Source organism: Rattus norvegicus, chromosome 11 (genome assembly GCF_021556685.1).
Source record: "Rattus norvegicus strain SHRSP/BbbUtx chromosome 11, alternate assembly SHRSP_T2T, whole genome shotgun sequence".
Lineage (NCBI taxonomy): Eukaryota > Metazoa > Chordata > Mammalia > Rodentia > Muridae > Rattus > Rattus norvegicus.
The window spans coordinates 53,107,022-53,170,274 of NC_141544.1; the positions used below are offsets into that span (position 1 = coordinate 53,107,022).

General features: G+C 39.9%; 1 non-coding gene across 1 annotated transcript; it reads left to right on the forward strand.

Moving 5' to 3' along the window:
• Positions 1 to 40,793: 40,793 nt before the first annotated feature.
• On the forward strand, positions 40,794 to 40,900 carry LOC120095808 (U6 spliceosomal RNA). Its single transcript, XR_015633815.1, has one exon. It is a non-coding gene; the product is annotated as a U6 spliceosomal RNA (small nuclear RNA).
• The last annotated feature ends 22,353 nt before the right edge of the window (positions 40,901 to 63,253 follow it).

The window sequence follows — 63,253 nt, forward strand, 5'->3', positions numbered from 1 at the left end:
GTTACAAAGAGTTCTTATGAATATAGTTGGGCAGGTGTCTTTCGGGTAGGATGGAGTTACTTTTGGGGATGTCCAGGAGTAGCATAGCTGGGTCTTGAGGCAAACGATTCCCAATTTTCTGAGAAATTTACCTATTGTTTTCCACACAGGACAAGTTGGAACTCTCATCAGCAATGGGGGATTGTTTCCCGTACTACAGATCCTTACAACATGGCTGTTATTGTGTTTTTATATCTTAACCATTTTGACAAGTAAAGAGGACTTAGGCAGGGATTCATGGATCTCCCTGGGAAATAGAAATATAATAGATATTGTGGGTGAACTTGTGGCAGGTGCAGCTTAACAAGAAGGGATCAGATGCAGAGAGGATAGAGGGTAAATGTTTCTTTTATTTCCGCAGATGAAGGGAAAAATTGCAAGCCATCCTACAGATGTATACATACACAACTTTGACAGAGTCCAGAGTTTCTTTCTATGTTCTAAGTATCCTTAGGCCTAGGCTTGGGAGATTCTAGATTCTGTACAATCTAATGTTCCAAACCGAGGGATTCAATCTTGCTTGTCTTCACTTATACCTGAATTGACCTGCTTGACCTCATACTAACTTTGGCAATGTGCTTTAATCTATGGCTCCTTATTCACTGGCTTGTTTTATCTTCACCTGTGTCTACCTTGTTCTATCTGTACAACTGTCACCCGCCCATCACATTCTTATACCTAGACCCCAGGATTCCCATAGACCACCAAAGAGCGATCCTTCAAGTTTGTGTTCAGACCCCTCCAACCTCTCCAATGCAGTGCAGAGTATGGAAGGTGCTGAGCGAGTGTCAGCCTTGCCTTAGATACAGTTTAATTTGGATAAAGGACTTTCTAACTTGGCAGTTACATGATTGGTTGGCATTTAAGAAAGCATAACTTGCAAAAAATTAGTATCATATACTTGATATATATACATATATACATATATACATATATATATACATATAAAATTGTGTTTATCATGAATCATTTTGCCTGGTAAATGACACTGGGCATTTTCTGCTATCAAATGTGGAGTAGCTGTTGCAAGGCAGGTGCCATGGTTCCTGGAGTAAGCTTTGGTTTTTCCAGTAAACAAGTTCAAACTGAGGACAAGCTGGACATAAGATGAAGTTTAAGCACAAAATAGAGTTGGCTAGGCTGGCCCTTTACACACATAAACCACCCACTTTTTTTTCTCTTTTACTGCTCTTAAATAGTCTCTCTTTTCTGTGCTATTGCCCTGAGAGTTGGGCATATCCTATCTCTGACTTATGTTGTCAAATCTTTTTCTGATTCATCACTTTGTTTGTCACTAAAGTAGTCATCTCTTTCAAGCATAGCTCTTCCTTCTACAAACTGTATTTATCTTCATTACTTGAGATTAAATATGTGTACTATTGGCATGTCTATATTCCAGCCGGATCATATTGTAATCCAGGAGTGTCTACATTCTAAGTGGATCATATGTTCGGATGTAAGCCCTTGCCAGAGCAGCTGTGTTGCTGGGTTGAAATTTCTCTACAATGGAGGGAAAGAGTACTGAGAGAGACAACTGGAATTGGGGTTTGGGCAATTTAGGGGCAAGGGAGATACCTATTGCAATGGTAACTCCAAGAAACCTATTCCGAAGACTCCTAGTATTGGGGAATACAGAGCCTGAACTGGTCAGTTCCTGTAACCAGGCCAGACATTCAGTGGAGAGCTTGGGACCCCAACCGAGCCACAAAAACATCTGAAATTTAGTTTGTCCTACCTACAAGCTTTACTTGGATAAAGGTAGCATAGAAATTGTTGGAGTGGCTAGCTAAAGATTGGTCTAGCTTCAGACCCATGCCACACATGAGGTCTATCCCTAAAACTCTCTGAAGAATCAGATAACGGCAGCAAGATGACCAAGAGACCTAGTATAAAACCAAACATAATAGAGGGGGGAAGCAAAAAGCAAAGAAAGGCACTGAAATAATGCCTAATGATAGTCTACTATACTCATAGACTGGTGCCCAACCGAATTGTCATCACAGAATCTTCATCCAGGAATTAACAGAAACAGATGCAGAGACCTACAGCCGAACATTAGTCAGTATTCAGGGGATCCTGCTGAAGAGAGGGAGGAAGGATTATAGGAGCCAGAGGAGTCAGAGTTACCACAAGAAACCCCACAGAATCAACAAACCTGAACTCATGGGGCTCATGACAATCAGGGACACTGCATGTGTCTAACCTATGACATCAGTATATATGCTATAGTTGTATAGCTTATTTTGTTTGTTTGTTTGTTTGTTTGTTTGTTTGTTTCGTGGGACTCCAAACAAAGGGAGTCGGGACAGTTTGGCTGCTTTGGGGAACCTTATCCTCCTTCTGGGTTACCTACTCCAGCCTTAATATGAGGGGATGTGTTTAATCTTATTGTGACTTGACGTGCCATGTTTGGTTGATATCCTTGGAAGGCCTGATATTTTTTGAAGGGAAATGGTGGAAGATTAGATGTGGAGGTACTAGGTAGGGGGATGCCAGAAGTGGGGGGACAGAAAAAAGGAGGGGAAACTGCAGTCAGAATGTCATACATGGGTCAATGTAATACAGGAGCTAAGATAATACACAAAGAAAGAGAATGGTTAGCAGAACTTTTGGCTACTCTGTGCGTTCCTTTCTCTTCCACCCTTCTCCATCCCTCCACTTCATCCCTTTCAATCCCATAACACTAGATAAGAGAGAAAAAAGAAGAGAAAGGAGCCAATGATATCATTAGACTGCTTTCTGCTGGTTAGGAACATTTAGTTCCTTGGGGCAAGTTCAGTCTTTGCAGTCAAACTGCCACCAACAGCACCCAACCACCCAATGGCCTACCACCTCCTTCTAGAATTTAAATGTCCTCTGAACGCTAAATGTCACACGCTTGGAAAACCTGGCTACAGTAGAAAAATCATGTCCCTGCTTGAACATGAGTCAACTCAGTTAGCTGCTGTGGACAATCTGAGGCAGTCCCATATCTCCCACCTGAGATTAAAATAAAAAAAAAATCTTATGAATTTTTTGTGTTTTAATGAAAGCAAAATTCTTCCTGCACTTTCTGTTTTCAGCTATTAACTGTGCTGTTTTTAAGGGAAATTATTTAATAGAGACATTTTAAATGAAATAAGTACCTTTTAGATCAGTAGTCAAGGGTTTTAGAAGACCTTTCCTGCTCAATTCTCGTCTTTATCAATCTCAATGGTATTCACAGTGTTTCATTTCCTGTGGAAATTAAATGAATTTATCTTCAATACAAAACTATTGCAGGCTTTCACTCTGATACTAAAGCTTCCTTATAGTATATATGTTGATTTAATGACACAGTTTATTCTATAGTTCAGTGGCTATCAGTTGGCTGCTATTGTTCCTTTCTCATTAGCACTCAGAAAATTTAAAATTCTATTTAAAGTTTTACAAAATGTAATCTTTTAATCTAAAAAGAACACATAAAGAAACAACTGTGAAAATTCAAGTGGTGAACAAAACCTTCAGTTTTACCCCCCATGTAGGGTATGAGCACGTAAGCATTTTCTCAGAATATTCTGGAGTATAGAAGTGGCAGGTAGATTTTTAAAGGGTGAGGTGTTTACTTTATCAACAACTCTGTGTCCTTATAATGATTTATATTTTTCTTTTTTTCTCCATCTTTATTAAATTGTGTATTTCTTATTTGCATTTCAAATGTTATTCCCTCCCTGGGACTGGCTACTTGCTGACGATAACTTGTACATTTGAAATCCTGACCACCTGAGTCAATAGCTCTCAAGCTAACAACATTGTCTCTGACAGTCTTTAATGATAAGAGTTAGTCTTCACTATGTATGTCATTCAATACAAATGAATCAGAATTAACAAATAACACAGAAAAATCGTATACCCATTTCCTGAAGGTTAAATGTGCTCCTGTGCTTAGAAGGCTTAGCTGACAGAATACAGATGCAATATCATAGTGGGACCATTTGGCATTTCTGAGTTTAGACGAATCCAGTAAATTATTTTCTTACTCATCAGTCCAACACTAAGTGTTGTAGACTCTTTGGGAGTGATAACTGTTAAGAAGAAGCTATTAAATGTCTTTATATAGCCAAGATAAATTAAGTAGTCGATTTCCTTGCACATGCTCTGCTCATGGTTCATAATATTTCCCCTTTTAATTACTCTTCAGGAGATCTAAATCAATGAAAAGGAAGAACCTAAACTTTGCCTTAAAGTAGAGTTAAGCCAATTGATATTAAACAGAACATAACCTTATAATATTTTAAGAACCTGATATTTGACTATTAAATTCAATGTGATGCTAATGTTTTGCTGATAAAAATATTAAATTTATCATATGTTAGTTTTTACCCACTCCTGTTATGTAACTGGATATAGGTTTTGGTTCTATGGAGATATTTTTTTTAAACAATACCTCTTGTCTTCAGTAACGTCAATTTACCTTTCAATCAAATTTAAAATATACCTTAAAACCTTTTAAAGCTCTGTATTCAGTTTGCTATCCTCCTGTGTATTTAACCAAGATAAATTTAACTTGGTTTTTAAAAAATTATGTGATCAATTTACTGTAATATGTTTTCCCTTCTCATAAAATTTTATTTAACAGCTTAAGCTAAAAAATATAAAATTAATCTGAAACCATGTACACTTCAGTAAAAAAAATTATGGAATTTGAGGGATGTATGTGTGCATCCTATGGCAATATTATGGTGAAATCAGCCAGTAGATCAAAAGCAATCTTTCAAAAAATCCATCATGTATATTGGTTTGTATTTGTATGTTGATAATACATTTAAGGTGTTATGTGCTACTCTCAATATCAGGGTCAGTAATGTAATATCTTTCTTTGAAAAATTTTTAAAGGTTTCCTTAGAAAGGGATGTCACCATCCCTTTCCACACCTTTGTTTCCCATGCTATTCAATAAACACAGTATATATCATGGAGTAATTCCTAATTACATTTTCATTTGAACTCAGCAGAAACTCCATTGGGTTGGCAAAGACATGAAGTAAATATACTGTGAAAACCAAATGGATCTCCTGCTCTGGGCCCTCACTACCTTTAGGGTTTTACATGTCTCACTAAATTGAAATTTCATACACTAAGAATAGCTCTGATAGCTTCCTAATCCCATGCTTTTCTGATAATGTCCTTTCTGAATTAGAAAAAAAATGAGAAGTTAATTGCTTACACACTGAAAAATGCTTTTCTTTGAATTCAGCGAAGCACAAAGATAAATGGTGTGTTACTAAAGGGAATTTAGCTCTATTTATGACTGCTTGTAGTGTGAAATTGGTTGTTTGTGATCTATGAAGGCTTCCTTTCTTTTCAAAACATAGCGTGCTATCTCTGACTACAGAGAAACGTCAGAATGAAAAACTCGATTTGAATTAAGAGACATTTCTACATTCAAATATTTCTACGGGGTTGTGTTTTTTCTCCTTTTTCTATATTTTGCATGTGTTAAGGTTATTGAAAATATTAGTTCTCAAATAATATGGTATAGAATTTTCCATTTTCTTTTTCTTTTCCATCCATATTATCCATTTGGTACAGTAACCACTCAGTGCTCTATAAATCATTTTATTTTGTCTTCCAATGTGCATTACTCAGGTTTTTAACTAATAGTAAAATATCTCTTTGAAATCAGTTAATTTGGATTTCTGATAGTGAGAGGCCAAATTTTTTAAGTTCAGAGTCCAAATTAATTTTCCTCAATAATCCAGCATTTCCAAGTTACTTTCCAACAAGACTGCCCCTGTCTGATAACCATCAGTACAGAAAACAATAAAAGTTAAGTTTATGGCTTGACTCCAAACACCAGCCAATTATGCTAAAGGCCACATTAACTCTCCAATTAGGTGCTTGCAAGACTAGAAATGTTCATTTCCTGCTTGTTGCTTTCTAGAAAGTCTTACCCCACCAGACTTTGGGTACTACTCTCCACCACAACTGCCCTGTGTGTGGGTGGTGAGGGACTGAGGGGACCCAGCTATCTCAAATATCCTGTTGTGATTTACATTTGATTGGCTCCTACGTGTTTTAGGGTGTTCACTAACACTTCCCTGGCACTACACTTTGGTGCTTTAACTGGGAAGTTGCCCATGGCACACAAGACAACCAATTTGGAGGGTTGTGATGCCAGCAAATCTAGCCTAGGTTCATCTACATGTGTGTGTTTATAGCACTATGATTTTGTTCTGTCTGTATTCTACATTTGTCTATGTGATCTGCAGGTCTGCACTGGTGACTGGGTTTTGCCCAGTGGCTCAGAGATGTGTTTCTGAGCCGGGCAGGTATCTTCGAGGGTATTGGAAATTTTGTGTGTCTGAGTCATGCTGAGGAGATCTAGGGTTTGAACATCTGTGTGGCACTGCCACTGTGTCTTTCCTAGTTCCTGAGCGATTTGAGTTTCTTTACCTATTTATCTTCAGGGAGGTGCAGAAACTTGTGTGCAAGCACCACCTTCTGACTGCTTCTTGTTCCCGAGGCCTATATATTTTTATGTTCTGGTTGGTTTTTGCTTCTGGCTGTATCTTTCTCTGATCACAGACTCTGAGTGATGCCACATCTACAATCTACAACTTTGTTCTGGGAAAAAGGCCTTAAATTTATGTCCATGGCTGGTTGGGATTCTGGAAGACTTGTCTGGGAGCCGTAGCTGGGAGTCGTGGCCAAGGCAAAGCCAGGAGAAATTCCAAGTCTTGGTCTCATGGTCATGGGCTCAGAGAGCAGAGAGATGCCCTCCAATGTGGTTCTTTTCTTGTGTGTGCGTGCTACTTTCTGGTTGTTTCTCTTTTCTACTTGATAAAGAGAAAAGGCTGGAGACTTACATTTTGTGAGTCACAGAGAAGTCTTTTTATACCAGTGTCACTTTCTACTTGTTTCTTGTTTCTGTCCAATAGAGAGGTAGGTTTACATTTGTTTTTTTATGTATTATATTTTTGTCCCTCATTATGAGGTAGATTTGATGGAATAAGTTTGAAGGGTAACTTTGACGAGGTAACTGATGGACATATTGACATGGGATAGGCTACCTCTACCACATTATACACGTTCCCTTTACCACAGAAGAGGCCAGGAAGCTGGTTCATGGCCACAGAGGGGAAACCCCCCAATAACCAAGTAACTATTGATGCTTGCTTTCCCTTGACTCATCGAGACTGGGTCTTGAGTAAGAGACCCTTGTTTTATCATCTGGCTCTGCAGGCAGGTCTCAGAGTTGATTAAAAAAAATAACAATCTGACCAAAGTGTATGACGTTAAATAGGTTTAAAAAGAGTCTAAGGGACTTACTGGTAGTAATAGTGGCAAAAGAGAAAAGATGAAAGAACAGAGACAACAGCCTTGGGACTTAGCAAAGATCCTGTTTGCAGCCATGGCTAAAACATAGGACTACAAGAGATAATCTGGAAGAAATTGCTCTTAGAAACCAATGTTCTTACTCAGGCTATGAAACAGGGCCAGCGGCCTACTTCTGTAAGAGATGTCTGAAACAAATGGCTTCTGGAAAAAGAGATAAGATGGGGCTAAATTCTCCCACTTATAACAATCAATGTGCTTATTATAAGGAAGAAGGTTGTTGAGCCAGAGAATGTCCCCAAAAGAAGCCTATCCAACCCTGACATTAAAAGGAAAAAACAATAGGGTAGATGGAGTTCAGATCCCCTGAACAAGCCAAGAATATTCCTAAAAGTAAATGGGAAGCCCTACTGCTCCCTTCTTGATAATTAATAGAGTTCAACCCCTTCTGTCTTGCTAAAACCTGAAAACAAAGTCTCAGTGTTTTATGAGACTTCCTGAAATAAAAGAAAAAGCCAGGACCTCATAGGGGCCCTAAAATTTAGAAAGCTGAGCCTCTGCTAAGAAGGTCTACTCTGATGTCAGAATGACTCATTACCAGTCTCTCCTCTTAAATGCCCCCCAAGACAGCTGCCCTGCTGCCCGACCCCATACCTTGATGGGCCTATACATGATTGCTCAGACTTTCATGATAGATATAGAGATAATGTGGTTCACCAATGACAACAGCCTATTTCATGGTGAACAAAGGTATCCCGGAGCATTGGTGGTCTCAACACTGAAATCATATGGGTAAAACCTCTCCTGACAGAAATGTCAACCCAGAAAAATGAACTGGCAGGTCTGATGAAGATGTTAGAGATAAAAAAAATAAATAAAAGAGACACAGATAGTTGATACCCCTTCACTACTGCTCATATCTATGAGGCTATTTATACAGAGAGGCTTTCAGATCACAAAGAATGACTATCAAAAATAAAGGAAAAATCCTGTCCCTTTTTAAGGGATTTATAGGGCCCTAAAATGCTGACCATCATTCACTGTCCTGGGCATCAAAAGAAAAAAAAAAAAACTCCATCTCGGAGGACAATAACCTGGCTGGTGTACCTAGACATTGGTTTCCTGTCCTTGATAGCCTTAGATCATTGAGACCCCACACTCCCTGACCAGCCTAATTATACTACAGAGGATATGATCTGGGCCAAAAATTTGCCCATCTAAATGGTCATAAAAGATGGTAGAAGACAACAGACTACAAATTAAGTGTACCAGAAAAAAATAGGTCTACACATATTAAATCAGATCCATTGTTCTTAACACACGGAAGCCTAGAGAATGCAGGATTAGTGACAGTTCCAAATCAAAATTAGAGAATCTAATTCAAAATTAACAAATTTACTAAGAATTATAAGGTCTGTCAATAGGCCAGTATGTTTGCCAATGAAAACAACCCTAGTACTTGACACCAGGGCACCAAGCCAGAAGTCTATTGGGAAATGGATTTCACAGAGGTGAAACCAGAAAAATTTGGATACAAATATTTGCTGGTGTTCATAAATACCTTTTCAAGACAGACTAAACCTTTCCCAACTAAACATGAGACTACTCTGACAGTAACCAAAAAACCAAAACAAAAACAAAAACCTACTAAAATGAAATACTATCTTTCCAAGATGAACTGAGACTATGTAGATGGTAACAAAAAAAACCCTACTAAACGCATTCTTCAAGGTATGGTTTTTCTAGACTTATAGGGTCAGACAAGGAGCCTAACTTAGTGTCCCAAGTAAGTTAGAGATACCTAATATTCTAGAGACCAATTAGAAAATTCCTTGTACTTACAGACACCAGAGTTCAAGATAGATAAAAATGAAAAGCAGAAGTCTAATGGAGACCTTAACTAAGTTGACCTTAGAGACTGATGGTGACTGAGTGACACTTCTCCCCTTTGCCCTTTATGGAGAACTGAGCTCCCCATACCAGATGGGATTCATCCATTTTAAATGTATGCTTGGCTCACTAACTGATTTCACGAAGCTTCCGGTAAGTCACACAATTGAGACATCTAGTCACCAGAGAAGGGGAGGAACGAGAGACTAAATCTCTTAAGTTCAGACACCAGGTTCATTTCTCCCAGCAATCCAGCATTTCTAACTTAATTCCCAACAAGTCCACTGCCGAGCTGACATCTACCAGTACAGAAAACAATAAAAGTTAAGTTTATGGTCTGACTCCCAGCACCAACCAGTTATGCTAAAGGACACAGAATCTCTCCAATTAGTTACTTGCCAGGCTAGAAATGCTCAGTCCCTGCTTGTTGTTTTCTATAAAGCTTTCCCCCAACAGAGTTGGGCTCTCCTTTAAACCAAAACCCACGTGTGGGCTGAGGGACACAGCTAACTCAAATAAAGGCCCCTTTGTGTTTATATCAGATCTGCTCCTATCTATAGTTTGGGGTTCACTAACACTTTCCTGTCACTAAAATAATGAGTCTAGCTTTAAAATACTTCATTGCAGTTTATAACATACAGTATATATTAAAATTTTCTTCATTTTCAAAAACACTGCCACTGAAATCATAAACTTATATGGCTATGAATGCTTATACAGGGTCTGGACAGGAATGTGCCTGTCAATCATCATGTAAGCATGGGAGAGCAGCTCCCTCTCTTACCTTGCTGATATATTTTTGAGAATAGCTCAAAGAGGTTAATTTTGCTTAGTTGTGTATGTACTGATTTTTAATTGTAATTTCACTCTCTCTTACATACTTTTATCTTGCTGTCTTATCCAATTTCCACACTCTCTCTTTCTTTTTCACCTTGCCTATGTATTATTTTATATACTTTGGTTCCTGACTGAATATCTTACACTTGGATTATGGAATCCTAGTTAAGCCTCAGACTAAATTATACTTTTAAACAGGTAGAAAATAAATGGAAATTCTTTGATATTTTTCATTCAGATACATTAAAAGGTCACATTTTTGTCTGAACTAGAGAAAATAAAATGTCCTTAAATGAGATACAGATTATATTATTGTGCTCAACTGACTTAATTCTTCCTGAATTTTATCATTTAAATTCTTTTTTTGGAATTAAGTTAAAATATTTATAATGAATTTGGCTCTAATTATAACTATGGTCGTCACAACATAGTTCACATACTAAAATCCAATGTTGAACTGAGTGAGGTAACCCAGAACCAAATAAACATGTATGAAATGTATTCATGCATAAGCGTATATTAGCCACAAAGTACAGGATAATCAACAAATCTCAAGAAGTCAAATAACAAGGAGGGCCTGAGGGAGAATGGTTGAATCTTTCTCAGAAGGAAAAACAAATATGCACTTCAGGTCGATATAAGGAGGAAACTGGGGGGAGAGGGAATGAGGGAGGGATGGGGGATGAAGGATGAGATATAGGGAGACCAGGGGAATGACAAAGGAAAGTGGCAGGAGGGGAGAGCGGTCTTTAGGATTGCCAGAGGCATGGGATGTGTGGAGGCCTCAATGGGTATATGGAAGAAACTTTAGCTGATAGTCCTAGCAGTGGTTGATGTGGATCCCGAAGTGACCACTTTCCTCTAGACAGAGGGGTCTCTCAGTGGAGGAAAAAAATAATAGTAAGTCAACCACAAAATTTCAGCTCTAAATATGCCCTGCCTACAAGAAGGGCAGGGACAAAAATATAACAGAGAACAAGGGTATGCCCAACCAATACTTACCCCAAATTGAGACCCAGTCAATAGATAAGAACCAATTTGTGACATTATGAATGATACTCTTATGCTTGCAGATAGGAATCTAAAATAAGTATCCTCTGGGAGCCTGAATAAACAACTAAAAAGCTACCATGGGCTGGACCTAAGGCCCCTGAACATATGTAGCAGATGAGCTTGGTGTTCATACATGTCCCTCAATAATTGGAGTAGGGGCTGTTCCTGAGTGTGTTGCTTGCCTGCCTATGGATCCCATTCCTAGAAATGGTCTGCCGTGTCTGGCTTATTGGGAAAGGACGCATCTAGTCTTGCAGCGACTTGATGAGGTTGGGTGGTGACATAGGGGAAGGTTACAAACAGAGGGAGGCTCTCTCTTCACAGAGGAGAAGGGGAGGGTGGATGGATTAGGGGAAGCATCTATTTGAGGGAGTACTGGGGAGGCTAATATCAGGGTACAAAGTGAATAAATACATAAATTTAATATAAAAAATAAGAACAAAATTAAGACCTCAGGTAGAGCACCTACAATATTTATTAATAAACACTATAGCTTGTCAAATTGACACTGATGTAATAACAGTAACTCTCACGGTTGAAACATCACAGATTAAGAGCAAACCCATAATCTCTGATCCAATGAAAACATTCTTTAATCTAAAATAAAACACATATTAATGAAAAGAAAATTTAAGAAACTATTAAGGCCTATATAACAAATTTTGCTACTAATTTTAACTTTCAATATTTTGTTAATAATTCATTCAATTGTATGAACAAGGAATTGTTAGGTTGATAATGTGCTTATCTCTCTTACTGAAGGAAGAATGTGAATCTTATTTTTAATACTTGATTTTTTAGAAAATATCACATTTACACATATGCTTTTATTTATACATTTATCATGCTATTTATGATAAAAATATAGGAGGATGTTATGGCACATGTATGAAAGTCATAGGACAATTTGGAGGAGTCAGTTTGATCCTTCCATCATGTTGAGCTCAGATAACCTGGTTCTATAGCAATTGCATTTTACCAGCAGAGCCATATCCCTGGCAAATTGAGTTTTATAGAAATTTCAGTGTCAGAATAATATTAAGAAGGTATAGAATTTCTCTTATATCCTGAAACAAGGATAATCTGCTTCACTGTGAATATCACACGTAAGAGCATCTCTCAACAATAGACAAGCCTATATTTATATCATTTCATCCAGATTATAATAACATTAGCATCCCAGAGAACTTTTAATCTAGAAATATGGCTGCTATGGAAAGGTGTCACATCCAAAGATCTAGGTCTGGGTGATTTGGCTCGAATACAAACATGGACACCTTTAATCCGTCTGGCTGGAATACACACACACACACACACACACACACACACACACGCACGCACGCACTTAGTACATACCTTTAATTCTAAACAATTGAAGGTAAAGTTAGTTTGCAGAAGGAAGAAGGCACGTTTGAAAGTGATATCCAATAGAGGGGCAAACAAAGTGATGAATCGTAGAAAGGTGTGACAGAATGAGTCAGAGAAAACAAAGGAGTACAAAGTCAGAGTACAGTATAGGACAGGCTACTTAAGGGCAGCAAGAAAGGGGGACAGAGAGCTAAAGAGAATGAGAGAGTAAGAGCAAGAGAGCGAGTGAGAGCAAAAGAGATCGAGTGAGAGAGCGCGAGAGAAGGAGAGAGCAAGAGAGCGAGATAGCAAGAGTGAGAGAGGGAGGGAGGGGGAGAGAGAGAGAGAGAGAGAGAGAGAGAGACTTTTACTGGGACAGTTTAACAGAAACAGGTTGCATGTGAGAACAGAAGGATCCAGAGAATAAGAAGAAGCCAAAAGTTTAGAACAGATTGTCAGAGTTAGTGTAAAGTCAAGCAAAGCAATTCAGCAAGAACCTGGGAGCAGCCAGCTTAAATCAGTCAGCTTGAAGAAGAGTTTGAGCTAGAACAGCTGACTTAAAACAACCAGCCAGAGTTCAGAAAGAACTAGAAAGTATGAAAAAAATTTTTTAGCAGTAAGCAACTGTGATGAAAATTTCATCCGGTAAATGAAAGTTACTTTTACAAGCATTCATTCTCAATATGTCATCTGTGCATAAGGACCATTTGCACATCTTGTACTCCTGGAGGATAGAAGTGAGCATCAGATCACATGCATTTATCCATGAGTATGTGCTGCCACATGAGAGCTGGTAACTAACAGGGCTCCCATCGTGAGCAGCAACGTTAACTACCAAGCATCTTTCCAGCGTCCTATAAAGTTTCTCTCAGAAATGAGAGCGACTTATGAGTTTTTAACACAAGAAAATAACTGTTGGCTGCCGCCGCAGAGAGCCCTTGGGCAGCACCCCGCGAGCAAACTTGAGCCTCGGGACCACAGGTAAGACCAACTTGTCTGCTGCAAGAGAGCTGCCTGGTGAGATCGGGACACACAGAGGCAGAGTTCATCTAGGACCGGGCACATCCTGTTTTTGCCAGAGGACCCACGCCTGCGGATCCCGGGCCCGCAGCAGCTCTGTGCTCCCAGACCCGGTGAGAGAGAGACCCAACCGCCTGGTCAGGTGGGCACTCCTGAGGCTGCAGAGCAGAAGAGACCACCAACACTGCCCACCCCTGCCCACATCCCTGGCCCAAGAGGAAACTGTATAAGGCCTCTGGGCTCCCGTGGGGGAGGGCCCAGGAGCGGCAGGACCCCTGTGCCTGAGACACCGCCGGAACCTGAAGGAAACAGACCGGATAAACAGTTCTCTGCACCCAAATCACGTGGGAGGGAGAGCTAAACCTTCAGAGAGGCAGACAAACCTGGGAAACCAGAAGAGACTGCTCTCTGTACATACATCTTGGACGCCAGAGGAAAACACCAAGGTCATCTGGAACCCTGGTGCACTGAAGCTCCCGGAAGGGGCGGCACAGGTCTTCCTGGTTGCTGCCGCCGCAGAGAGCCCTTGGGCAGCACCCCGCCAGCAAACTTGAGCCTCGGGACCACAGGTAAGACCAACTTGTCTGCTGCAAGAAAGCTGCCTAGTGAACTCAAGACACAGGCCCACAGGAACAGCTGAAGACCTGTAGAGAGGAAAAATTACACGCCCGAAAGCAGAACACTCTGTCCCCATAACTGACTGAAAGAGAGGAAAACAGGTCTACAGCACTCCTGACACACAGGCTTATAGGACAGTCTAGCCACTGTCAGAAATAGCAGAACAAAGTAACACTAGAGATAATCTGATGGCGAGAGGCAAGCGCAGGAACCCAAGCAACAGAAACCAAGACTACATGCCATCATCGGAGCCCAATTCTCCCACCAAAACAAACATGGAATATCCAAACACACCAGAAAAGCAAGATCTAGTTTCAAAATCATATTTGATCATGATGCTGGAGGACTTCAAAGAAAGACATGAACACACTTAGGGAAACACAGGAAAACATTAATAAACAAGTAGAAGCCTACAGAGAGGAATCGCAAAAATCCCTGAAAGAATTCCAGGAAAACACAATCAAACAGTTGAAGGAATTAAAAATGGAAATAGAAGCAATCAAGAAAGAACACATGGAAACAACCCTGGATATAGAAAACCAAAAGAAGAGACAAGGAGCTGTAGATACAAACCTCACCAACAGAATTCAAGAGATGGAAGAGAGAATCTCAGGAGCAGAAGATTCCATAGAAATCATTGACTCAACTGTCAAAGATAATGTAAAGCGGAAAAAGCTACTGGTCCAAAACATACAGAAAATCCAAGACTCAATGAGAAGATCAAACCTAAGGATAATAGGTATAGAAGAGAGTGAAGACTCCCAGCTCAAAGGACCAGTAAATATCTTCAACAAAATCATAGAAGAAAACTTCCCTAACCTAAAAAAAGAGATACCCATAGGCATACAAGATGCCTACAGAACTCCAAATAGATTGGACCAGAAAAGAAACACCTCCCGTCACATAATAGTCAAAACACCAAATGCACAAAATAAAGAAAGAATATTAAAAGCAGTAAGCGAAAAAGGTCAAGTAACATATAAAGGCAGACCTATCAGAATCACACCAGACTTCTCGCCAGAAACTATGAAGGCCAGAAGATCCTGGACTGATATCATACAGACCCTAAGAGAACACAAATGCCAGCCCAGGTTACTGTATCCTGCAAAACTCTCAATTAACATAGATGGAGAAACCAAGATATTCCATGACAAAACCAAATTTACACAATATCTTTCTACAAATCCAGCACTACAAAGGATAATAAATGGTAAAGCCCAACATAAGGAGGCAAGCTATACCTTAGAAGAAGCAAGAAACTAATCGTCTTGGCAACAAAACAAAGAGAATGAAAGCACACAAACATAACCTCACATCCAAATATGAATATAACGGGAAGCAATAACCACTATTCCTTAATATCTCTCAACATCAATGGCCTCAACTCCCCAATAAAAAGAAATAGATTAACAAACTGGATACGCAATGAGGACCCCGCATTCTGCTGCCTACAGGAAACACACCTCAGAGACAAAGACAGACACTACCTCAGAGTGAAAGGCTGGAAAACAACTTTCCAAGCAAATGGTCAGAAGAAGCAAGCTGGAGTAGCCATTCTAATATCAAATAAAATCAATTTTCAACTAAAAGTCATCAAAAAAGATAAGGAAGGACACTACATATTCATCAAAGAAAAAATCCACCAAGATGAACTCTCGATCCTAAATATCTATGCCCCAAATACAAGGGCACCTACATATGTAAAAGAAACCTTACTAAAGCTCAAAACACACATTGGACCTCACACAATAATAGTGGGAGATTTCAACACCCCACTCTCATCAATGGACCGATCATGGAAACAGAAATTAAACAGAGATGTAGACAGACTAAGAGAAGTCATGAGCCAAATGGACCTAACGGATATTTATAGAACATTCTATCCTAAGGCAAAAGGATATACCTTCTTCTCAGCTCCTCATGGTACTTTCTCCAAAATTGACCATATGATTGGTCAAAAAACGGGCCTCAACAGGTACAGAAAGATAGAAATAATCCCATGCGTGCTATCGGACCACCACGGCCTAAAACTGGTCTTCAATAACAATCAAGGAAGAATGTCCACATATACTTGGAAATTGAACAATGCTCTACTCAGTGATAACCTGGTCAAGGAAGAAATAAAGAAAGAAATTAAAAACTTTTTAGAATTTAATGAAAATGAAGGTACAACATACCCAAACTTATGGGACACAATGAAAGCTGTGCTAAGAGGAAAACTCATAGCGCTGAGTGCCTGCAGAAAGAAACAGGAAAGAGCATATGTCAGCAGCTTGACAGCACACCTAAAAGATCTAGAACAAAAAGAAGCAAATACAGCCAGGAGGAGTAGAAGGCAGGAAATAATCAAACTCAGAGCTGAAATCAACCAAGTGGAAACAAAAAGGACCATAGAAAGAATCAACAGAAACAAAAGTTGGTTCTTTGAGAAAATCAACAAGATAGATAAACCCTTAGCCAGACTAACGAGAGGACACAGAGAGTGCGTCCAAATTAACAAAATCAGAAATGAAAAGGGAGACATAACTACAGATTCAGAGGAAATTCAAAAAATCATCAGATCTTACTATAAAAACCTATATTCAACAAAACTTGAAAATCTTCAGGAAATGGACAATTTCCTAGACAGATACCAGGTACCGAAGTTAAATCAGGAACAGATAAACCAGTTAAACAACCCCATAACTCCTAAGGAAATAGAAGCAGTCATTAAAGGTCTCCCAACCAAAAAGAGCCCAGGTCCAGACGGGTTTAGTGCAGAATTCTATCAAACCTTCATAGAAGACCTCATACCAATATTATCCAAACTATTCCACAAAATTGAAACAGATGGATCACTACCGAATACCTTCTACGAAGCCACAATTACTCTTATACCTAAACCACACAAAGACACAACAAAGAAAGAGAACTTCAGACCAATTTCCCTTATGAATATCGACGCAAAAATACTCAACGAAATTCTGGCAAACCGAATCCAAGAGCACATCAAAACAATCATCCACCATGATCAAGTAGGCTTCATCCCAGGCATGCAGGGATGGTTTAATATACGGAAAACCATCAACGTGATCCATTATATAAACAAACTGAAAGAACAAAACCACATGATCATTTCATTAGATGCTGAGAAAGCATTTGACAAAATTCAACACCCCTTCATGATAAAAGTCCTGGAAAGAATAGGAATTCAAGGCCCATACCTGAACATGGTAAAAGCCATATACAGCAAACCAGTTGCTAACATTAAACTAAATGGAGAGAAACTTGAAGCAATCCCACTAAAATCAGGGACTAGACAAGGCTGCCCACTCTCTCCCTACTTATTCAATATAGTTCTTGAAGTTCTAGCCAGAGCAATCAGACAACAAAAGGATGTCAAGGGGATACAGATCGGAAAAGAAGAAGTCAAAATATCACTATTTGCAGATGACATGATAGTATATTTAAGTGATCCCAAAAGTTCCACCAGAGAACTACTAAAGCTGATAAACAACTTCAGCAACGTGGCTGGGTATAAAATTAACTCAAATAAATCAGTTGCCTTCCTCTATACAAAAGAGAAACAAGCCGAGAAAGAAATTAGGGAAACGACACCCTTCATAATAGACCCAAATAATATAAAGTACCTCGGAGTGACTTTAACCAAGCAAGTAAAAGATCTGTACAATAAGAACTTCAAGACACTGAAGAAGGAAATTGAAGAAGACCTCAGAAGATGGAAAGATCTCCCATGCTCATGGATTGGCAGGATTAATATAGTAAAAATGGCCATTTTACCAAAAGCAATCTACAGATTCAATGCAATCCCCATCAAAATACCAATCCAATTCTTCAAAGAGTTAGACAGAACAATTTGCAAATTCATCTGGAATAACAAAAAACCCAGGATAGCTAAAGCTATCCTCAACAATGAAAGGACTTCAGGGGGAATCACTATCCCTGAACTCAAGCAGTATTACAGAGCAATAGTGATAAAAACTGCATGGTATTGGTACAGAGACAGACAGATAGACCAATGGAATAGAATTGAAGACCCAGAAATGAACCCACACACATATGGTCACTTGATTTTTGACAAAGGAGCCAAAACCATCCAATGGAAAAAAGATAGCATTTTCAGCAAATGGTGCTGGTTCAACTGGAGGTCAACATGTAGAAGAATGCAGATCGATCCATGCTTATCACCCTGTACAAAGCTTAAGTCCAAGTGGATCAAGGACCTCCACATCAAAGCAGACACACTCAAACTAATAGAAGAAAAACTAGGGGAGCATCTGGAACACATGGGCACTGGAAAAAATTTCCTGAACAAAACACCAATGGCTTACGCTCTAAGATCAAGAATTGACAAATGGGATCTCATAAAACTGCAAAGCTTCTGTAAGGCAAAGGACACTGTGGTTAGGACAAAACGGCAACCAACAGATTGCGAAAAGATCTTTACCAATCCTACAACAGATAGAGGCCTTATATCCAAAATATACAAAGAACTCAAGAAGTTAGACCACAGGGAAACAAATAACCCTATTAAAAAATGGGGCTCAGAGCTAAACAAAGAATTCACAGCTGAGGAATGCCGAATGGCGGAGAAACACCTAAAGAAATGTTCAACATCTTTAGTCATAAGGGAAATGCAAATCAAAACAACCCTGAGATTTCACCTCACACCAGTGAGAATGGCTAAGATCAAAAACTCAGGGGACAACAGATGCTGGCGAGGATGTGGAGAAATAGGAACACTCCTCCATTGTTGGTGGGATTGCAAACTGGTACAACCATTCTGGAAATCAGTCTGGAGGATCCTCAGAAAATTGGACATTGAACTGCCTGAGGATCCAGCTATACCTCTCTTGGGCATATACCCAAAAGATGCCTCAACATATAAAAGAGACACGTGCTCCACTATGTTCATCGCAGCCTTATTTATAATAGCCAGAAAATGGAAAGAACCCAGATGCCCTTCAACAGAGGAATGGATACAGAAAATGTGGTACATCTACACAATGGAATATTACTCAGCTATCAAAAACAACGACTTTATGAAATTCGTAGGCAAATGGCTGGAACTGGAAAATATCATCCTGAGTGAGCTAACCCAAACACAGAAAGACATACATTTTATGCACTCACTGATAAGTGGCTATTAGCCCAAATGCTCGAATTACCCTAAATGCCTAGAACAAATGAAACTCAAGACAGATGATCAAAATGTGAATGGTTCACTCCTCCTTTAAAAGGGGAACAAGAATACCCTTGGCAGGGAAGAGAGAGGCAAAGATTAAAACAGAGACTGAAGGAACACCCATTCAGAGCCTGCCCCACATGTGGCCCATGCATATACAGCCACCCAATTAGACAAGATGGATGAAGCAAAGAAGTGCAGACCGACAGGAGCTGGATGTAGATTGCTCCTGAGAGACACAGCCAGAATACAGCAAATACAGAGGCGAATACCAGCAGCAAACCACTGAACTGAGAATGGGACCCCCGTTGAAGGAATCAGAGAAAGAACTGGAAGAGCTTGAAGGGGCTCGAGACCCCATATGTACAACAATGCCAAGCAACCAGAGCTTCCAGGGACTAGGCCACTACCTAAAGACTATACATGGACTGACCCTGGACTCTGACCTCATAGGTAGCAATGAATATCCTAGTAAGAGCACCAGTGGAAGGGGAAGCCCTGGGTCCTGCTAAGACTGAACCCCCAGTGAACTAGACTGTTGGGGGGAGGGGGACAATGGGGGAGGGTGGGGAGGGGAACACCGATAAGAAAGGGGAGGGGGAGGGGGATGTTTGCCCGGAAACTGGGAAAGGGAATAACACTCGAAATGTATATAAGAAATACTCAAGTTAACAATAAAAAAAAAAATAAAATAAAAAAAAAGAAAATAACTGTTTTTTGCAATTTGTTAAATATGATTTCTGTGGATCAGACTTAGATTATGCTATGGATTGAAATGTAGATATCTTTTCACGTCAGGATGCATTTTCATTTCTTTGTTTAACAACAAAGACTCCTTATGGAAATGGCTATTCACGTGCTTTTCTCTGATTGTTGGACGCATTTTACAAGTGAAGTTTGAATGCTCCTTTCTGTGAAACTACCCCATGTGTCAAATATAAGCATAGCACATTTCTTCCATCTTTTCTTAAGAATGGCCTTAAATTTTCGAAAACCTGTTCACTTTAAATAAAACTTGAATTTATATTCTCCCTAAAATCTTTGCTTAATATAAATTCATGGTTTCTTTTTATTTAAGAGATTTATAATTTTAGAGCTAAGCTGTCTGGCTTTGTGTAGAATTAAGTCTTAGACAATTCTGTAGCAGAATAGTTATATTTGCATTGTTTTGTTCAGTTTATATTTATTCATTTATTTGCTCTATATAGATGTACTTATGCTATATTCACCTTATCCATATTCATTTTTTCTATTGATGGATGCAATTATCTTGCTCATTTTCCTCATTTTTGGCCACATATTATATCTTATTTTAATAATATTTGCATTTTTCAAAGTATAATATTATACAATATATAATTATATCCACCATTTCATTTTCTGTTATGTAAACCTTCTCATGAATGCCTTTTTTTCTCTTAAATTAATGCTCTCTTCAAAAAGTTGTGAAAGACCCACCCCATGAGTCTTAACTCAGAGTTGCAACAGGCTTGAACAAGCCCAGGCACGCCCAGATACCTAGGGCCGAGTCACCGTTAAAACTAACAGACCATAAAAGGAAAGGAATACAGAACAGACTAGGAGTACCGGATCTGGCAGGAAGGGATAAGTCCCTAGCCCCCTCCCCCCGACATTCAGGACGTCCCAGCCCGCACGTACTCTTACCATGTTACAACCTCATTCGAATATGATTCAAACCTGCCAATGTGTGTAGCTATACCTTATTACCTCATCTTGTGAAATAACCAATCATATGTGAACATGTCTATATGCTTCGTTTAAATCCACCAATCCCCGTAACTATGCATCTGCTTCTGTACGCCCGCTTCTGCTTCCCCAAACCCTATAAAAGCCCCATGCTGGAGCTGCTGGGCGCGCAAGTCCTCCGAAGAGACTGTGTGCCCGCAGGTACCTGTGTTTTCCAATAAACCCTTTTGCTGATTGCATCCGAGTGGCCTCGGCTCGGTCATTGGGTGCTTGGGGGTCTCCTCCTGAGGGAAAGGTCCTCTCCGGAGGTCTTTTCATTTTGGGGACTCGCCCGGGACCTGGAGATCCTCCGCCCAGAGATCACCGACCACCCACCGGGAGGTAAGCCGGCCGGCATCTGTCGTGTCTTGCCCTGTCTTGTCTTGTCTTGTCCTGTGCGCGTGTTCAGTTCCTCTCAGTTTTGGACTCAGATCTGGGTTTTGGTCAGAGGAGAAGGCCCAGGGCCTTCGGTGTCTCAGGGTTCAGGACCCTCAGCGCCTCCGTTTGGGCGGGTCAGAGAAGGAGCTGACGAGCTCGGACTTCTCCCCCCCGCAGCCCTGGAAGACGTTCCAAGGGTGTCTGGAGCCCGGTTCTTTGGGGCTCAGCCCGTATCAGAGGGATACGTGGTTTTGGTTGGAGGAGAGGGTCCAGGGCCCTCGGCACCTCCATCTGACTCTTTGTTTTGGGTTTTACGTCGAAGCCGCGCGATGCGTCTGTCTGTTATTTGTCTGATCGTTGGATTTGTCTGTCTAATTTGTGCCCTAATTTTCTTTGAAGCTACCATGGGACAATCGCTAACAACCCCCTTGAGTCTCACTCTAGACCATTGGAAGGACGTCCGAGACCGAGCACGTGATCAGTCGGTCGAGATCAAGAAAGGAAAATGGCAGACCCTCTGCACGTCCGAGTGGCCCCCTTACGATGTGGGATGGCCGGTGAACGGCACTTTTAACAAGACCACTATTTTGCAGGTTAAGGACCTGATTTTCCGCCAGAAGCCGTACGGACACCCTGACCAGGTGGCCTACATTGTCACCTGGGAGAGCTTGGCATTTAGCCTTCCTCCTTGGGCAGAACCCTTTGTGGACCCGAATTGGCTTCCTGTTTCCCCTAAACCTGTTTCCCCGAGCCCACCTGACCCTTTGGTTGCTTCTTCCTCTCTCTATCCTGCTCTAACTAAGGAAGAGTCTCCCAAAGTCCCTCCCCCGAAACCTGTCCTCCCAGAGGACCCAAATTCCCCCCTTATAGATCTCCTGTTGGAAGAACCTCCTCCGTACCCTGTACCTACAGCCCCGCCAAGAGAAGAGGAAGTGGAGCCGCCTGCTAGACCTCGACTCGAGGCAGCCCCTTCCCCTGTGGCTGGAAGACTTCGGGGACGACGCGAGGTGGCGCCAGACTCCACCTCCCAGGCCTTTCCGCTTAGACAAGGGGCTGGCGGCCAGATGCAATACTGGCCGTTCTCAGCGGCCGACATATATAACTGGAAACAACACAACCCCCCCTTTTCTAAGGATCCGGTGGCTCTCACCAACCTGATAGAATCTGTCTTGCTTACCCATCAGCCCACTTGGGATGATATACAGCAACTTTTACAGGCCCTCCTGACCTCTGAGGAGAAGCAGAGAGTGCTCTTAGAGGCCAGGAAACATGTTTTGGGGGACAATGGACGCCCCACCTTGCTCCCGGAAGAGATCGATGATGCATTCCCACTTACGAGACCTGATTGGGATTTCACCACGGCTGAAGGTAGGAGACACCTACGCCTTTATCGCCAGTTGCTCCTAGCGGGTCTCCGAGGGGCGGCACGACGCCCCACCAATTTGGCTCAGGTGAAACAAGTGGTACAAGAGGCTGCGGAGACTCCCTCAGCCTTCCTAGAGAGACTTAAGGAAGCTTATCGCATGTATACCCCTTATGATCCAGATGATCCAGGACAAATGACAAATGTCTCCATGTCCTTCATCTGGCAGGCAGCACCAGATATCAGGGCCAAGCTACAGAGACTAGAAAATTTACAAGGGTATATACTGCAGGATTTACTTAAGGAGGCAGAAAGAATTTATAACAAGAGAGAGACACAAGAAGAAAAGGAAGATAGAGTACATAGAGAAAAGGATGAGAGAGACCGAAAAAGAAGCAGAGAGTTGAGTCGAATCTTGGCCGCCGTAGTTCAGGGTCAAGAGAAAAGGGGAGAGAGGGTGGGAGTTCGAAAGGGGCCAAAGCTAGATAAGGATCAATGTGCGTATTGCAAAGAAAGAGGACACTGGGCCAGAGATTGCCCTAAGAAACCCAGCGGGCTCCGAAGACCCCGCCCACAGACCTCCCTCTTGGCCCTAGATAAAGATTAGGGAGGTCAGGGCCAGGAGCCCCCCCCCCCCTGAGCCCAGGATAACTCTTGAAGTTGGGGGGCAGCCAGTCACCTTTCTGGTGGACACAGGAGCCCAGCACTCAGTCCTCACCCAGGCCCCTGGACAACTCAGCGACCGGACGGCCTGGGTACAAGGAGCCACTGGCAGCAAGAGATACCGTTGGACTACAGATCGACGGGTTCAGCTGGCTACTGGTAAGGTGACCCATTCCTTCTTACATGTTCCGGACTGCCCATACCCTCTGCTGGGCCGTGACTTGCTTACCAAATTAAAAGCTCAGATCCATTTTGAAGAAGGAGGGACCCGAGTAACCGGGCCCCGCGGTATTCCTCTTCAGATTTTAACCCTTCAGTTAGAAGATGAATATAGATTATATGAACCAGAACAGGACAAGCCAAAATCTCCAGAAATAGACTCTTGGGTCACGAAATTCCCACTGGCCTGGGCGGAGACTGGCGGGATGGGGTTGGCGCTCCAACAGCCTCCCCTAATTATCCAGTTAAAGGCCACTGCGACTCCTGTCTCCATTAAACAGTACCCCATGTCATGGGAAGCTTATCAGGGCATAAAGCCACATATCAGGAGGCTCTTAGACCAAGGCATCCTAGTCCCTTGCCGGTCACCCTGGAATACGCCTCTGCTACCTGTTAAGAAGCCCGGCACTGGAGACTATAGGCCAGTACAAGATTTGAGAGAGGTCAACAAAAGAGTAGAAGATATTCATCCAACTGTCCCAAACCCTTATAACCTACTCAGCACCCTGCCTCCCACCCATACTTGGTATACGGTCTTAGATCTGAAGGATGCTTTCTTCTGCCTCCGGCTGAGCCCAGAAAGCCAGCCCTTATTTGCTTTTGAGTGGAAAGACTCTGAAATGGGGCTTTCGGGACAGTTGACTTGGACAAGGTTACCACAGGGTTTCAAAAACAGCCCAACGCTCTTTGATGAGGCCTTACACCGGGACTTGGCTGACTTTCGAGTCCAGCATCCCACTCTTATACTTCTTCAGTTTGTTGATGACCTTCTTCTAGGGGCCACTTCTGAGACAGCATGCCACCAGGGAACAGAATCCCTCTTGCAGACTTTGGGGCGATTGGGATATCGAGCTTCTGCCAGAAAGGCTCAAATTTGCCAGACCCAGGTTACTTATTTAGGCTATCAACTAAGGGACGGACAGCGATGGCTGACTCCGGCTAGGAAACAGACCGTGGCCAACATCCCAGCCCCAAGAAATGGCCGACAGCTACGGGAATTCCTAGGAACGGCAGGATTCTGCCGCCTCTGGATTCCTGGGTTTGCCGAGATGGCAGCCCCCTTGTACCCTCTCACTAAACAGGGGGTGCTCTTCCAGTGGGGGGCAGAACAACAGGAGGCATTTGATAACATTAAACGGGCCTTGCTGTCCTCCCCTGCCTTGGGTCTCCCAGACATCACCAAGCCCTTTGAACTATTTGTGGATGAGAAGCAAGGGTATGCTAAGGGGGTCCTAACACAAAGACTGGGACCCTGGAAGCGCCCGGTAGCCTACCTGTCTAAGAAATTAGACCCTGTGGCCTCCGGTTGGCCACCATGCCTGAGAATGGTGGCAGCCATTGCCGTCCTAACTAAAGACGCTGGGAAGTTGACCTTGGGGCAGCCACTCACCATCCTGGCACCCCATGCAGTGGAGGCTTTGATAAAACAGCCCCCTGACCGCTGGCTCTCCAATTCCCGCATGACCCACTACCAAGCCTTGCTACTGGATGTGGAATGGGTCCAGTTTGGGCCCGTGGTCGCTCTCAACCCAGCCACTCTGCTTCCTTTGCCAGAGGAGGCAGAACAGCACGACTGTCTGCAGATCCTTGCAGAAGTACATGGAACCAGACCAGACCTATCGGACCGACCTCTCCAGGATGCTGACCATACGTGGTATACCGATGGTAGCAGCTACTTGGTGAACGGGGAACAGAAAGCTGGAGCCGCGGTCACTACGGAGGACAAAGTGATCTGGGCAAGCGCCTTGCCTGTTGGTACCTCCGCACAGTGGGCTGAACTCATTGCCTTAACCCAGGCGCTCAAAATGGCAGAAGGTAAGAGGCTGAATGTATATACAGACAGCCGCTACGCCTTTGCTACAGCACACATCCATGGAGAGATCTACCGGAGAAGAGGGCTGCTCACATCTGAGGGTAAGGACATTAAGAACAAGACTGAAATTCTGGCCCTCCTGGCAGCTCTGTTCCTACCAAAAAGACTGAGCATTATACATTGCCCAGGGCATCAGAAGGGACACAGCCCCGAGGCACGGGGAAATCGGCTAGCTGATGTCTCAGCGCGTGAGGCCGCCATGGGCACCCAAGTTCTGTCCTTAAAAGACCAAGATCAACCCACGTCTCCACAGCCGGAACAGACCGGTTGGCTCTACACCACGGAGGACACAAAGCTCCTACAGAAAATGGGGGGCCGTTTGGTGCCCACAACTAAAACGGTGGGTCTACACAGGGAAAACAGTTATGCCTACAAAGATGACCTTTGAATTAATCTCCTACCTACATAAATTAACACACCTGGGACTCAAGAAGATGAAGACCCTCTTAAGACGAGAAGAGATTGACACCTACCTCCTGGGACGAGATCAGGCCTTGAGGGAGGTGACTGAAAGCTGCAGGGCCTGTGCTCAGGTAAACCCAGGAAAAGCTAAAATTGGACAAGGAGTCCGTCCCCGAGGACATCGGCCTGGTACCCACTGGGAAATTGACTTCACTGAAATCAAGCCTGGTATGTACGGACACAAATACCTCTTAGTGTTCATAGATACCTTCTCCGGATGGGTAGAGGCTTTCCCCACGAAACATGAAACGGCCAAGGTGGTGACCAAGAAGCTCCTCGAAGAAATCTTCCCCAGGTATGGAATGCCCCAAGTATTGGGGTCAGATAACGGGCCCGCTTTCGTCTCCCAGGTAAGTCAGTTGGTGGCCAAGTTATTGGGGATTGATTGGAAGTTACATTGTGCTTATAGACCCCAAAGTTCAGGACAGGTAGAGCGCATGAATAGAACAATTAAGGAGACTTTATCTAAATTAACGCTTGCAACTGGCTCAAAGGTTTGGGTGTCCCTACTACCCCTAGTCCTATACCGGGCCCGGAATACACCAGGCTCCCATGGCCTGACTCCCTTTGAAATAGTATACGGGACCCCACCCCCATTTATCAATTTCTTTGATTCAAACATCGCTGAATTCGCTAATAGCCCTTCCTTGGCAGCACATCTTCAGGCCCTACAAATCGTGCAGAGAGACATCTGGAAACCTCTAGCCGCGGCCTACCAAGACAGGCTTGAACAACCGACGGTGCCGCACCCGTTCCAGATCGGAGACACCGTGTGGGTGCGCAGACATCAGACCAAGAATCTCGAGCCTCGGTGGAAAGGACCCTATACAGTTCTCCTGACTACCCCAACAGCCTTGAAGGTAGACGGAATTGCGGCTTGGATCCACGCATCTCATGCCAAGGCAGCCCGACCTGAGGAAACGGCAGATCACAACATCGCGCCCCAGACATGGAAGGCTCAACGCACTCAAAACCCCCTAAAGCTAAGATTTTCACGTTGTTGCTCTTAACTGTCTTATGGACTAGGGGTGGGGCGAGTCTGGGGGCTAGCCCCCACCAGGTATATAATATGTCCTGGATAATAACTAATTTAGAGACGGGCTGGTCTCAAGTCCTAGCTAATGGTAAGCATGCTGAAGGAACCTGGTGGCCCCCTTTGACTTTCAACCTTTGTCAACTGGCTAAGGACTCCTGGGAGCATACTGAGCGGACTCCCCACAACTCATACCCACCCTGCAGACACTCTGATTGGTATACTTGTCCCGGAGGTAAGAGGACACGGGAGTGCGGAGGTCCTGAGACCTTCTACTGCGCTAAGTGGGGGTGTGAGACTTACACTCGAGGATGGTGCGGGACCAAGAAGGGGGACTTAGTGGCCTTCTCCCCTGAGACTCCAGGCGAATCTCGAATTACAATAGAATTCACAGATCAAGGTAAAAACATAGATTGGAAGGTGGGGCGTAGGTGGGGGATACGGTTGTATACCCCTGGCCAAACTAACCCAGGACTCCTGTTCTCCCTCCAACTGGTGAGAGAACGGGTCACACAAGAGATTGGTCCAAACCCAGTCCTCATGGATCAAAAGCCCCCTTCCCGACCAGCACCAGCACTGCCCCCGGTCGGACCCCCACTATGGCTAAACACCACTCAGAACTCCGGGGATATCTTGACAACTCCCTCCCCGACTAGGGACCCTTCCACGCCGGCCCCTCAGCTGCTAGGAACGGGAGACCGGCTAATCAACTTAGTGACCGGGGCATACTTGGCACTCAATTATTCACAACCTGACAAGACCCAAGAATGCTGGCTGTGCCTGGTCTCTAGCCCACCCTATTATGAGGGTGTGGCAGTCATGGGGAATTATACTAATCAGACTACGGCCCCGGCCAGCTGCACAACCCTCCCTAGCCATAGGCTGACGTTGCCGGAAGTCTCAGGACAGGGACTCTGTATAGGGACCATACCCCCCACTCACCAGGTCCTCTGCGCTATCACCGAGAGGATCCCCACTGGAAGCTACTACCTAGCAGCTCCTACAGGCACCTATTGGGCCTGTAACACTGGATTGACACCTTGTATCTCCGCCGCAATCCTCCGCAGATCCTCAGACTACTGTGTACTGGTAGAAATTTGGCCTAAGGTCACCTACCATGGGCCCGAGTACATATACTCACATTTTGAGAGGCTGACTCGATTCAGGCGAGAACCCATCACCATGACCCTAGCTCTACTCTTGGGAGGAATCACCTTAGGAGGAATGGCTGCAGGTATAGGGACGGGGACCACCACCCTCATCGAGACGGGTCACTTTCGTCAGCTACAAGCAGCCATGAATGCAGATCTAAAAGCTATCGAGGAATCCGTGAGTGCATTAGAAAAGTCCTTAACATCTTTGTCTGAAGTAGTCTTACAAAATAGGAGAGGGCTAGACATGCTGTTCCTTCGCGAAGGAGGGCTATGTGCTGCTCTAAAAGAAGAATGTTGTTTCTATGCAGACCATACAGGATTAGTGAGAGATAACATGGCTAAGCTCCGAGAACGTTTGGCCCAGAGACAGAAGCTGTTTGATTCCCAACAAGGCTGGTTCGAGGGGTGGTTTAACCGATCCCCTTGGTTTGCTACCCTGGTGTCCACCTTGATGGGACCCTTAATCATCCTCCTCCTAATCTTCCTCTTTGGCCCCTGCATTCTAAACAGATTGATGCAGTTCATAAAGAACAGACTCTCAGTCATTCAGACGCTTGTTCTCACCCAACAATACCAGAGGGTAAGACAACAGGAAGAGATTCCTTAGAATTCGATTTGAGTAAAGGATTTTACTCAAGTCTAAAAGAAAATGGGGGAAAATGAAAGACCCACCCCATGAGTCTTAACTCAGAGTTGCAACAGGCTTGAACAAGCCCAGGCACGCCCAGATACCTAGGGCCGAGTCACCGTTAAAACTAACAGACCATAAAAGGAAAGGAATACAGAACAGACTAGGAGTACCGGATCTGGCAGGAAGGGATAAGTCCCTAGCCCCCTCCCCCCCGACATTCAGGACGTCCCAGCCCGCACGTACTCTTACCATGTTACAACCTCATTCGAATATGATTCAAACCTGCCAATGTGTGTAGCTATACTTTATTACCTCATCTTGTGAAATAACCAATCATATGTGAACATGTCTATATGCTTCGTTTAAATCCACCAATCCCCGTAACTATGCATCTGCTTCTGTACGCCCGCTTCTGCTTCCCCAAACCCTATAAAAGCCCCATGCTGGAGCTGCTGGGCGCGCAAGTCCTCCGAAGAGACTGTGTGCCCGCAGGTACCTGTGTTTTCCAATAAACCCTTTTGCTGATTGCATCCGAGTGGCCTCGGCTCGGTCATTGGGCGCTTGGGGGTCTCCTCCTGAGGGAAAGGTCCTCTCTGGAGGTCTTTTCAGTTGTTTGTGTAAACACAACACACACACTAATATTCTCTCTCTCTCTCTCTCTCTCTCTCTCTCTCTCTCTCTCTCCTAAATGTATAAATTAATATGTTCAGAAATTACAATTGGAGTAGATATTGCACATTCCAAAAAATGTTGTCTCCTTTTTGGTAGCTGAACTAATGTTTTAGTCATCTTTTACATTCAGTGATATAAAGGCAGTATCAGAACTCATTATTTAATATGACATTAGATCCAAGCAAGGGAAATTTCTGTTGTTCTGTTCATGATGTTCTCCCAAGATATAAACATTGCTAAACATAGCTGAGCCATTTGTTGTAATAGGAACCCTATAGCTAAGTGGGTTGATTTATAGCCAAAGCTTTCAATTCTTTAGAAGAGCTTATGACTCACTCTGTATAGACTGGCTTAAAAGATCCAAAATACATTCAAACTTTTCCTTTGTCTCCTAATTGTTTCTTGGATAGGCAATGACTTTCACCAGCTGAAGGTATTTTACAACTCTGTGGTCCTTGCTTTATATATAACATTGGAAGAGTTAATTCAAATTAGACAAAAAAATAAATATATACTTAACAGGAAATTATTGTAAAATTTCCATCAAGATTTCTAAAAAAAGAATATATATATACATACACACACACACACACACACACACACACACACACACACACGTAAATTTACATTTTGCCCCTTATCAAAGAAATTTCTCTTTGCAATAGATAGAGATCATTATGGATAAGGACAGCTGTTCAAAGTGTAGAGAATGACTGATCCTGTGATACCTTGACACAATAGACACATCTACATTCCCATTCTGGAAACATATGGGAATAAGGTATAAAAAGACTTTAAGATTCAGAGGACCAGGATATCTGCCATGTGATTATGTCTTGTAGGGAGCCGTATTGGATTTGGGCCTGGCCACTTTGTGACTGTATGGCCACAAAGATGACTGCCATAAAGTCTGGAGATTGTTGGACAAAAGCCTCTCCCATGAATTTATGGCACAAGAAGATAACAATCAGAATGCTTTCAGCCTGAACAAGACCCTTCTGGGTCTCTTGCAGGGTTTGACCCCTGCTGAGCCCTGCTGATGCATGTGGAAGCCTTTTGTTCCTAACAAAGGAGTAGTCTGGCCTGGTACCACACACCTGGGTGGTGGTCAATTCTTCTCCTGCCTTTTGTCTTCTCCGTCTTTGTCTTTAAGATTTAGGCTGGTCTTCCTGGATATTTCCCTAGTTTATTCAGGTCAGGTAGTCAGTCTTTTGTTACTTGAGCCAGGGTTTCCCACTGTGCTTCCCAGATATTTTCTACCTGGTGTACTTGCGGTATATAGTTTGGTGAATAAAGTTACAGGAGGCCCTTCCTCTTCTGGCTTGACAGGAATAACCTGTGTGTGTGTGTGTGTTTCTTTAATCCCACAGGCTTTCGCCCCATTCTTGGTACTGTGTCGGTGCAGGCGCCGACAATGTCTCCTGGAAATTACAAGGGAGTTTGACCCATCAGTGCCAACAAACTGTCCTTACCAAAACTACACCACTAGGCATACTGATATGGAAGGAGAAAATCTAACTCACAGCACCCGACCCCTGAAGAAAGAGTACAGAAAATTAAGGAATTCTGAAAGTGGGAGAAATATTTTACCTAGGAACGAATACCCTAATTGGTTACTCAGTACCAAGTTGTCGTACTGAAATTATATCCATACAAATAAGATGAAACAGACAAAATTTGCTGTTTAATAAGCTGTATTTTTATATTTATGCACACACACACACAGAGACACACGCAGTGTGTCTCTGTGTGTGTGTGTGTATATATATGTGTGTGTGTGTCTGACAATGGCATGCGTTTGAGAGGAAACAATGTGGATGTGCATACAAGAGGTTTGAAGAATGAAAGGAAATATATGAATGATGCAATCATACTATAATTTTAAAAATGAAGAAACTTTTAATGTGAGGAAGGAAAAATATTACCATTACCATTTATATTTAAAAGCCCCCTCCATTAAAATTCAGAGAAATAGGTTTTAAAAATGGACAGGTTACTTTTGCAATAAAGTGTTTGGAAATCAAATATAAAAACATATTTATTTAATTATTACCTGATGTGAATATTTTCAAAAGTCATGTTGATAATAAGGTAATGAACATTGTCTATAACCTCTAAAGTTCCATCTGTTAAAAGCTGGCAATATAGATAATATTTCAACTTTCTTATCAAATACTCTTTTCTATGATTAGAATTTGATTATATTTTGAAAGGAAAATTATACAGATTTAAGGTTTAAAAATATGAAGTTAAAAGAGTATGTTTCAAAATTCACAACCTCAGGACTAAACACTGTGAAAAGCAAGCCCAGGCAGCCCAGCCCTGCCGCTAGAACTAACAGACCATAAAAGGAAAGGAATGCAGAACAGACCAGGAGTACTGGATCTGACTCACAGGCCACCTGGCAGGAAGAGATAAGCCCCCAGCCCCCGACATCCAGGACGCCCCAAACCTGCCAATGTGTGTAGCTATACCTTATTACCTCATCATGTGAAATAGCCAATCATATGTGAACATGTCTATGTGCCTCATTTGAATCCACCAATCCCCGTAACTATGCATCTGCTTATGTACGCCCACTTCTGCTTCCCCAATCCCTATAAAAGCCCCATGCTGGAGCTGCTGGGAGCGCAAGTCCTCCGAAGAGACTGTGTGCCCGCAGGTACCTGTGTTTTCCAATAAAGCCTCTTGCTGATTGCATCCGACTCGGCTCCATCATTGGGCGCTTGGGACTCCTCCTGAGGGAAAGGTCCTCTCCGGGGGTCTTTCAATTTAATGTGAATTAAAATTTGTATATTTAGTCCATCAGTTACATGTTCATAATTGCAATTGTGTTGCATTTCATTCTACTTAATCTCTAGGAATTTTCCTTATAAATCCTTATAAATCCTTGTCTATTTTCTCTCTCTCCTTTATTTATTTATTTATTTATTTATTTATTTATTTATTTATTTGCCAGAGCTGAGGACTGAACCCGGGGCATTGTGTTCACATATTTTTCTCTTCTTAATTGCCAAAAAATTAGATTAGGCTTAGTTATCAGCTTCTCCTCATTATCTAAATACTAATGTTTTCCTTAAAAATTTAAATTACATACAAACACTTCTGTATATTCTATGTGAGTCTCATATACATATATTAGAGCACATAGATTTCTTTTTAAAGTTTATTATTGAAGAAATTGAATTTGTTTCACAAATAACTATTCTCCATAGGATGGAAATAATCATACTAAAACCAGTTATGATTGATGGGCTAAATATATAACAAAATAGAGAAAGCATTGGAATATGGCAAGTGCAGTATATTCACTTTTACGTATCATACGTTTCAGTGCATTTCTACCTGTGAAATTTCGTTATAGTGCATACAAAGGAAGCTATTAAAATGTCAACTTCCCTTAAATTCAGCTGCTTGATAGATCCCAAGAGAGTCAACAGACACGCATGCAAAAAAAAGCAAAGCAAACACCCAATCAAAATTCATTGTTAGATGGCATCTTAATATTAATGAAAAACATGTAGGTCTCAGGATAAGCAGCTTTTCTTTGGATAAAGTGAGTAGTACTTGAATTTTTCAGTAGTTGTCACAAAGAGCACTTAAGAAGTATGGTTACACTGCTAAAAGGATATGTGATTTTTCACAAAAAGATTTTTACTAATACATTTAAATGATTATACTTAGTGTTTAAATAACAAAACGATTAAATTTCTCAGGCTGAATGTGGTTGATCAACACTTTACATTCAAAATAAATTATGAATTGGAAATAAAACTGTTTATAGATATAAGCTTAATTATATTTGAAGGGTCAGCTTTACCCTAAAACCCCATTTTCCTTTCAGACTCCATTTTATGATTAATTTGCCCTCTGAATGAGCTCAGCTACTGGAATAAAAAAACAAATTATTTGGGGTGCCATATTACCCTAGTAATCACAATTCCCCTGAGCCACTCACTCCTAGCAACATTCAATGAGTTCTTAAGGAGAAATTACCTAATGTCTAAAGTAGATTGATTAAGCTAGCAACCATTGTTCATACCAAACTGAAGGCATTACTAGTCAATTGCAGAGTGCCAAGCAAATCTCAGCAACATCCATGATACATAGGCAAGACTTATACCAACTTAGGACCTTTCACACCTTCCACTGTGCTGGAGGGGTTGGACTGTCGGAACTCAAGCTTAAATAAAGACTCTGTGCTTTTACACAGGAGTTGGACTCCAAGTGGTCTCAGATGGTCTGTGGGGACCACACAATCTTGGTGTATCATCTGAGGACTTGCCTGGGATCCCCCATGACCCTCACCCTGACCCCTGGATTCCGAGACAGATGGGTAATTGTGCTTTGGATGATGTTTGTCTGAATGTCCAGCTATTTTTTGTTTTAGTAAATCTATGTAACAGTAAACTAGTAATTTAGTACTGCCACATAGGACCCACATGGATGTGCTGGAACCCCAAGGCAAGAAAGGCAAGGAGACTTTCTTAATCCACTAATAGGGGAGTGGATCTCTTTTATTTCTTTGAAGAGAAGTAATAGTTTGTGCCTGCCCAACAGCCATTAGCCATCTTCCCACTTTTGTTTTTCATATTGTATTGACATTAGTGTGTCTGTGTTTCTTTCATTTGTTCTGTTGTGTTTCATTCTTATTTTTGAACTTAGGATAGACACAGATGACTTCCTTTATACTTTCTGGGGGAAGGATTTAAGGATGTTAGGATTGAGATTAAAAAATTAGGGCTAGAATTTAGGAAGAACAAACTAGCCACACTTTGCAAGTTGGAATGGCCACCTGAGGGAACCTAGGACACCCTCGTGAGAGAATCAAGAATGTTTTCTGTATATTTGGCCACTAGGATCAAATTCCCTATATCATCACATGGCAAGACTTCATGAACAACTCACCAGAATGGCTGTAGTGGCTACTCCCTCTGAGACACATCCTTGCAATAAAAGAAAATAAGACAGTGAAACATAAACCAACAGTCCCCACCCCTGTCTACTTTCTTTGTCAGGAGATCAGGGATACAGATTTTGTCTCTCTACTTCTTCTCTCTACCAAAACAGGAAGGTTACTGCAGATGCCTCACAGCTAGCACCAGAATGGGCTGAAGCTATGGAAGCATGTGCGCGTGTGTGTGTGGGGGGGGTTGGATGGAGGAGAACAGGAAGGGAAACTATGTTCTTAATTAGCTCTTTATGTACCAGGGGTCAGATTTCTAGGGAACAGGCACCAGACGCCTGACATCACAATGATCCTTCCCCTTAGGGACACATGACCCTCCAGATGACCAGGGGAACCAACTTATCTAATATTGGTCTTTCTCTTCTAGTGATTTATATAACTAATGATGCCCTGTCTTTCTACTGGAGGTAGACTCTACAAGTTGCCTCTCTGTACTGTTGGGCATTTCGTCTAAGTTCCCTCCCTTTGAGTCCTGAGACTCTTCCACCTCCCAAGTCACTGGTACATTCTAGAGGGTCCCTCCATCTCCCACCTCCTAAGATTGCATATTTCCATTCATTTTGCTGGCCCTCAGGGTTTCACTCCTGCCTCCCCATACCTGATCGTGTTCCCCTTTTCCCCTCCCCTCCCCTTTCTCACCCAGATCCATCCCTTCTTCTATCCTGCCTGATTCCCTTCTTCTCTATCCCAACTTGGATTGAAGCATCCTCACTAGTGCCTTTCTGCTTGTTAATCTTCTTGAGTTCTGTGGATTCTATCCTGGGTATTCTGTACTTTTTTGGCTAATATTCACTGTATAGTGAATACATACCATGCATGGTTTTTTTATCCTCAGACATGATGATATTTTTTAGATCCATCCATTTGTCTGCAAATCTCACTATGTCCTTCTTCTTAATAACTGAATAACACTCCATTGTGTAAATGAACCATATTTTCTGTATCCATTCTTCCATTGTGGGACATTTGAGGTTGTTTCCAGCTTCTGATTATCACAGATAAGAACATTATGAAAATAGTCAAGCAGGTTCCCATGTGGCATAGTGTTGCCTACCATCTTAGATAGGAGCCTACATGAGGACTTGGGTGAGTACCAATCTAAACACTCCCAGACTACCCTACTACAATATGTAGATGATCTCTTGGTTCCTGTGGAGACCATAGAAGAATTCCAGAAAAATAAAAACAACCTTATTGGCAGCTCTAGATGATCTTAGGTATCAAGTACTAGACAAATGGACTCAGCTATGTCAACAAAAGGCAACATGCATGGACTACGTTCTGAAAGGAAGTGGGTGGGGAATACTGGATGTCAGAGGACTGAAAAAAATCTGAAAATCACAAATGCAACCTCCAGACTGAAGATCTGAAAGTTCCTTAGGCAGCAGAATTTTGCAAGTTATGGATTCCCAGCTTTGAAGAACTGTATAAGCCCCTCTATGAAGTCACCAAAGAAAAGGAGCCTTTCAAGTGGACTAAGGCTCAAGTAGACTCTTTCAATGAACTCAGTCATTATTGATAGCTCCTACTCTAGGGCTGCCTGATGTGACTAAGCCTTACCACCTCTATTTGGATGAGAGAAAGGCATAGCCTAAGGAGTCTTAGCTCAGTGGTTAGGCCCATGGAACAGGCCTGTGGCAACTTATAAAAGAAATTAGAACCAGTAGCTTTGATATGACTGTCATGCTTGTATTACAGCCATTGTCCTCTTAGTCAAAGACATAGACAAATTAACACTGGGATAAAGACTGTAAATCACCACTCCCCATGCCATTGAAAGTGTCCTTAAACAATTCCCAGACTGATGACTAAGCAATTTCCACATGGCTCCTCATCAAAGTTTACTGCTTAATCCCCTGCCTATACAATTTCAGCCAAATACTGCTTTAAATCTAGCCTCCTTGCTCCAGGACACAGATATCAAGGCACCTCTTCATGACTGTACTGAGATCTTGAACCAAGTATGCGGTCTTAGAAACAACTTGACCAAGGAAGGTCTGATCAACCTATACCAGATTCTAGTTGCTGAGATCACATCTACAATGACAGTAGCAGCTGAGTGAGTGGTGGACAGAGGTACGCAGGGGCCATGGCAGTGTCTGACTATGGGCCTCAGCCCTGATCTAAAACACTTTGACCCAATAAGCAGAATTGATTGCTCTTAGAAAGGCCCTTACTTTGACTGAAGATAAGAGGGTTAATATTTATACTGATAGCAGATGTGTCTTTGCCACTGCACATGTTCCTGAGGTCATCTATCAAGAGAGGGGTCTGCTTAAGGCTGAGGGAAAGACTACCAAAAACACCCAAGAAATTTTAGACTTATTGCTAGCACTCTGGTTTCCCAAAAGTTTGTAATTATTCATTGCCTTGGTCACCAAAATGCAGCTACCACGGAGGTTAGAGGCAATCAGAATGTGGATGCAGTAGCAAAAGCCACTGCTCTTAACCTTCCACCAATCCTTAGACTACCAGATCATGGGGCACATACTGTACCAGAAAAAAATATTGTAAAAAGGATATTGTTTACATAAACAGTAAACTGCCTATGTCTCTTAAGTCTGGAGACTGATGGCCTACTGGAAATGGTAAACTGATCCTGCCTGAGGACCTGGCTAAGGAACTGCTCCAACATATTCACCAGACTATCCACCCGGGTATGAGGAAAATGGAGGATCTTACTCAACATTCAGACTTGAAGATTATTCACCTAAAATCTTTAGTGGAGCAAATTGCCTTCAGATACCTCACCTACAAACTCACCAATGTGAACCAGCAGCACAAAGGAAGAGGCTCCTGACAGAGAGGCACCAGATCAGGTACCCATTGGGAAATAGACTTTACTGAGGTAAAACTAGGCAAATCTGGATATGGAGACTGTAGTGTCTGTAGCCACTCTTTCAGAATAGACTGAGACATTCCCCACCAAACATGAGAATGCACAAACAGTGGTCAAAAAGATAATACAAGATAACATCCACAGGTCTTGGATGTGACCCTTTGCTGGGACATCCATATTGCTGGATTAAAATTCCCCTACAATATATCCTTTCACTACTTTGTTGTACTGTGTTTCTCCTCTCTTCTCAAGTTGTCCAGGTGCCAGTGGTATACCAGCTTTGGAAAGAAAGGGTGGAATGTTTCTGGAACATATGGTTGGGAGTCTACAGTGTGTTTCTTCTCTAAGGGTATCAGTCACCGTTACCCACCAGGTCAGATGGGGGTGAAGCAGAGTCTGAGGTAAACAGGATTCTAGTCAAGTTGCGAATGCGTTTGGGAAGGGAAAGACCTGTTTTTGAGAATCTTAGTGTTAATGCTCCTTTAACCGAAGGCCTTCTCAACTATTTTTAATGAAGTAGCTTTTCGAGACTATCTTTATTTTTATTTGTTTATTGGGGTTGGCATTGAATACATATGTTTTATTCTGGATAAACCAAGCATTATATAGTTTTTAAGGTAAGGGCATGAGAATATCCAGGGCTGAATACCCATTGGCTGAAGACTAAGGCTACTGAAATGCCTCATTAGCATGCAGAGGCATTCCAGGTTCTGGGATTATAACTCACTGTCTGTGAGAATCTGATGGGAGATCCTCTGGGCACATGCCCTGGGGCAGGCACTGAAACAGAGAAGGAGCAAGTTCTATTCCTACTGGTTTCCATTTCTGAGATTTCCAGGGTTTGAACTTGCTCTGTCTATCCAGTTCCTAGGTGCCATGGCCCATGTGCCCAACAACACTGTAAAGAATTTTACTTCCAGAAATAAATAAATATCTTCTTTCATACAAATAGACACATACTTTCTCTGAACTATCCATCTCTATTTTTTAAAATACTTAACCTTAAAAAGAAATAATTCTTCTGACAAGGTTTACAGACAACATCATAGTTCTATTCACAAATAAGATATTCTGGTAGAGGATTGAACTTAGAGAAACTAAAATATTCTCACTTACTGGACCAAACAGTATGTTTGAAAGAGATTTAGCCCTTCCTATGGTTTTTTGATGTTCAGCACCCTTATCATCTTCTGAATCAAGGTTTATTTCAGCTCTGATACATTAGTATCTGATATGAATTCTAACTAAATGACTGCATTACTATTCTAACTATGCAAATGAAGATGAACCATACCATTACTTGTGTTATGCTTGTTCTTGGGTGAATCAGAACATATGTGAGTAGGAATATATTTCATATAATTAAATAAGCTCATACAAGTTTTAATACCAACAAGTCTTTGAATCTTCCTCATGAGAGAGTCAATCTGGAAACCCAGAAAAGCATTAGTTGTAGTTCAAAGAGTAATGGACACACTAAAGTTAACCTAATGCTCCAAATCAAATTTGAAAGAAAGAAAACTTGTTGCACAAGTTTGAAGGTTATTAGGATTATTTTCTAGAATGGAGAATTCTGAAGTTTTGTTTTCATGTTTTCTGGAGAATGGAAGAAACTCATACACATTAGAAAAAACAGCACATTTTATTTAAACTTGAGTCAGCAAGATAGAATCAATAGGTTGTACACTGTAGAATTCCTGGACGCACATACATAGCTCAACAATAAAATGAGTTAATAGCTTGTAAAATTGTCATTTACATATTGGAAAATAGCAACATTAATGTAACTCAAATATTCAAAAATATTTGAACAAGAGAGAACTATGATGCATTTCTATTCACTGGGCAGTTTACTTTGTACTTTTGGTACTCTACTGATAAAATTCCAAAGCATGAAAACTCTGGAGTTGGATGTTCTGATTATGACAATAAATTTAAGTAGAAACAGTCTGAGAAGAAACACACTATAAACACATACACACATGGAGAGACAGACAGAGAGAGAGAGAGAGAGAGAAAGAGAGAGAGAGAGAGAGAGAGAGAGACCTCACTACACACTACACAGCTATGTGCAGAGTCTGTGTCTTCCCTTCTGCTTCCTGAGAAATCAAGATACTCAATCAGTTAGGTACTTATTTACTGGCATATAAAGTGTCATTTCTTGCAAATGTAACTTTTATTCACCATATGTGATTGTCATCTTGTAGGCTTACTGCTGAGTAAGCTCACCTTTTCTAGTTCTTTCTAAACATTGGATGGTTGGTACAACTCAGCTGTTCTGGTTCAAACTTTTCAAGTTGACTGATTCAAACTGGCTTGTCTCAGTTTATCACTCAGTTGCTCTACATGGACTCAAACTAACTCTGGCAATCTTTTCTAATCTTCTGGGTCCTTCTTATTCTCTGACTCATTCTGTCTCTTCACCTGCAGCCTATGTCTATACAAACTGTCACAGTAAAACCCTCCCCCTTCCCCCATATATGTCTGTGTTGCTTTCCCTCCTGTCTGTTCATATGAGAGTTGGGCATATTCTATCTCTGACACATTCTATCACATAGTTCTTTTATTTACCAAGTTGTCTGCCCTGCAATTAGATGTCACTTTTAAACATGGATGTTTCCTTCTATAAACTAAATTTATTTTCATTGTTTTGGATTAAATGTGTATACTAAAGGTATGTATTCCAGCCAGAGGAATTAAAGGTGTGTGGCATGTCTGAATTCTAATCAAATCCTACAGACCTAGAAGGTCTTTTAATGTGATCCCTTGACAGAGACTCCGTGTTGATAGATTAAAATTCCTTTTCAGTTCATTACTAACTAGTTCACAGATGAACACACATTCCTCTACTGAAGCAATTCTATGGATAAAGAAATTCATCATATGAAGTTTCTGTGTATGTCTCAATGCATTCAGGCTGATATTCAAAAGTAGCTATCAGAACTCCACCTTCTATCATCTTTATTTGCACACACAAAGAAATATCATCCACAAATGATCTAAATCAAATTCACATTTTCTATCCAAACCCCAGAAGGAAAATATTATATGTATAAAACATAAATGAATAGATAAATAAATGGAGAAATGATCAGAAATTAAGCAAATATAAGAAATTTTAAAAAGGGCTGACTACCTAAGAGAATAAGTATGAAATGATAACACATCACATAGCTAAATGAAAATGTGTGGTTAAAAGAACAGTGCTGAAATCCGAAATTATTTCTGGAAAAGAAAACATCCAGCCCAATGATGAAGTGTCAAAGAGGCATATGGATTCCAATGTCTATTTTAACATATATATGCAAAACAAGTAACTATCATTTATTAAATATTAAAACAGGTACAACAACACATAAAGATAAATTTATTCAGAAATTCATTGTATTATTTTTTTTCTTAGTCGTAATGTGCCTTCACTATTTCTGAAGCCTAGAGTTTCATGCTTAAAATCACACACACAAAATTTAATGATATAAAATTAGCATTATAAAAATATGAACTTGCGTGCTCGCTTCGGCAGCACATATACTAAAGTTGGAACGATACAGAGAAGATTAGCATGGCCCCTGCGCAAGGATGACACGCTAATTCGTGAAGCGTTCCATATTTTTAAACAGTGATGTCGACAGATTAAGAGAAGTCATGAGCCAAATGGACTTAACGGATATTTATAGAACATTCTATCCTAAAGCAAAAGGATATACCTTCTTCTCAGCTCCTCATGGTACTTTCTCCAAAATTGACCATATAATTGGTCAAAAAACGGGCCTCAACAGGTACAGAAAGATAGAAATAATCCCATGCGTACTATCGGACCACCACGGCCTAAAACTGGTCTTCAATAACAATAAGGGAAGAATGCCCACTTATACGTGGAAATTGAACAATGCTCTACTCAATGATAACCTGGTCAAGGAAGAAATAAAGAAAGAAATTAAAAACTTTTTAGAATTTAATGAAAATGAAGATACAACATACCCAAACTTATGGGACACAATGAAAGCTGTGCTAAGAGGAAAACTCATAGCGCTGAGTGCCTGCAGAAAGAAACAGGAAAGAGCATATGTCAGCAGCTTGACAGCACACCTAAAAGCTCTAGAACAAAAAGAAGCAAATACACCCAGGAGGAGTAGAAGGCAGGAAATAATCAAACTCAGAGCTGAAATCAACCAAGTAGAAACAAAAAGGACCATAGAAAGAATCAACAGAACCAAAAGTTGGTTCTTTGAGAAAATCAACAAGATAGATAAACCCTTAGCCAGACTAACGAGAGGACACAGAGAGTGCGTCCAAATTAACAAAATCAGAAATGAAAAGGGAGACATAACTACAATTCAAGGAAATTCAAAAAATCATCAGATCTTACTATAAAAACCTATATTCAACAAAACCTGAAAATCTTCAGGAAATGGACAATTTCCTAGACAGATACCAGGTATCAAAGTTAAATCAGGAACAGATAAACCAGTTAAACAACCCCATAACTCCTAAGGAAATAGAAGCAGTCATTAAAGGTCTCCCAACCAAAAAGAGCCCAGGTCCAGACGGGTTTAGTGCAGAATTCTATCAAACCTTCATAGAAGACCTCATACCAATATTATCCAAACTATTCCACAAAATTGAAACAGATGGAGCACTACCGAATTCCTTCTACGAAGCCACAATTACTCTTATACCTAAACCACACAAAGACACAACAAAGAAAGAGAACTTCAGACCAATTTCCCTTATGAATATCGACGCAAAAATACTCAATAAAATTCTGGCAAACCGAATTCAAGAGCACATCAAAACAATCATCCACCATGATCAAGTAGGCTTCATCCCAGGCATGCAGGGATGGTTTAATATACGGAAAACCATCAACGTGATCCATTATATAAACACACTGAAAGAACAGAACCACATGATTATTTCATTAGATGCTGAGAAAGCATTTGACAAAATTCAACACCCCTTCATGATAAAAGTCCTGGAAAGAATAGGAATTCAAGGCCCATACCTGAACATAGTAAAAGCCATATACAGCAAACCAGTTGCTAACATTAAACTAAATGGAGAGAAACTTGAAGCAATCCCACTAAAATCAGAGAGTAGACAAGGCTGCCCACTCTCTCCCTACTTATTCAATATAGTTCTTGAAGTTCTAGCCAGAGCAATCAGACAACAAAAGGAGATCAAGGAGATACAGATCGGAAAAGAAGAGGTCAAAATATCACTATTTGCAGATGACATGATAGTATATTTAAGTGATCCCAAAAGTTCCACCAGTGAACTACTAAAGCTGATAAACAACTTCAGCAACGTGGCTGGGTATAAAATTAACTCAAATAAATCAGTTGCCTTACTCTATACAAAAGAGAAACAAGCCGAGAGAGAAATTAGGGAAACGACACCCTTCATAATAGACCCAAATAATATAAAGTACCTCGGTGTGACTTTAACCAAGCAAGTAAAAGATCTGTACAATAAGAACTTCAAGACACTGAGGAAAGAAATTGAAGAAGACCTCAGAAGATGGAAAGATCTCCCATGCTCATGGATTGGCAGGATTAATATAGTAAAAATGGCCATTTTACCAAAAGCAATCTACAGATTCAATGCAATCCCCATCAAAATACCAATCCAATTCTTCAAAGAGTTAGACAGAACAATTTGCAAATTCATCTGGAATAACAAAAAACCCAGGATAGCTAAAGCTATCCTCAACAATAAAAGGACTTCAGGGGGAATCACTATCCCTGAACTCAAGCAGTATTACAGAGCAATAGTGATAAAAACTGCATGGTATTGTTACAGAGACAGGCAGATAGACCAGGAAATAGAATTGAAGATCCAGAAATGAACCCACACACCTATCGTTACTTGATTTTTGACAAAGGAGCCAAAACCATCCAATGGAAAAAAGATAGCATTTTCAGCAAATGGTGCTGGTTCAACTGGAGGGCAACATGTAGAAGAATGCAGATCGATCCATGCTTATCACCCTGTACAAAGCTTAAGTCCAAGTGGATCAAGGACCTCCACATCAAACCAGACACACTCAAACTAATAGAAGAAAAACTAGGGAAGCATCTGGAACACATGGGCACTGGAAATATTTCCTGAACAAAACACCAATGGCTTATGCTCTAAGATCAAGAATCGACAAATGGGATCTCATAAAACTGCAAAGCTTCTGTAAGGCAAAGGACACTGTGGTTAGGACAAAACGGCAACCAACAGATTGGGAAAAGATCTTTACCAATCCTACAACAGATAGAGGCCTTATATCCAAAATATACAAAGAACTCAAGAAGTTAGACCGCAGGGAAACAAATAACCCTATTAAAAAATGGGGTTCAGAGCTAAACAAAGAATTCACAGCTGAGGAATGCCGAATGGCTGAGAAACACCTAAAGAAATGTTCAACATCTTTAGTCATAAGGGAAATGCAAATCAAAACAACCCTGAGATTTCACCTCACACCAGTGAGAATGGTTAAGATCAAAAACTCAGGTGACAGCAGATGCTGGCGAGGATGTGGAGAAAGAGGAAAACTCCTCCATTGTTGGTGGGATTGCAGACTGGTAAAACCATTCTGGAAATCAGTCTGGAGGTTCCTCAGAAAATTGGACATTGAACTGCCTGAGGATCCAGCTATACCTCTCTTGGGCATATACCCAAAAGATGCCCCAACATATAAAAAAGACACGTGCTCCACTATGTTCATCGCAGCCTTATTTATAATAGCCAGAAGCTTGAAATAACCCAGATGCCCTTCAACAGAGGAATGGATACAGAAAATGTGGTACATCTACACAATGGAATATTACTCAGCTATCAAAAACAACGACTTTATGAAATTCGTAGGCAAATGGCTGGAACTGGAAAATATCATCCTGAGTGAGCTAACCCAAACACAGAAAGACATACATGGTATGCACTCACTGATAAGTGGCTATTAGCCCAAATGCTTGAATTATCCTAAATGCCTAGAACAAATGAAACTCAAGACAGATGATCAAAATGTGAATGGTTCACTCCTTCTTTAAAAGGGGAACAAGAATACCCTTGGCAGGGAAGAGAGAGGCAAAGATTAAAACAGAGAGTGAAGGAACACCCATTCAGAGCCTGCCCCACATGTGGCCCATGCATATACAGCCACCCAATTAGACAAGATGGATGAAGCAAAGAAATGCAGACCGACAGGAGCCGGATGTAGATCGCTCCTGAGAGACACAGCCAGAATACAGCAAATACAGAGGCGAATGCCAGCAGCAAACCACTGAACTGAGAATAGGTCCCCCGTTGAAGGAATCAGAGAAAGAACTGGAAGAGCTTGAAGGGGCTCGAGACCCCAAAAGTACAACAATGCCAAGCAACCAGAGCTTCCAGGGACTAAGCCACTACCTAAATACTATACATGGACTGACCCTGGACTCTGACCCCATAGGTAGCAATGAATATCCTAGTAAGAGCACCAGTGGAAGGGGAAGCCCTGGGTCCTGCTAAGACTGAACCCCCAGTGAACTAGACTATGGGGGGAGGGCGGCAATGGGGGGAGTGTTGGGAGGGGAACACCCATAAGGAAGGGGAGGGGGGAGGGGGATGTTTGCCCGGAAACCGGGAAAGGGAATAACACTTGAAATGTATATAAGAAATACTCAAGTTAAAAAAAAAATCACTAGATATTACTTGAAAAGCAAATAATAAACAAACTGGAAATTCTAAAAAAAAAAACAAAAAAAAATATGAACTTGCAGTATTCTTTAAAAGCCACTTTAAGTATTTTTAAATAAGTCATTTTACACTATATTTTTAATTTATAGAAAGATCTGTATTTTTTATTTTACAGAAAATAAATTAAAGGCATTTGAGGATGAAAGGCAAAATAGATATGATAAAAAATACTATGACTTTTATTTTGGCAATTAAATAAGGAACTAATGCTATTAAAATGGAATGGAGAATCAATTGTTATGCAGTTATTAGAAAAACAAGAATATATCAGTTGGAGGTAAATGTCAAGTTTTAAGGAAATGAAAATATGTTATTGTTGAACTTATTGCATTTTGAGTTTATAATTGTCTACAGAGTCATAAATTAATGACAGAAGCATGGAATGAGTTTGGAGAAGATCAACTCAATTATGCTCCATACATGAGTTAGGTTTGTTGTTATTTAACATAGGAAATCAAGGTCAACACTCACAGAATATACATAAATGATATACCTTTCTTTTAACTCTGCCTTTGCTGCTTTCTGTGATGGTGGATATAAGAATATTGTTAGTTGCAGTTAATTTATTGTGGAGGAAAAATGCACCTAGCAGTAAATAGCAGTGGACATAGCTTTTATTTATCAAACTGATATAGCAAAATTTAAAACTCATATTATACTTCATCTTTTTCACCGTTCTACTTTCTATTTTCCACTTAATGATTATTAGGACTGAGTTTAAACACACATAAAGATATATATAAACAAATACATAGATGAATTTACTGAATATTATGTTTTTTACATTTAAAAATTTTTCTGATTCTTTTTGTCAGAGCAAATGTACATATAGAGGTTTGTGCTAGAAAATAATTACTAAAATATATATTTGTGTGTGCTTGCTTGTGTAGGCGTATATATTATGTGTTTGTACACATTTCTGTAGAAGCAAGGAGTGGATTTCTGATCCTCTCCTCAACCATTCTCACCCAATTATTTATGAAAATGTTTCTCACTAAATGTAAACCTAATTGATCCAACTAGGGTCAAAATAATAATAATAATAATAATAATAATAATAATAATAATAATAATAATAATATCTATGAATAATCTAAAACCAATTCACATGTCTCCATCTGAGCCCCAGAAGAAATAAATTATATGTATAAAACATCAATAAAGAAAGAAAGAAAGAAAGAAAGAAAGAAAGAAGGAAGGAAGGAAAGAAAGAAAGAAAGAAAGAAAGAAAGAAAGAAAGAAAGAAAGAAATGTTCAGAAATTTTAAAAAGTGTGAACAAATATCTGGACAGTAATTTCAAATAACCTTTTACATCCTTCCAGAAGCATGACTTACAGACTTGCTATGTGCAGCTTTTCCTATTGATCTTGGATATTTTACTCGTATCTTCTAGCACTTATGAACTAATCCATCTCCCAAGTCCATTTTACATCTTTAATGGAAACCATGAATAGTAACTACAGTTCTAAGATGAAGAATGAGACCAATGATGTTCTCTGGGGGATTTTTCTAGAATATTTAGCAATATGTAGTCTATGATTTTCATTTCAAAATGTTCTTAATAATTTTTCTTTCCATATCATCGTTAGGGAGAACTGGCTTCCACAGGAAGCATCAGAAAGTTGTAAAACAGAATAATATAGTCAAGCTCTTCTGGGCAACAGAAATAACTCTAAGGGGAACAAAATGCCTCAAAAATGTGCTTCGTGAGCATTGTGTGATATTGTAGAGATAAGTGATACTAAAGATCAGATAAAGCTATTTTCCCATAAACTGACTATAAAAACCTCAGAGCATGCACAGAGAGAGAGAGAGAGAGAGAGAGAGAGAGAGAGAGAGAGAGAGGCAGAAATGCACAAATACATAAAATTAATCGAGAAATGAATGTTAGTTTTATCTCAGTAATCTGAGATTTCTTTGAGTCAGGATTCTGTGTGTGTGCATGTGTATGTGAAACCAAAGAGTTGACCCATTGTCTTTTGATATGTCATTGACATTGTTGTGGATGTAGTCTCCCCTACTGTGGAAGATATGGATGAAGGAGCCATTGCCATTTCAACATCAAGAAAAAGCACTGCACAGGTCTGGCACGTGGCTGCTCCTGGAGACACTGCAGGACAGTTGACGGAAGTGTTGTATGTAGAACAGAATAATTATGCAATAAAAATCACAGAGAAGAAGCAAAGGAATGACACATGAATATCAGTTCAGTTAATCATAAGCCGCTTGGTGAGTTGTTGTATGATGTAACTCCTGTGGAGCCACAAGCCTTTATCTACTCACTCCATATAGGAACCTGACTCCATTAAAGTAACTGTACCACCAAAGATTCAACTTTGCAAAGTCTTTAATTTTATCAGGATTCTTTACAACAATAGGAGCTAAGGGTTAGTAAAGGAGACGAAATAACTCAAAGACAGCTGCATCGCCCAGTATGGGTGACATCCCATAAAAGATGGATGCATGGATTGCATGTTCAACTCATCAAGCAGTTGAACAGGTGAGAATGCCTCTGTTCCAAACGGCTTGGTTTCTGCTTCTTCCAGGAGGCTTACATGTCACTGTCTTTTCCAGAAACCTTGGCTGAGCTGAGCTTGTCTGAATATTTCTCTTACTAGTACTTACCGCACATATGTGCTTGGAGAGGGGATGACCTGATGATTCTAACGTGATTCATAAAATGCCTGAAGCCATTGGTTGGTTTCTCTCCTGATCTTACCAAGCTTCTCTGTGGAGTGAATGCTTCACATCTTCTCATGATATCCTGTTGTGTCACATCCCTTTCAATAGCCTTTATCTTAGTGAGTTTCCCTTCAAAATGAAGGATTTATATTCTGGGAAAAATTGTGAGATGTAGATATCAATATCTTTTACTACTTGTATTTCTATTTCCTGAATGTGTCCTGGGAAAAATGCTGCATTCTTTTTTTTTCTGAGGACGAAACCCAGGCCCTTGCACTTGCTAGGCAAGCACTGTACCACTGAGCTAAATCCCCAGTCTTAAAATGCTCCATTCTTCTTATAATGGAGGTGTTGTGAGAAGACATACTATAGAATTTAAGTTCAAAAATATCTCACTTCATAGATCTCAGTTTCTCAGGAAATAGAGGTGTTTGCAGTTTAAATCTTATGACCTGAATAATTTCCAGTCCCTAGAAGTCAGTCTAATGTGCTGGCTTGCTGTAATAATCCCAGAAATACTTCAATGAGCAAAGACAAGAGAATTATCTGGGCACTCCTTATCCAGCCAGTAGTACATAGCTTGGCAGAAACAGTAAGAGACCCTTCCTCAACAAGGGAAAAACGTGAAATCCACTTACAAATGTTTTTCTCTAAGTTCTAAATAGAAAGTTATACATACATACATACATACATACATACATACATACATACATACACACACACTCACTCACTCACACACAATTTTGACTTCATAAAATCTCAGAATGTAGAGGTATAACTGACATTCATAGCTGGGTTAATTTCATATATTTATGCATTCTCCTCCCCCTCCCCTACCCCTCTATGTGTGCTTTTGTGTGTCTACCTCTCTGTGTTATGCACATACATGTTTAGGCACACTTGCATGTGTGTGGTCATCATGTTATTCTCTGTGTGTGCATCCAAAACTGTGTGTGCACATGTATGTCTTCACATGTCATGGTGCTTTTGTGGATGTCTGACAAGAACTAGGCTCTGCTTCTAAAATCTGTCTTTCTAGGATGAAACTCAGGTCACCTGACTTTTGTTCAAGAGTTCTCACCTATACAGACATACTGATACCTGACTGGTTAATTTTAAATGAGCAGCAATGAGTTTCTCTTAGAAGAAATATCTCCTTCTTTTCTCGAATAAGCAACAAAAAACACATCTTTGTTGTTTCAGTATGCTCCACTACCTGTGAAAATGAAAAACTGAAAAATTAAAAAACACAGGAGAGTATCGAGTACTTAAAGTAATTTCAGAGCATGCTCTTTGCTCAAATGTTATTATACTAAGTGGATCCAAACTCCAGCCAGTGATGTTATAGAAGTAATAATAATAATAATAATCTAAACATTAGCCACTTCTTTTTTTTCTAATATTTTGAGGAGAGCAAACCGTGTGAGACAAGCCAAGTATTAGAATGTTGTATCCTTATGAGCAGAATACAATACCAGTGATGACCACATAGAAATGCATATATTTCCAATAATGTTCTCATTTGAATACATTCCCTGAGAAATCTTCAAATCTATTTCTTCAGGTTTCAAGCATATATTGAAATTATCATTATCAGAGAAGCAAAGATGTTGTGAAAGTGCCCTCTTAACCTGAAAGTTGCCTTCTGACTCTACCTCGTTCTGGAACATATCAGTCCATTTTAGTTTTCCTATCATGATAAACACAATATATACAAAGTTTTGTCTTTCTAAGTGATTAGAACTTGATCATAGGAAAGAAAGTAGTTTTAAGTGCAACACATTTACATAATTCTTGCCTGAGTCAAATTACTAACAACATTGTAAAAGATTCATACTTTTCAGTCAGAATTCTTAGCATTATTTATGCTAATTCATTACAGACTTTCTGTATACTATGCTGACAAAGTAACAAAAATAACTTAAAAATCAAAATGTATGTTAGTAAAAGATGACCTGGGAATCTATGAAATTTAATCACTCTTTATTCAGTTTTGCCCCCCAAAGACAGGTGAGTTAGATACATTTTGAATTTCACTGGGATAAGTACAATCTGTTAAAAGAGATAAGTGACATGATAGAAAAACAGACTATATAATTTAGATTTAATATTCTTTTTGTTGTATGCTGATATTCTTATTCATGTATCTTCTTAAAGTGAAGTTGAAAAGATTCATTTTTTCATCCACTCTTAAATCTGGGATTGAAGGCAAAAAAAAATCAAGCATTTACCCATCATTTCAAAAACTTTTTATTTCTTATTAAAATATCTGAATAAATGTTATCAAAAAATTGAACTACATTATCATGGTACCTCTCATTTTTTGCTTTTAATTTCCTGACAGGAGGCTCATAACCCCTTTCTATTCATGGTCATTCAGTCTCCATTATTTTAAATGCCAGACTAAGTTTCAACGAACCACAACCAAACAAAATGGCAATAGCATGAATTTTGACCCTGAGGAAATGCCCTTAAATGTGGGCAGAGTAGCAACCCCTCATTAGTCTAATGAGCACTCCAGTACTTTGTCTCAGTTGAGTCCTTTCATAATTAACCCTTGCCCAGCGTAATCTCTTCTCCTGAACCTCCGTTTAATAATTCCAGGCAGCTCATCAACTTAACTCCTTTGTCTCTGATAATTATTGTTATCAATAATTATCCGAGCTACAGAGATCAGATGGTGAGGTAGGGATGCGTTTTCACGAATCACTAAGTTCAACCCAAGCATATAAAAAATAGTAACTTTGATTTTTATATATTTTATGAGACAGCAAAGAACACATTTTAGTATTCCCATTCTTATATTTGCCTTTGGCATATTGCAAAAGGCTGTCTTTTGGCCTGGCTCATCTAGAACAAACAGGAGTACAGACAGAGAAATGTCAATAAATTAACAACAGGTTATTCTCCCATACATAAGCCTGGTATAACTCTTAAAAAAATCCCACACATTTCATTTTATCATGCCTAAATCCAATGTTTAACACACAGTGTTGAAAAGGTCAAATTTTCATATAGTGCAAATACTGTCAAGCGTATAACATTTTTTGGCATGAATTTTTTTTCAGAAATTCAACTCTTGAACGCAATAATAGTTTTCTTGGGTATTTCCAATTTGATCAATACGATTAGGAATAATGCCTGCTTCATCATTATCTGCATCATTATCATATGGAGAAGCATATATCTATACATAGTACTGAACAGCAACGGCAAGTAATTTTAACAAACAAGAGAGGAGGAAATAGAGAGCACCAAGCTCAGTAAGGAGAGTACGAGTTTGGATGCTAAAGGAAAAGAAAATGAGTTCAGGTAGAAACTAGGATAGCCTCTAGAAGAGCTTTACCAATGCGGATGCGACCCTTGCATCCAACCTTTATACTGAGCACAGGGACTCCAATGGAGGAGTTAGGGGAAGAACTGAAGGAGCTGAAACCCCATAGGTAGAAAAACAATGTCAACCAACCAGACCTCCGCCCCAGAACTCCCAGGGACTAAACCACCATCCCAAGAGTACACATGAAGGGACCCATGGCTCCAGCTGCATGTGTAGCAGAGGATGGCCTTTTCTGACATCAATGGGAGGAGAGGCCCTTGGTCCTATGAAGTCTTGATGCCCCAGTATAGGGGAAATGTTGTGGGGTGAGGCAGGAGGGAGTGGGTGCGTTGTTGGAAGAGCACCTTCTTTGAAGCAGAAGTGGGGGGTGGAATAAGGGGTTTTCAGAGGGGAAACCTGGAAGGAAGATAACGTTTGAAATGTAAATAAATAAAATAACTAATAAAAATTTTAAAAAAGGAAAAAGGATCGGGAGGAGTTAAACAGTTGTCACCTGATGCGTCATCATCAGAAGTAGTTGCTTTGCCTTAAGTGATTACAAAGGATAGCGACTTGAATCAATTTGCTCAATCCTAACGGTTTATTTGGTTTATATACTTCTATTAATTAGAAAAGTCAGAGGGTGAAGGAAAACAGGAGCCATGGAGTCACTCTGCCGGCTGGATCCTTTTCTAGGTCACTTACTGGGCTAATCTTCCTTCACTAGTTTTCTTGCACAACCTGGGCCTATCTGCCTAGGGAGAGTGCCACCTACAGTGGGCCCTCTCATATCAATCACTAATTAGGACAATCTCTTAAAGACATGGCCAAAGTCCAATTTGTTCTAGAAAATCCTTTAACTGAAACTAGATCCTATGACTCTAATCAGTGGCATGTTAATAGCTGAAGTGAACCAGGACAATCTCTTCTTCCTATAATCAAAATTGTTTTGGAGGCATAATTTTATAGAAATATCATAATTGTGCTGTGTAATTTCAATTCTACATCAATCTTTTATATACAAAAATGGCTTCTGGCACAGGTGTGATTCTTCTCATCTGTTGTTTTTGTATATTTCTTAGAAATTAGCACTCATATTTAGTTTCAATTTTCTCTTTTTACACCTTCTAATAAACCACAACTATGAAGACGCGTTAACCCTGTAAGTGGAGAATAACAAAAAAATGAGAGCTGCTAAGTTGGAAAAAAATAGCAGTGGAATTAGGTATTAATACACTTAAGTAGAAAAAGAAATAAGAAATTACAGATTAAACTCAGAGAAAGAAAGATGCAGCTACAAGTACCTATGTTTCATACAGAAAAAGATATAAATTATAATGACTATATGTCAAAATGACAGGCATGACAGGCACACATCAGCAATGGAGATATTTACAATGATGTATTACAGCTGTAGGCAATATTGTGAAGCAGGCCAAGTGTGTTTTCAGTGCCCTCTCACCTCCCTTGCAGCATCCCCGGATCATACTTGAAGCACTTGATGTCCTTCTACTGACCTCCTGATATGTATGGTTCACTTTTCCTGGGATCTGTCCTCGTCAGCAACTCTCCATCAGCACCTCAGAGCTGAGAGACTCAAGGAAATCTACTCAGCCTGCATTGCATTCATTAAGGCTCTGACATCTCAGGATCAACTAATTCAGGGAAGACAGGCATTGTTTCCATGGGCAGAAGCATTCGCAATCAAATGTCATGCCTGAATCTTGCTTCACATGTGATTTAAATAACTCAGCTATATTTGCATTGCAAATCGAGAGGTAAAACGTAATTGGTCTTTAAAAAGGTTAATTGAAATAGGGACAGGGACCATGGGGTCAGAGTGCCACACTGGCAGGAGAGATTGTACTATGCAGAATCTGTAGGTATTAAAATAATAAAGTCATCGAGGTGTTTGGTATGTATGTATATATGTACAAATGACAAAAAAAAATCCTTCAACATATTGTTTTGGGTGTCTGACCATGAACTACCTGAAAAATGTGTTCTATTAGCTATATATTTTGTATAGGTTGTCAATCATAAAATGAATTACGTAAAAGAGATAACAAGAAGAAAGGACATTAAAATTCTCCCTAGAGAAATAATCTTGGGTGTACAAGAATTTTTTATATAAAGTTGTATTTATGTCATGCAAATGAATCATTTTAATAAATTTTTTGTAACAAAACTGTATATTTAATGCCATACACTTAGGAATTGTAAGAGTCGAAGATTATTTTCTTATCCAAATGGTTACTAAAAAAACTAGCACTGAGATACGTACACATAACTTAAATAATAAAGTATAATTTCATGTCAATGCCTTACAAAGTAACATATAATCTATACTATGAAAAACTATAATCACTAGACATATTAAAATTCAATTTAAGCACATTTTTAAAATGTATTCTACCTATGATCAAATAGAGTTTTGAAGAAAGCAAATTATAATTTTATAAAATAGATTTTCATTAACTGTAGTAAAAGAAACTAAATTAAGTGTTTGATAACATATATTAAAATAACATATATATTATATGCTGTGATATATATCTATATGTAATTTTAATTTTCATATATTACTGATATATTTCAAATTGAGTGGCCAAATGATTAATTCCAATCTCTTATTTCAATGACTCAATAAAATATGAAGTGATGGGGTGTATTTAATTGTCATTTTTTCCATCTTTATTAAATTGGGTATTTCTTATTTATATTTCAAATGTTATTCCCTTTCCCGGTTTCCAGGCCAACATCCTCCTAACCCCTTAATTGTCATTTTTAATACTAACTCACTCTTAACAATTATAAACTTTTGTCAGTCAAAGAATTATTTAGGTAAACTTCATTGATCTATTCACAATAAATAGTAAAATTTCTAGATTTGTTTCACATGGATATAAAATGTGTTATTAGTTTATATGAAACCCATGAACAGGCACAAATACGATTGTAATAAAAATCATATAAGTATAGAATAAAAATTTAATAAGCATTATGTCAATGTTTTAAATATCCATCTACTCCTTTTAACCAACAAAAGAATTTGGTACAATTAGAAATTTAAACATAATTAACATTCATATTTTAAGGAAAAATATTTTCTTACTAAATGATTAAACTCCATGCACATATGGATAAGAAATAATTTATGCTCTTGATGGTTGATGTTATAGTTATACAACGAAATAAACATATGCAGTGACAACATTTTTTTTCTTGAAATAATGATCAATTATTTCATCAATGATCCAGTTTCTTAAAATAATCCATTTTTACAAATTAATCTGAAGACCTTTGCCCCTCCCAGTTGACTATTCCCATGTTATTCTTCTTAAAATAGTTTATTTTGGCCTCTGAAGAGCACATTTCCCAGTCTTTACTCACAAATTAGAAGTACATATCTCTGTTTTATCCATTCTCTTTATATACACCTAATAATCTATATATATTACATATATATATGTTTGTGTGTGTGTTATACAAATATTTAAAACTTTTTATGCACAGATGATTGTTTTGGTACAAAAGGAATATGTTCACACTCTCTATAGTACTCTTTTTTTCAAGAGTAGTGCTTCAAGATTAGATATCGTTATACATGTGATTAGTGCTATATTGTGGCTTTTTTTGCATATGTCATAAGAAATAGAACTTCATCACTGAATCTGCAAGGACCTTGACTGTGAACTTCACAATCTTAAATATATTGAAAAATAAATATTTATTATTAGTTATATAATATAATGCAATCATTTTTAGTTCTTAATTCTTTTTTAATTTTATTTTTCTTAGATATTTTACTTACATTTCAAATGTTATACCCCTGACCCCCTCTCCCATACTCCATCCCTTCTCCCCTGCTTCTATGAGGATTCTCTCACTCCCAACAACCCACTGCAAATTCAACACCCTGGCATTACCCTACATTGGGGAAACGAGCCTTCATAGGACCAAGGGCTATTTTCCCCTATTGATGCCAGTCAAAGCCATCCTCTGTTACATATGCGGCCGGAGTCTCATGTGTCCCTCCATCTGTACTGATCAATTTTAACAATTCAAATAGACTTTATTGCTGACTCTTATGGGAGAATTGCAATGTCAATTCATAAAGTATCATGTTAGCTATTTCTCTTGGTATTTACAATTTTATTGATAGTTTTAGTTGAAGATGTTGGTTTAGCCAAAATTACATTAATACATTTTAAAAATTCTTATGGGAAACAAATCGTTTATAAAATATAACTTTAAAAAAGAAGGTAACTGGAATTACCCTGCTGAAATAGGTAATGCTACTTTGAAAAGATATGGGTTAAGTGAAAATCTCATTGCAAAGAATAGGTTACCTTTGTTGGAATCAACTATTTGTCAAAGAGACACTGAATGTCTCTAACACAGCACAAGCTATTGCTATACTTTTTATTAACCCATCAGAACTATGGATAGCACAGGCTTTGACTACAAGACATGAAGAAAACCATCTGGGAAACTTAACTCACTGTTGGCCAGCTTTAATAGTAGCATAAGCTGGCGTACAGGCTACTGAGGGTGAAAAGAAATCATTGGTCTCACACAGCACTGACCTCTGCAAAGTATAATATGAACCTGCCAGGTTTTATGTGCTCATTAGTGCAATAATAGCATGACTGTTATGAAGTTAGTGCATATATATTTGATTTGAGACGGCCTGGTCCACAGGAAGGAATTGCATATTCAGTACTGTAGTTATGATAAAAAAAATTTATGGTATGAAAAGTCACAGAGCCTAGAGAAGGTCCTTCTATTACTAATTCCATAGTATAATAGATTGCCAGTTTTCTTCTAAATATTTATGCTTGTGTTCCACAGTCCTGATCCCCTTTATACTTTGGTCAGAGGATAGTAAAGCACTGAGAATAGAAGAGATCAACCCTAATAGAGACATCTATAGTAAGCCTACCATCACTAAGGATTATGTCAAATTACAGAAGAGGAAAGAGAAAGAATGTGGAAGACAGAGTATACAGAGATCTGTGAACTACTGTCTTTTAGAAATAATATGACTACAACACTCATGCTGTCACACCAGCTGTGGCTCCTGGCAAAAGATCCATAGAAGATCCCGTCATGCCAAATTCTTTCTGACATTGATGGGGGGAGGTGATATCAGCACGCCTCCATCACTAAGAAGTTCTGACAATAAAGATACATGGGGAGAGAGAATCGTACTCTGAGGGTAGGTATATTTTTCCCATAATCCAGTGTATGGACCCACTAATTGGACATAGTGACATGTGGGAAATAAGAGTGGAACTAGAAGAGGGAAATGTTTGGTGGAAATGATCGTCCTCCATGGTATACGTATATGAATTTCCCAAAAATAAAGACAAAGTATCAAAATATTAAGATGATGCAACCTAAGCTCCTGCCACAGGTTGCATATAATTTAATTTCTTTCGTTCTGTTTACAGTGGAATCAGTGAAATGCAAGGAAGTTTTGCTGTTATTTTCAGTCTAACTTTCCTAGGAAATATCCCAAGTGACAGAATAACTTTTCAGAGCTAGAGCAATCCCAGTTCAAAAAGTCTTCTATTTCTAACAGGAGATGCGAAAGAAAATATTACTTTCTTCATTTACCAAGATTTTCAGTTTCACAAACTATTTATGCCTGAAGTTCACCATATGCAAGTTCTATTCAACTTTATGGAAATAACACAAATTAGTAGCCACAGTTTCAAACATGTAAATCAATGATTCTTAAGAGCATTCATCTATGGTCAAAGGATAGCATACCTTGAAAAATTCTGTAGATTTTTTTGCAAAATGATTCAAAATAGCTATGAAAGTATAAGAAAAACAAGAAATGTGCAAATATGAACAATAACTATACATTTCTCTGAAATATTTCTATTGAAACATTTTTTCAGACTTATCAGGCAAGTTAATAACGCGATAAGATCATTCCAGAATATGTACTCACCTTGCTATACTACTGTGTATTTAGCCTTCTAAGGTTAACCTTCCTTTAGGAGAATAATGGAACCAATTTACTATGTCTTGGACTTCCCTTTAAATCAGCTTAGAAACCTAAACTAAATACATAGCTTTCATTTTAAGATATATACTTTTTCATCCCCCAGAACCAAAATAAAGTTTGTGTGTATTTGTGCATGTTTCTGTGTGTGCATGTGTATATGTATGTGTTGTGGCAACTATCTGATTTCAAACATCCTACATGTTGGAAAAAAACTTAAACAACAAATACCCCATAAATATTGGAAGCCAACATTGATTGATTATAGTTGTTTTTATAGCTAATTATATTTAAGTGGTTTTTATTACTTTCAAATTGTTACTGTACGGAAGTGGAGCTAATTCTCTCTCTCTCTCTCTCTCTCTCTCTCTCTCTCTCTCTCTCTCTCTCTCTCTCTCTCTCATTGCATAGTTTGTGTATTTACAGTTCAAATGATATCCCAATATCAGGTTTCCCCCTCTGCCAACCTCCCTTCCCCTGCATCTATGAGGATGTTCCGCCTCCCACCCACCCATTCCCACCTCAACACCCTGACATAACCTTACACTAGGAAAACTAGCCTTCACAGGAACAAAGGCTTCTCCTCCTATTGACGCCAGACAATGCCATCCTCTGCTACATATGTGGCTGGAGTCATGGGTCTCTCCATGTGTACTCTTTGGTTGGTGGTTTAGTCCATGTGTGCTCTAGTGGGATTTGGTTGGTTGATATTGTTGTTCTCCCTATGGGGTTGCAAACCATTTCAAATCCTTTAGTCCTTTCTCTAACTCCTTTTTTGGGGTCCCCATGCTCAGTCTTGTGATTAGATGCAAGCATCTTATACTGTATCAGTAAGGCTCTGGCAGAGCCTCTCAGTAGACATCCATACCAGGCTCCTGTCAGCAAGCAGTTCTTGACATCAGCAATACTGACTGGGTTTGGTGGCTGCATATGGGATGGATCACAGGGTGGGGCAGTCTCTGGATAGCCTTTCCCTAAGTCTATGCTCCACTTTTTGTCCCTGTATATCCTCCTGTGAGTATTTTGTTTCCCCTTCTAAGGGGGGAACCATATTTTGGTCTTCCTTCTTGAGCTTTCTATGGTCTGTGGATTGTATCTTGGGTATTCCTAGCTTTTGGGGTAATATCCCCTTATCAGTGAGTACATATCATGTGTGTTCTTTTGTGACTGGGTTAGCTCACTCAGGATGATATTTTCTAGTTCTATCTAGTTCTTAGTTTGCATAAAAATTTCATGAAGTCATTGTTTTTGATAGCTGAGTAGAATTCCATTGAGTAAATATACCAGATTTTCTGTATCCATTCCTCTGTTGAAGGACATCTGGTTTCTTTTCACATTCTGGCTATTATAAACAAGACTGCTATGAACATAGTGGGGCATTTGTCCTTGTTATATGTTGGTACATCTTTTGGGTATATGCCTCAGAGGGATATAGCTGGGTCCTCAGGTAGTACTCCAGTTTTCCGAGGAACCATCGGACTGATTTCCAGAGTGATTGTACCAGCTTGCAACCCCCTGTCAACCATGGAGGAGTGTTCCTCTTTCTCGTCATCCTCCCCAGCATCTGCTGTCACCTGAGTTTTTGGTCTTAGCCATTTTTACTGATGTGAGGAGGAATGTCAGGGTTGCTTTGATTTCATTTCAGAATGTTTTCCCTTGTAAGCCTAAGCTAAAAATATCTGTAAATTATTCCTTATTCCCTTTCCAAATCGTATATGTTTTATAATTCAATAAATATAGAGGGAAGAAGACCTTTCTTAGTAACAGGTAAAAAAGACAGTGTAAGGTTCATACACACACACAGACAGACACACAGAGAGACAGACAGACATACATACACACACACACATACACACACACACACACACACACACACGCACACACACACACACACAGGATTTGATGGATGAAAAAGCTTCGGCCAAGAAGTGGCACTATTAGGTATTGTGGCCTTGTTGGACTAGATGTGGACTTGTTGGGGAAGTCTGTCATTTTAGGGGTAGGCTTTGAGAGCTTATTTCTAGCTGCCTGTGACAGTCTTCTGTTTTACTTCAAAACAACATAGAGAAAGAATCCTCTGCTCCTCCCTTGTCATTCCTGTCTAGACACTGCCCTTGCTTCCTCTCATGATAATAATGAACTGAATGTTTGAAGCTTTAAGGCAGTCCAAATTAAGTATTGTCCCTTATAAGATTTGCCTTGGTCGGTCGTGGTGTCTCTTCTCAACAATGGAAGCTCTAACACATACACACATATACACACACACACACACACACACACACACACACACACACACACACACACACACACAATAGACCTAGACAAAGAACCTACATATGATCATAACAGACAGACATAGAACAAAACAGACAGGACAGAAAAACAGGCCAGGAACCTCAGAACGTAGACAGATGGAAGATACAAGAAACATTCAAATTTGGAATTATCCTTGATCTACTAACTCAAGAGAAAGCTGCTCTGCTTTCATTCTTAATACATTGATAAACTGACTTGCACGTATTAAAAAGAAAGATTTACCATGTTATCTTGTTCGTTGTTTTGGTATTTCTTTTTTTTTTTTTTTTTTTTTTTTTTTTTTTTTTATTAACTTGAGTATTTCTTATATACATTTCGAGTGTTATTCCCTTTCCCGGTTTCTGGGCAAACATCCCCCTCCCCCCTCCCCTTCCTTATGGGTGTTCCCCTCCCAACCCTCCCCCCATTGCCACCCTCCCCCCATAGACTAGTTCACTGTGGGTTCAGTCTTAGCAGGACCCAGGGCTTCCCCTTCCACTGGTGCTCTTACTAGGATATTCATTGCTACCTATGGGGTCAGAGTCCAGGGTCAGTCCATGTATAGTCTTTAGGTAGTGGCTTAGTCCCTGGAAGCTCTGGTTGCTTGGCATTGTTGTACTTTTGGGGTCTCGAGCCCCTTCAAGCTCTTCCAGTTCTTTCTCTGATTCCTTCAATAGGGGACCTATTCTCAGTTCAGTGGTTTGCTGCTGGCATTCGCCTCTATATTTGCTGTATTCTGGCTGTGTCTCTCAGGAGCGATCTACATCCGGCTCCTGTCGGTCTGCACTTCTTTGCTTCATCCATCTTGTCTAATTGGGTGGCTGTATATGTATGGGCCACATGTGGGGCAGGCTCTGAATGGGTGTTCCTTCAGTCTCTGTTTTAATCTTTGCCTCTCCCTTCCCTGCCAAGGGTATTCTTTTTCCTCATTTAAAGAAGGAGTGAAGCATTCACATTTTTGGTATTTCTAAAATGAACTGTGTTCTCTCTCGGGTTAAAAGATGAGCCACTCCTGCATCGTGACAAATGACAGCTACGTCTCTGATACTTATACCTTATATTGTATAATGTTCTGGACTGATATGTATGTCTACAGAAATGGGCAATAATGTGTGGCTAGAGGAGTCTGAATCTTATGAATACTTCATTGGTATCACACCTGAAATTTTTAATAGTGTTTTACCTATAATGTAACACTTAAAATCATCTATAACACTTTTTTGACAAATGAATGCTAGGAATAAGGATGAATAAATTTAATTTTGCTGTCAGAAAGTTAAACCTGATAGAATAATTTAATATGAAAATGAATTTTTATTCTTTGTATATTCCATAAATGCCTATGTAATGTGATAATTAAAGGGGATATGAGGACTGGAAACTCTGAATGCTGTCAATTTTTCCAATGTTTAGTGAAGGTTCAGTTATTTCACATAAACTTGTAGAAGAATTTTCTCCTGAAGGTACTATAAAATTAAATTGTCTATAACATTGTGCCTAAAGTAGAAATTTAAAATAAGAAAGGTAAACAGTAGTTATTCATACACTGAAACATCTTCCATCTGTTAGTAAATATGAATTTATTTTCATATGAAAAGCTTTCATCATCAAAGCTATGCCCTGCTTGTTTGTTTTTTAAAGAAAGTTTCCACACAGCATATCTCTTACCAATTAAGAATTGTTTCATCTTAAATAAAGTATTCTAGATTGATATATAAATCATCCTTCACAGTCAATATCTCCGTAATTACATCTTCAAAGGAAATGAGCTGTAATTTCTTCAGGGCTAGTATGTTTTCTCTGTACATTTTACACTAACAGAATATTTTTTGAGGCCAAGAAAGTCAAATTAAATAGAGGGAAATAATTAAAAAAATTATCAACATACCATAAATATCAACAAGCTTAGAAATTCGGATGGGTATATAACTAGAAACATGTATGCTCCACCAAACATGGATGCCAAGGTTTTAGTCCACACAATATTCTCAATGCAGGCTTGGTAGAGAACTTAGGCATTGTTCTATGATTACTTAATGAGAAATTGAGGTTATTCTGAAAACCTGGTGTTTAATGCAGAGCTTGGAATTCTGGGCCGTGAATAACCATCAGAGCCTATAAATGCTATTTTTCTTCAGGACCTTTATTTTAACAAGCCTTGATGTTCAACCACACAACATATTTCAGGATGTAGCTGACAGTAAACTGAGTTTTTAAAATTTAATTTTTTTACTTGTTCATTTTACAGTGTGCTCACTGCCCCTTCCAGTCACCGTAATTTTAACATATAAAATCCAATAATAATTTGATAAATATTTTTAACCTTCTTTTATAAGTATTGTGTGTTTCATGAGAACAGATGCACATTATGTATCATTTCATCATAGTAACTGAAACAAAAAAAGAGTGAATAGCTCTTCAGGAATTATAAAAGCCTGGTTAGTTATCTAAGGATAATATAAATATAATTATTATTAATCAAAGAGGTGCCTTTTCTTTATATTTGATTGTTGCCCCTTAGCTTATGTTAGAAAACAAATATCCCTATCACGTTTTTCTTTAACTCTAATGCTGTTTATATTTTTACTTGTTTAGAATCCTATTTAATACTTAAACTTATTTTTTGAGATTATTATTATAATTACCACATCTTTCTTGCCTTTCCTCTCTCCAAACCTCCCAATATGCCTCTCCATTTTGTTCTCTTTTACATTCATGCTATTGCTAGATGTGTTGTCCAAGAGATTTCCAAAACATACAGCTTATTGATTTTCCTTAGTTATCTACCAGCACTGGAAAGTAAAATCTTATTGCTGAAGACACAGGGAACTTCCTAAACAGATCCCAGAGACCCCTACACTTTAATTGATTGGAATGTCTCCTCCCTGGGTCCCATTTTTTAATGGTACCAGAAGATGGCATGTAAGCTCAGAAAGGAGAGAGATAACCAACAATCCTACTTTGCTCTGAAGGGCAGGAACCATATCAACAGTCAATACACACAGTGATCTTAAGAGGATAGTAGTGGCATGGATGACTTGTTAGTAACCAACAGTTCTCTACTTGGGCGTAAGCTCTGCAGTGGTTTTACATGCTTGACCCAGGGCCTGACGGTATTAGGACGTGTGGCCTTGTTGGAGTAGGGGTGTTTGTTAGAGGAAATGTGCCACTGTAGTAAAATCTGGGAAGTGTTTCCTGAGAATACAAATAGCTGTGTTCCAGAGGCAGCCTCATGCTGGTGGCCAGACTTGGTAGTGTGTAAGAGTCACCCACAGAGTGGCATGAAGGAGTCATGAATAGATGCTGAGATTTGGAACTGTGAGAGTCCAGCAAAGACTATTGGTGAAAACACAGTCTCAGCTGCAGTTGACATTGACAGCCCCGGACTAAAGACATCATGCAAAGAAGATGAGGCTTAACATCATGAAGTGAGCCTATGAGAGGCTATTGATGAAGCATAAATGGAGCTGAAGTCCCCAACCAGTACCATGGATTATCACCAAGAACAGCAGCAGCCATGGAGTGGGATCAACCAGGGTCTAGAGTGCTACAAAGAGCAGAGCTAGAGAAGTGATCCAAGTTCTTTGAAGGAACCCATAAGATCAAGTATGGATCTTATCCATTGGAACAAGAAGCTGTAAAGTTGAAGTTGCCTTGGAAACCCTAAGATGTTAGAGATACGAGAACTGTAGGATACCTGCCAAGGAAAGCTGCTAACAGAGAGTGCAAACAGCTGAGGACAGCCTTTTAGTGCAGTCAATGAAGATGAAAGTAGTTGGAGATATTAAGAGTGCTTTTACATCAGATATGGGAATGCAGAGTGTGGACTTTGCTTAGCTGGTTTTGGTCTTGTTTTAGTCCCGTATTTAAATGACATTTTGGAATATATATATTGATTTATAGGGGGTTACAGAAGAGACTTTGAACTT